The 72,089-nt window shown below is 38.0% G+C and overlaps 4 protein-coding genes and 1 long non-coding RNA gene across 5 annotated transcripts; 3 read left to right on the top strand and 2 right to left on the bottom strand.

Moving 5' to 3' along the window:
* Positions 1-37,092: 37,092 nt before the first annotated feature.
* On the bottom strand, positions 37,093-37,849 carry LOC104101990 (non-specific lipid-transfer protein 1-like). Its single transcript, XM_009609565.2, has 2 exons — positions 37,428-37,849; positions 37,093-37,319 (listed from the first exon to the last, which is right to left on the bottom strand). The coding sequence occupies exons 1-2, from the start codon at positions 37,763-37,765 to the stop codon at positions 37,310-37,312; spliced, it is 348 nt and encodes a 115-aa protein (XP_009607860.1). The 5' UTR covers positions 37,766-37,849; the 3' UTR covers positions 37,093-37,309.
* Positions 37,850-39,592: 1,743 nt separating this feature from the next.
* On the top strand, positions 39,593-40,201 carry LOC104101989 (non-specific lipid-transfer protein 1-like). Its single transcript, XM_033657605.2, has 2 exons — positions 39,593-39,959; positions 40,032-40,201. The coding sequence occupies exons 1-2, from the start codon at positions 39,622-39,624 to the stop codon at positions 40,039-40,041; spliced, it is 348 nt and encodes a 115-aa protein (XP_033513496.1). The 5' UTR covers positions 39,593-39,621; the 3' UTR covers positions 40,042-40,201.
* Positions 40,202-42,691: 2,490 nt separating this feature from the next.
* Positions 42,692-43,450, top strand: LOC104101988 (non-specific lipid-transfer protein 1-like). Its single transcript, XM_033657606.2, has 2 exons — positions 42,692-43,131; positions 43,240-43,450. Exons 1-2 carry the CDS (start codon positions 42,707-42,709, stop codon positions 43,247-43,249), a joined length of 435 nt encoding a protein of 144 aa, XP_033513497.2. The 5' UTR covers positions 42,692-42,706; the 3' UTR covers positions 43,250-43,450.
* Positions 43,451-43,762: 312 nt separating this feature from the next.
* Positions 43,763-46,268, bottom strand: LOC138893302 (uncharacterized). Its single transcript, XR_011408481.1, has 2 exons — positions 45,932-46,268; positions 43,763-44,222 (listed from the first exon to the last, which is right to left on the bottom strand). It is a non-coding gene; the product is annotated as an uncharacterized lncRNA (long non-coding RNA).
* On the top strand, positions 46,264-47,045 carry LOC104101993 (non-specific lipid-transfer protein 1-like). Its single transcript, XM_070177263.1, has 2 exons — positions 46,264-46,707; positions 46,816-47,045. Exons 1-2 carry the CDS (start codon positions 46,373-46,375, stop codon positions 46,823-46,825), a joined length of 345 nt encoding a protein of 114 aa, XP_070033364.1. The 5' UTR covers positions 46,264-46,372; the 3' UTR covers positions 46,826-47,045.
* The last annotated feature ends 25,044 nt before the right edge of the window (positions 47,046-72,089 follow it).

The raw sequence follows: 72,089 nt of genomic DNA on the forward strand, positions 1-72,089 counted from the left end.
CTTGATATGGTAGATTTTGATGTCATTTTCGATATGGATTGGATGTCACCTTATCATGCTATATTGGATTATCACGCCAAGACGGTGACCTTAGCCATGCCAGGGTTACCTCGAATAGAGTGGAAAGGGACTCTTGGCCATTCCACCAGCAGGGTTATCTCTTACGTGAAAGCTATGCTTATGGTCGAGAAGGGGTGTCTAGCTTATTTGGCTCATATTCGCGATTCTATTACAGATATTACTTCTATAGATTCAGTACCAGTTGTCCGTGAGTTTCTAGATTTATTTCTTATGGATTTGTCGGGGATGATACCCGACAAAGATATTGACTTCTGTATTGATTTGGCTCTGGGCACCCAGCCCATTTCTATCCCACCATACCGTATGGCCCCGCCGAAACTAAAGGAATTGAAGGAGCAGTTACAAGACTTTCTTGACCAGTGATTCATTAGACCTAGCATCTTGCCCGGGGGTGTACCAGTGTTATTTGCAAAGAAGAAATATGGTTCAATGTGTATGTGTAAAGATTATCGGCAGTTGAACAAGGCTACTATCAAGAACATGTATCCATTGCCAAGAATTTATGACTTATTCGATCAGCTTCATGGTGCTAAGGTGTTTTCAAAGATCAATTTGAGGTCTGGTTACCATCAGTTGAAGATTAGGGTATCCGATGTTCCTAAGACAGCTTTTCAGACTCGGTATGGGCATTACGAATTCCTAATGATGTCATTTGGGCTGACAAATGCCTCAGCAACATTTATGGATTTGATGAACCGGTTATTCAAGCCCTATTTGGATTCTTTTGTGATTATATTCATTGATGATATCTTGATTTACTCCAGCAGTCGAGAGGAGTTTGAGCAGCATCTTCGGATTGTGCTTCAGACTTTGAAGAATAATCAGTTATATGCCAAATTTTCAAAATGTGTATTTTGGTTAGACTCTGTTGCCTTTTGGGGGCATGTAGTATCACCTGAAGGCATAAAAGTGGATCCTAAGAAGATTGAGGCAGTTCAGCATTGGCCTAGACCTACTTTAGCTACAGAGATTCGGAGTTTCCTGAGTTTGGCAGGTTATTATCGTCGGTTTGTGGATGGGTTTTATCTATAGAATCTCCAATGACTAAATTGACCCAGAATGGTGCCCCATTCAGATGGCCATATGAGTGTGAGTTGAGATTTCAAAAGCTCCAGACTGCTTTGACTACGGCTCCAATGTTGGTATTACCCACAGGTTCAAGATCTTATATGGTGTAGTGTGATGCATCTCACATTGGGCTTGGTGCAGTATTAATGCAAGATGGTAGAGTGACTGTATATACATCGCGATAGTTGAAAGTTCATGAGAAAAATTACCTTGTTCATGACTTAGAATTGGCAGCCATTGTTCATGCGCTGAAAATTTGGAGACACTACCTTTACGGTGTGTCATGTGAAGTATTCACAGATCATCATAGTCTACAGTATCTATTCAAACAAAAATATCTCAATTTGAGGCAGAGAAGATGGTTGGAGTTGTTGAAATACTATGATATCACCATTTTGTATCACCCCAAAAAGGCCAATGTGGTGGCCGATGCTTTGAGTATAAAGGCTGTGAGTATGGGCAGTCTTGTGTATATTCCGGTTGGTGAAAGGCTGTTAGCTGTAGATTTTCAGACTTTGGCTAATCAGTTCATGAGGTTAGATATTTTAGAGTCCAGTCAGATTCTAGCTTGCACAGTCGCTCGGTCTTCGTTGTATGAACGTATTAGAGAGCGACAGTATGATGATCCTCATTTGCGTGTCCTTAAAGGCACGGTATGGCACGGTGGTGCCAAACAGGTTGTTGTGGGAGATTATGGAGTTTTGCGGATACAGAGTCGTATATGTGTTCCTAATGTGGATGGGCTTCATGAATTAATTCTTGAAGAGGCCCACAGCTCCCGGTATTCTATTCATCCGGGTGCCGCCAAAATATATCAAGATTTGCGGCAATACTATTGGTGGACGAGATAGAATAAGGATATAGTTGCATATGTAGCTTGGTGTTTAAATTGTCATCAAGTCAAGTACAAGTATCAGAGACCTGGTGGTCTGCTTCAGAAGTTAGAAATTCCTGAGTGAAAGTGGGAACGTATCACTATGGATTTTATTGTTGGGCTTCCATGGACTCGGCGGAAGTTCGATGCAGTATGGGTCATTATGGACAAGTTGACCAAGTCAACACATTTCATTCCAGTAATAGTTACATATTCTTCAGAGCGGTTAGCGGAGATTTACATTAGTGAGATTGTCTGCCTTCACTGTGTGCCCGTGTCTATCATTTCTGATCGAGGTACGCAGTTCACCTCACACTTTTGGAGGGCTGTATAGCATGAGTTAGGCACGCGGGTTGAGTTGAGTACAACATTTCATCCACAGACAGACGGATAGTCAGAGCACACTATTAAGATATTGAAAGATACGCTTCGCGCTTGTGTTATAGACTTTGGAGGTTCTTGGGATCAGTTCTTGCCACTTGCGGAGTTTGTCTTAAAGAATAGCTATCGGTCGAGCATTCAGATGGCTCCGTATGAAGCATTATATGAGAGGCGATGTCATTCGCCAGTTGGCTGGTTTGAATAGGGAGAGGCTCGGTTGTTGGGTACTGATTTGGTGCAAGATGCCTTTGATAAGGTCAAGATTATTTAGGATCGACTTCGCACAGCTCAGTCTAGACAAAAGAGTTATTTCGATCGTAAAGTTCATGATGTTGCATTCATGGCAGGAGAAAGAGTATTGTTTCGGGTTTCACCTATAAAAGGTGTAATGAGATTTGGAAAGAAGGGCAAATTGAGCCCTAGGTATATCGGACCATTGGAAATTCTTGAAAGGGTGGGTGAAGTAGCCTAAAGGTTTGCACTACCACCTAGTTTATCAACAGTTCATCCGGTATTCCATGTGTCTATGCTCCGAAAATATCATGGTGATTTGTCCTATGTGTTAGATTTCAGCTCAGTCGAATTGGACAAGGATTTGACTTATGAGGAGGAGCCGGTAGCTATTCTAGCCCAGCAGGTCCGGCAGTTAAGGTCTAAGAGTTATCCATCAGTTCGAGTACAATGGAGAGGTCACCTGGTAGAAGCATCTACCTGGGAGTACGAGTCGGACATTAGGAGTAGATATCCACACCTTTTCACCAGCCCAGGTACTTTTTCTAATTCTGTTCAAGGACGAACGTTTGTTTTAGAGGTGGAGAATGTGATGACCCGAAAGGTCATCTTTAAATTTAATATTCATTTCTGTGATCTGAGACCTCGAATAGCACCATTCAGCTTTTCTCGACTTGTATGGGCAATCCGTAAATTGTTCCAGAAAGTTTTTATGTGAAAAATGGATTAAAATGTGAAATAGAGCTTTAAAACTCAACTAAGTTGACTTTGGTCAACATTTTGAGCAAACGGACTCGGATCAGTGGTTTGACAGTTACAAGGTCCGTATAGTGGTTTACCACTTGGGCGTATGCCCGAAATTGGATTCAGAAGTCCCTAGCTCAAATGATCGCAATTTAACGGAAACTAGATATCTAAAGGCTAAAGATTTCCAAAGTTTGACCGTGGATTTGAATTTATTGATATCAAACTCGTATTGAGATTTCGAGAGTTAGAATATCTCTGTTATGTCATTTACGACTTGTGCGCCAAATTTGAAATCATTCCGGGTTCATTTAATACGTTTCGGCACGAGTTTTGTAATGGGAAAAAGTTTGAAACTCATAAGTCTGAATTGAGGTGTGAATTGTAATTTTGACATTATTTGATGTTATTTGAGAACCTGAGTAAGTTCGTATGATATTTTAGGACTTGTTGGTATGTTTGGTTGAGGTCCCAGTGCCTTGGGTGGATTTCAGATGGTTAACGGAATTTAATTTGGATATTCTAGAATGTTTTGACGTAAGTAATATTACATTATGAAAATTAGATCAAAATTAAGTTTTGATTGAAGCATTAGATCCGTATTGAAATTTCAGAGTCATAGCAAAAAGAATCATTGACTTCGTACATCGTATGAGAGAGTTATGCCCATTTCCGTGTAAGAAAAGATTTCCCGTCACCGCCAGCGCCCAGGGTAGCGTGGGGCGCTAGCCCTGGCACTGGGAATTGTTGGGGTTCTGAAAACTATGCCACATGCAGCAGAGACCCACGCCACCTGTGGCGCTCGAAAACAGCAGAGGCTCTGTAAACTGGGTTTTTGCCATTTTTGACAAAAACAATAGAGTTGGGGAGCTCGGGTAAGACGCTTTTGGGTAATTTTCATGGGAAAACATTGGTATAAGTCTTCTTTATCCTATATTGATTATATTTTATGATTCCATACTCATCTACATCATGAATCCGTGAATTTATGGAAGAAAAATCAAATTTTTATAAAATCTTCCAAAAATATAAAATGAAGATTTTAAGGTCAATCTGATGTTGGAATTCGATAATTTTTATATGGTTGAACACGTATCAGAATAGGTGTTTGTATTTTATGAGTTTTTCTGGGATTTGAGGTGTGGGTCCCACTATCGATTTTAAAAATAAATTTCGGATTTTAATCCGAAAAATTAGTAAAGTCATATGGAATTAATTCCTATGATTCGTGTTGAGTCTATTGAATTGTTTGTGACTAGATTTGAAGCTTTCGGACATGAATTCGCGAGGCAAAGGTTTATTGAAATCTTGAAATTGGTTGCGAAGCGAGGTAAGTGTCGTGGTTAACCTCGACTTGAGTGAATAGAACCCTTGAATTATTTGTTATGTGAAATTTATGTAAATAACGTATAGGCGAAGTGATGAGTGTCTACACATCGTCAAATTAATTGGTTGCATAATTATTTGAAAATCATAAATTATTTTAAATGATGAATTAATTATCATATTAATTGTTTCTCTCACATTTCTTGCTCAATGTTATGCCTTGAATCCATGTTATAATTGCTACATGCTTAATTGATTTATGTGACTTAATTGTTACTTGACATTTAGCATACTAATTATTAAATTGCCTATTCCTCCTTAATTTTTACAATTAATTGCTACTCCCTCCGGTCATTTTTACTTGGCACGTTTTGACTTTTTACGCCCCTTAATAAATAATAAATGAAGTGCATAATTTACCATGTTACCCATATTAGTTGATGCATATTTTATTGGATTTGAGAAAATGATTTGAAATGGTAATAAATATTGTGGGTAAAACAGGAAAACAATTGTTGTCTTCTCATGATATGCGTAAAGTGCCAAGTAAAAGTGAACATCTATATTTAGTATATGTAACTATTCGGCCGGTCGTTTCGAGTATTATAACCATGTTCCCCCATTTACTACTCAATTTATGCTTTAAAGTTGTTTTATGACTTATCGGGTTAGTTGGTTCGGGTCCGGAAGGAATTCAGAGTGAAATGAAACACTTAGTCTCATAATTGAAAATTTAAGTTGGAAAAGTTGACCGGATGTGGACTTATGTGTAAATGACCTCGGATTTAAATTATGATGATTTCAATAGCTCTGTATGGTGATTTTGGACTTAGGAGCGTGTCCGGAAAAATATTTAAAGGTATGTAGCTCAATTAGGCTTGAAATGGCGAAAGTCGAATTTTTGGAGTTTTGGACCGGTAGTGGAATTTTTGCTATCGGGGTAAGATTTCGATTTTGAAAGTTGGAGTATGTCCGTAATGTTGATGTTGACTTGTGTGCAAAATTTGGGTCAATCAGATGTGGTTTGGTTGGTTTCGGCATCGGTTATCAAATTTGGAAGTTTCAAGTTCTTTAAGTTTGAATCGGAGGATGATTCATGATTTTAGCATTGTTTGATGTGATTTGAGGGCTCGACTAAGTTCGTATGGTGTTTTAGGATTGGTTGGTATGTTTGGTTGAGGTCCCGCGGGCCTCGGGTGAGTTTCAGGGCGAGTTTTGAGCGAGTACAGGCTTTTCGACACTCTGATATTGTTCTGGCACTTTTGGGGGTGCGCACCGCACATTTTGGGGTGCTGAGGAGAAGGAGAGGTGTGGATCGCACATAAGAGTGCGGACCGCAGCAGAAAACTGTGGACCTCAGAGGGGGAGTGTGAACCGCACAATTCTGTCTGCGGTCGCACTCCAGGGAGTTGTGCAGATTCGCCGGTCTGACTTCGGAAGCTTATATCTTTTAATATACAAGGAACCTTGAGAGGATTCAAAAACGAAAGTTGTATCCCTTCGTGTCTAATTTCCAGAAAGGTAAAGAAGTCATTATTTGGATATTTGTAGAGCAATTATGGCCAAAATACTATGTCGTGGCAGTGCAGTCACCAAAAGGTGCGGCCGCACTATTTTGGTGCGACCGCAGGAGCTGGGATGTGCGGCCACACTTGGAATTGTGCAGACCGCACATGGTGAGTTCAGAGAATGTACTATATAACCGAGGCTTAGGTTATTATTTCATTTTTGGACCTTGGGAGCTCGGTTTGAGATGATGTTTCGTGTGTTTTCAAGAAATTCATCGAGGTAAGTGATTCTAACTCAGATTTGGTTAACATACATGAATATATCGTTGTTTTCATCATGTAATCAGTATTTTGAGATGAAAATTTGGGGGAAATTGTAGAAATTTCATAAAACGAATTTTTTGGATTTGAACACCGATTCGGAGTTGAATTTGAGTGAAATTAGTATGGTTGAACTCGTAATTGAATGGGTTGCCGAATTTTGTAACTTTTGTCGGGTTCCGGGATATGGGCCCCACGGGCAATTTTTGAGTTAAATTTCGGATTTTTATGGAAAAAAATCATTTTCGTATGGAATTAATTCCAATAAATATTATTTATTGAATCGAATTTTTCGTGGCTAGATTCGAGGCGTTTGGAGGCCAATTCACGAGACAAAGGCTTATCAAAATAAGAATTTTACGGTTTGAGGTAAGTAACAATTTTAAATCTGGTCCTGAGGGTATGAAACCCTGAATTATTGTATTATGCGAGTATTTTGGAGGTGACGCACATGCTAGGTGACGGGAGTGTGGACGTGAACCGTGGGAATTGGGACTTGGTCCGTTCCGTGAAAATGGAAAGTGAATAAGCTTGTTGTTAGCTTTGTGCCCTTTCCGTGCTATAGAAATTTGACAGTGAATCATGCTTAGGCTATGTGTTGGTGTTGTAAAGACCACAGAGGTCGTGTACATGTTGAATTATCTGCTAAATTGTTGTTTTGTACTAAGTCACAGTTGAATTATCATGACTATTGAGAGCCCGAGAGACTAGAGAGATTTATGACTGAGTTAGGCCGAGGGCCTGATTGTGAGATATTCTACTATAGTACGTGAGTTGTCCGTGCAGCACGTGAGTTGTCCGTGCTGATCTAGATAGTTATACTATTGCACGTGAGTTGTCCGTGCAACACGTAAGTTTTCTGTGCGGATCTAGATAGTTATACTATTGCACGTGAGTTGTCCGAGCAGATTATAGCGCTTGGGCTGTAGGAGCCCCTCTGGAGTCTGTACACCCCCAGTGAGCGCGGGTACCCATTGAGTGTGAGTGTTGAGGCTGGGAGCCCAGTGAGTGATTGTTATCCTGAGAGGCTGTACTTGATTATCATTTGTTGATGCATTTAGTTGTTATCTGTTATTGTTGTGAATTCCTAAAAGATTCTATATCCGGATTACATTAACTTGAACTGTATAAAATTGATTTGACTTAAACTGCTGGATTTTAAAGCATGTCTATTATTTACTGGAATTACTGAAAATGAACTATAACTGTGTAGCTCGTCACTATCTTCAGTTCTTTATTTATTATTGTTAGAGGCCACGGCCGGGGCCGGGGCCGAGGCCGAGGTAGAGGTCGAGGTGTAACTCGTACCACAACTGGACCAGCACCTGTAGTACCACCAACTGCTCCAGCTCAGGAGCAGATCCCAGATATAGCTGAGCCGATAGGACCAGCTCAGGCACCAGCTGTGCCTATTGAGATTCCAGGCCTTCAGGAGACTTTGGCCCAGATATTGACAATTTGCACTAGTCTTGCTCAGGTGGTTTCGGCTCGGGCCGCACCTGCCACTTCTCAGGCCGGGGGAGGTACCTATACCCCTGTTACCCGTACTCCAGACCAGGTAGTATAGGAATTTCATATACCGGGAACACTACCAACCCAGTCGGTTGCAGCTGCCCAGGCCCCGGTAGTTCCTGTTATGGCAGATGATGATTTGAGAGATTTGAGAGGCTTCGACCTCCACCATTTAGCGGTACTGAGTCAGAGGATGCTCGGGGTTTTCTGGACAAGTGTCAATGGATGTTGTGGAGAGCGGGTATTCTGGAGAGCAGTGGGGTCTCGTTCACTATATTTTAGTTTTTTAAGGCTTCCCTCAGATGGTGGGAGGCTTACGAGAGGCATAGGCCGGTCGGCGCAGCACCCCTTACCTGGCAGGAGTTCTCTATTCTCTTTTTGGAGAAGTTTGTGCCGCAGTCTTGCAGAGAGGAGCTGCGCAGACAGTTCAAGAAGCTACGTCAAGATGGTATGTCTGTGACGCAATACAAGATGAGATTTTCTAAGTTGGATCTTCACGCAGTATAGTTGGTTCCCACTGATAGGGAGAGGATTAGGAGGTTCATTAATGGCCTCACATATCAGCTGTGGTTACGTAGGACTAGGGAGAGGGTATCTGGTGCTACATTTGATGAGGTAGTTGATATTTCTAGGCAAATAAAGATGGTTTGTAGCCAGGAACGTGGAGAGAGGGAGGCTAAGAGGCCTCGTGCTCCAGGTGATTATAGCGGTATTCCTTCAGGGGCGTTAGTTTTACTGCGGTAGGGATCGTTCTTACAGACGGGTCGTCCAGCTCATCGTGGTGCATCATCTAGCCATGGTTCTTACAGTGCTCACTCAGGACAGATGATGTTGCCTCAGATGCAATGATCACAGGTATTGTTTCAGTGTGCCACAGGAAGGCTTCTATATTATTTGACCCTGGTTCCACTTATTCATATGTATCATCGTATTTTGCTCATTATCTGGATATTCCCTGTGAGTTCTTAGTTTCACCTATTTGTGTATCTATAATGGTGGGCGATATTATTGTTGTGGACCGAGTGTATCGGTCATGTGTGGTAACTATTGGGGAACTGGAGACTAGAGTTGATCTCTTATTACTCGGTATGGTTGATTTCGATGTAATCCTGGGTATGTATTGGTTGTCTTCATGTCATGCTATTTTGGACTATCATGCAAAAATCGTGAAGTTGACGATGCCGGGGTTGCCAAAGGTTGAATGGAAGGGTTCTCTAGATTTTGTTCCTAGTAGGGTAATTTCCTATTTGAAGGCCCAACGTATGGTTGGAAAGGGATGCTTCTCATATTTGGCCTTTATGAGAAATGTTGATGCAAATACTCCCATTATTGATTCAGTACCGATCGTGCGAGACATTTCGGATGTATTTCCTGCAGACCTATCGGGTATGCCACCCGACAGGGATATTGATTTCTATATTGACTTGGTGCAGGGCATTCAGTTCATTTCTATTCCTCCGTATCGTATGGCACCAGCTGAGTTAAAAGAATTGAAAGAGCAACTTCAGGAGCTCCTTAAAAAGGGGTTTATTAGGCCTAGTGTGTCACCTTGGGGTGCACCGGTTCTACTTGTGAAAAAGATAGATGGTACTATGCAGATGTGCATTAATTATAGGCAGTGGAACAAATTTACAATCAATAATAAATATCCATTTCCGCGTATTGATGACTTATTTGACCAGCTTCAGGGAGCGAGGGTGTTCTCCAAAATTGATTTGAGGTCTGGGTATCACCAGTTGAAAATTCAGGATTCGGATATTCTAAAGACGACATTCAAAACTCGTTATGGACACTATGAATTTCTTTTGATGTCTTTTGGGCTAACCAATGCCCCAGCAGCATTTATGCATTTGATGAATAGTGTATTCCAGCCATATCTTGATTTATTTGTAGTGGTATTTATTGATGTTATTTTGATGTATTCACGTAGCCAGGAGGAGCATGCACAACATTTGGGTATTGTATTATAGAGATTGAGAGACGAGAGACTTTATGCCATATTCTCTAAGTGTGAGTTCTGGCTTAGTTCGGTGGCATTCTTGGGACATATAGTGTCCAGTGAAGGAATTAAGGTGGATCAGAAGAAAATAGAGGCAGTTTAGAATTGGCCCAGTCCCTCTTCAGTTACTGAGATTCAGAGTTTTCTTGGCTTGGCCGGTTATTATCGTCGCTTCATGGAGGGATTCTCGTCTATTGCATCACCTATGACTAAATTGACCCAGAGAGGTGCTCCGTTCGGATGAATGTGAAAAGAGCTTTCAGAAGCTCAAGACAGCTTTAACTACAGCTCTAGTATTGGTGTTGCCCTACAGGTTCAGAGTCTTATACTGTGTATTGTGATGCATCGCATATTGGTCTCGGTGCAATATTTATGCAAGACGGTAGGGTGATTGCCTATGCATCCAGACAGTTAAAGGTACATGAGAAGAATTATCCAGTCCACGGTCTTGAGTTAGCAGCTATTGTTCATGCCTTGAAAATCTGGCGGCATTACTTGTACGGTGTCCATTGTCAGGTTTATACCGATCACCAGAGTCTACAGCATTTATTCAAATAGAAAGATCTTAATTTGCGGCAGTCGAGGTGGTTAGAGTTGCTTAAGGATTATGATATCACCATTCTCTATCATCCCGGAAAGGCCAATGTGGTGGCCGATGCCTTGAGTCATAAGGCGGAGAGTTTGGGCAGCTTAGCATACTTTCCAGTAGCTGAGAGGCCTTTAGCCTTTGATGTTCAGGCCTTGGCTAACCAGTTCGTTAGATTGGATGTTTCGGAGGCGAATCGAGTTTTGGTTTGTGTGGTTTCCCAGTCTTATCTGTATGATTGTATTAGAGAACGTCAGTATGATGACCCACATCTGCTTGTCCTTAAGGACACGGTTCAGCACAGTGATGCCAAGGAAGTCACTATTGTAGATGACGGTGTATTACGGATGTAGGGCAGGCTATGTGTGCCTAATATAGATGGTTTGCATTAGTTGATTCTCCAGGAGGCTCACAGTTCGCGGTACTCCATTCATCCAGGTACCGCGAAGATGTATCAGGATTTGAGGCAGCACTATTGGTGGAGGCGAATGAAGAAAGATGTAATTGGATGTGTAGCTTGGTGTTTAAATTGTCAACAGGTAAAGTACGAGTATCAGAGACCGGGCGGATTACTACAGAGACTTGAAATTCCGGAGTGGAAGTGGGAGCGTATTACCATGGACTTCGTAGTTGGGATCCCACGGACCTTGAGAAAGTTTGATGTTGTTTAGGTGATTTTAGATCGGTTGACCAAGTCCGCACATTTTATTCCATTTGGTACTAATTATTCTTCGGAGCGGTTGGCTGGAATTTATATTCGCGAGATTGTTCGCCTACACGGTGTGCCGGTGTCCATCATCTCAAATCGGGGTACGCAGTTTACCTCACAGTTTTGGAGTGCAGTGCAGCGAGAATTGGGCACACAGGTTCAGTTGAGTTCATCATTTTACCCTCAGATAGACGGAAAGTCCGAGCGCACTATTCAGATATTGGAGGATATGTTACGTGCTTGTGTCATCGATTTTGTGGGTTCTTGGGATCAATTTCTGCCACTCGCAGAGTTTGCTTACAATAACAGCTATCAGTCGAGTATTCAGATGGCTCAGTATGAGGCTTTATATGGGAGACGGTGCCGGTCTCCGGTGGGTTGGTTTGAGCCGGGTAAGGCTAGGCTATTGGGTACTGACTTGGTTCAGGATGCTTTAGAGAAGGTCAAAGTGATTCAGGAACGGCTTCGCACGGCACAGTCTAGACAGAAGAGTTATGCCGACAGGAAGGTTCGTGATGTTGTTTACATAGTTAGGGAGAAGGTTCTACTCAAGATTTCACCCATGAAGGGTGCTGAGGGTCGGGAAGAAGGGCAAGTTGAGCTCTCGGTACATTGGGCCTTTTGAGATACTTAAGAAAATTGGAGATGTGGCTTATGAACTTTCTTTGCCACCTAGTCTATCAGGTGTTCATCCAGTGTTCCATGTATCCATGCTCCGAAAATATGTCAGAGATCTGTCTCATATTCTGGATTTCAATACAGTGCAGCTGGACGGTAATTTGACTTATGATGTGGAGCCGGTGGCTATTTTAGACCGGTAGGTTTGAAAGCTGAGATCAAAGAACATAGCATCAGTGAAGGTACAATGGAGAGGCCAGCCAGTCGGAGAATCTACTTGGGAGATTGAGCAGGAGATGCGGAGCAAATATCCACACCTATTTGAGACTCCAGGTATGATTCTAAACCCGTTCGAGGACGAACGTTTATTTAAGAGGGGGAGAATGTAACGACCCGGCCGGTCATTTCGCGTATTATAACCCCGTTCCCCCATTTACTACTCAATTATGCTTTATAGTTGTTTTATGACTTACCGGGTTAGTTGGTTCGGGTCCGGAAGGAATTCGAGTGAAATGAGACACTTAGTCTCATAATTGAAAATTTAAGTTGAAAAAGTTGATTGGATGTGGACTTATGTATAAACGTCCTTGGATTTAAATTCTGATGATTTTAATAGCTCTGTATGGTGATTTTGGACTTAGGAGCGTGTCCGGAAAATTATTTGGAGGTCCGCAGCTCAATTAGGCTTGAAATGGCGAAAGTCAAATTTTTAGAGTTTTGGACCGGTAGTAGAATTTTTGCTATCGGGGTCGGATTCCGATTCCAAAAGTTGGAGTAGGTCCGTAATCTTGATTTTGACCTGTGCAAAATTTGGGATCAATCGGATGTGGTTTGGTTGGTTTCGGCATCGGTTGTCGAATTTGGAAGTTTCAAGTTCTTTAAGTTAGAATCGGAGGATGATTCGTGATTTATCGTTGTTTGATGTGATTTGAGGGCTTGACTAAGTTCGTATGGTATTTTAGGATTGGTTGCTATGTTTGGTTGAGGTCAGTGGGCCTCGGGTGAGTTTCGGGCGAGTTTTGAGCGAGTATGGGCTTTTCGGCACTCTCATATTGTTCTGGCACTTTTGGGGGTGCGGACCGCACATTTTGGGGTGCTGAGACAAAGGAGAGGTGTGGACCGCACATAAGAGTGCGGACCGCAGCAGAAAAGTGCGGACCTCAAAGGAGGAGTGCGGACCGCACAATTCTGTCTGCGGCCGCACTCCAGGGAGTTCTGCAGATTCGCTGGGTCCGGCTTCGGAAGCTTATATCATTTGATATACAAGAAATTTTGAGAGGATTCAAAAACAAAAGTTGTTGCCCTTCGGGTCTAGTTTCCAGAAAGGTAAAGAAGTCATTATTTGGATATTTGTAGAGCAATTATGGCCGATATGCAGTCACCAAAAAGTGCGGCCGCACCATTTTTGTGCGACCGCAGGAGCTGGGATGTGCGGCCACACTTGGAATTGTGCAGACCGCACATGGTGAGTTCAGAGAATGTACTATATAACCGAGGCTTAGGTTATTATTTCATTTTTGGATCTTGGGAGCTCGGTTTGAGACGATGTTTCGTGGGTTTTCAAGAAATTCATCGAGGTAAGTGATTCTAACTCAGATTTGGTTAACATACATGAATATATCGTTGTTTTCATCATGTAATCAGTATTTTGAGATGAAAATTTGGGGGAAATTGTAAAAATTTCATAAAACGAATTTTTTGGATTTGAACACCGATTCGGAGTCGAATTTGAGTGAAATTAGTATGGTTGAACTCGTAATTGAATGGGTTGCCGAATTTTGTAACTTTTGTCGGGTTCCGGGATGTGGGCCCCACGGGCAATTTTTGAGTTAAATTTCGGATTTTTATGGAAAATAATTCATTTTCGTATGGAATTAATTCCAAAAAATATTATTTATTGAATCGAATTTTTTGTGGCTAGATACGAGGCGTTTGGAGGCCAATTCACTAGACAAAGGCTTATCAGAATAAGAATTTTACGGTTTGAGGTAAGTAACAGTTTTAAATCTAGTCCTGAGGGTATGAAACCCCGAATTATGCGAGTATTTTGGAGGTGACGCACATGCTAGGTGACGGGAGTGTGGGCGTGCACCATGGGAATTAGGACTTGGTCCGTTCCGTGAAACTGGAAAGTGAATAAGCTTGTTGTTAGCTATGTGCCCTTTTCGTGCTATAGAAATTTGACAGTGAATCATGCTTAGGCTATGTGTTGGTGTTGTAAAGACCACAGAGGTCGTATACATGTTGAATTATCTGCTAAATTGTTGTTTTGTACTAAGTCACAGTTTACTTATTTATTTTATTTCAGTCTCTATTGTTCATAATTGATGCATCATATTATTGTTGTTTGGGCTGATTATCATGACTATTGAGAGCCCGAGAGACTAGAGAGATTTATGACTGAGTGAGGCCGAGGGCCTGATTGTGAGATATTATACTATAGCACGTGAGTTGTCCGTGCAGCATGTGAGTTATCCGTGCGGATTCTTAGATTATACTATAGCACGTGAGTTGTCCGTGCGGATTCAAATATTGATATTATAGCCCGTGAGTTATCCATGCGGATATAGATATTTATACTATGGCACGTGAGTTGTCCGTGCAGATTATAGCGCTTGGGCAGTAGGAACCCCCCCGGAGTCTGTACACCCCCAGTGAGCGCGGGTACCCATTGAGTGTGAGTGTTGAGGGCTGGGAGCCCAGTGAGTGATTGTTATCGTGAGAAGCTATACTTGCTTTTCATTTATTGATGCACTTAGTTGCTATTTGTTATTGTTGTGAATTCCTGAAAGATTCTATATCTGAAGTACATGAAATTGAACTGTACAAAATTGACTTGACTTAAACTGCCGAATTTGAAAGCATGTCTATTGTTTGCTAGAATTACTGAAAATGAACTATAACTGTGTAGATCGTCAATATCTTCAGTTCTTTATTTATTATTGCTACTTGCTGAGTTGGTTGTACTCATACTACACCATGCACTTCGTGTGCAGATCCAGGTACTCCCGGACATAGAGGGTGTTGATTCTCTTGCACAGTTGACTTTTTCGGAGATTCAGAGGTAGCTGTAGTGTTTCACAGACCTTGTCTCTCCTTCCCTATCTTCTTTTTTAATGTATTTGGTCTCAGACTATTATAGACCATATTTTCCAGACTTGTATTTAGATTAGATGCTCATGTACTCAGTGACACCAGGTTTGGGAGTATTTATATTTGTACTTGTGAGATTTCTTCCACTGAATTGAATCATTATGTTTTCAAATTTAAAAGAGATGTGGTTTATTGAGGTTGTTGGCTTGCCTAGTATTGAGATAGGCGCCATCACGACAAGTGAGATTTTGGGTCGTGACAGTATACATGCCAAGTAAAAGTGACCGGAGGGAGTACATGTCATCACTTATTTCTAAATAAATCATAATTATTGTATGCTTGTTGTCGTATAATTTCATATTAATTGTTACATTTATTGGAGTAATTTCTTTTATAAGAATTGGTAAATTATATTAATTCAGAAGCGGGTTGCACGCCGCAATATAATTGAATGAAAAGATATATTGGAGAAGCGGGTTGCATGCAGCAACAAAATTGATTGAAATGAATATATTGGAGGAGCGGGTTGCGCGCCGCAACAGAATTTATTGAAATGAATATATTGGAGGAGCGGGTTGCACGCCGCAACAGAATTGATTGAAAGATATATTGAGGATCGGGTTGCATACCGCAACGGGTTTAAATGAAAATGATTATATTGTAAGATCGAGCTGCACGCCGCAACGGAATTGAATGTGAATATATTATGAGTTCGGGTTGCACGCCGCAACAGAAACTGATTGAAATAATAATTGGTTATGAATGCCAAGTTGGCTTCAACTATTGAAATGAGATACGTGTTTTATTTATATTATTATTTTTATTATTATTATTGCGTACAGGTTAATTTAAGTGACATGTCTTAGCCTCGTCACTACTTCGTCGAGATTAGGCTCAGCACTTATTAGGTACATGGGGTCGGTTGTACTCATACTACACTCTGCACTTCTTGTGCAGATACCGAAGTTGGTCCTAGTGGCGTATAGTAGATTTGCTCGGATTCAGCTATTCGCAAGAGACTTGAGGTATAACTGCCTGGTGTTCGCAGTTCTGAAGTCCCCTTCTACTTTAGTGTTAGTTGTGTGCTTTCTTTCAGATAGCTTTATTTTTATTTAGACCTTTATTTGTATTTTTCTAGTAGCTCGTGCACTTGTCACACCAGTTCTGGGATGGTTTTAGACATCACTATTATTATGGAATATTCACTATATTTCAGACTTTAGTTCCGCATTTGTTCTTTGTTATTAATTAATTTAAAATTATTTTAAAATGGCTAATATTATTCTAACATTGGCTTGCCTAGCAAGTAAAATGTTAGGCGCCATCACGGTCTCGAAGGTGAGAATTTTGGGTCGTGACATATTGGTGTTACAGTGTTTTTAATGAATAATTAACTTCCCCTTTATATAATAGGGGAGTTTTACCCTAGATACAATTCTAATAAAGGTAAAAATATTTCGCCAGTCACTGATTTTCTGCCAATACGGGCCGAGATTCACGTCGTGCTATCCGGTTGGGAACGGATATCACAGCCCTTTATTAATCATGTGCGATCATTTGGTAATGCTCTCCGAGAAGTTGGGACCTGAATCGGGCCCGGGGACGTGGTCTCGATGGCTCCGAGGGCAGGTGTTTTGCTCGGGCCCTGATACGAGAGGCTCTTGGTTCTGATTCTGATTCCTTGCAGTCACGCCCTTCCTCCGTTTGCCTCGTCGAAAAATCGGGGTGCTCATTAGACTCGGTTTTACCCGTATACACACTCGCACTAAATAATACAGAAATTACTGTCATTTATTATTACAATCCTTATATTAATCATGTATTTATTTTATTACAATCATTATACTATACTTACGCATTAACTTATTGAAACGACCCCCAAGTAATTTATCCACATACCAAAACCATCGGCAAATATTGAGGTCGTAAAACAACACTTAATACACCATGTAATTCCTTGCTACGTGTATGTAAATACTCCTACTTGCATATATTGAACACTACTAAAAATCCGGGAAAAACCGTCCAAGAAAACTGACCAAAGTCGGTCGGTAATGGCCAATAACCATCCAAAATGCGATCATTTACGTGTGGATGATATTTTGAAGGTCGGAAGGGCATACCGACCAAAGTTGATCAGAAATTACCGACCAGAATTGGTCGGTATGCTTTAAACGACCTTCTGACAATGTAATTGGTTTACCGACAAATATTGGTCGGAATATTATTTTATTAATTTAATTTTACCTACCAAAGTCGGTCGGTGTATTAAATTTATTAATTTTTTATAACGAACAACTTTGGTCGGTATTGGAAAATATGATTTTTTATTAATTATTAAAATTAAAAAAAAATGACCAACTTTGGTCGGTAATGTAAAATATATTTTTTTATAAATAATTAAAATTTAAAAATATCGACCAACGATGGTCGGTAAACTGAACAGTGCAGGCAAAAAACCGACCAAAGTTGGTCGGTAATGTTGAATTCTGGGAATTCATTGTACATTAACCGGCCAAGATTGGTCGGTAATGTGCAATTTAATTGTTTTTTATATTATTTACCGACCAAAGTTGGTCGGTTTTCTCGGTAGCTACACCACCTGCTAAATAAAAATAGCATATCAATACCCCCAATTCACATCTAATAATCACTAACTCATCTCATAAAACCCCTAATTCACCATAAATCCAACCAAATATCCAACAACAACAACCAAACATCCAATTATTACTTTAAAACTAATAAATTAAAATTCAATTGAACATCACAATCTGTCACGACCCAAAATCAACTGTCGTGATGACGCCTATCGTGGAACTAGGCCAGCCTCAACTCAACAACTCAATACCAACAACAATAAGTTTAAGAATGTTAATGGAAGAATTTAACATTAAATAAAAATTGTTTAAAACATATGAAAATCCCAAAGTGATACAATCCAGCCCAAAACCGGGGTGTTACTAAGTACATGAGCATCTAGATCAGAAATATAGTCTACTACAGTGTCTAGAGATATAAACTGAAAGTACGACAAAGATAAAGAATGAGAGTCAAGGCCCGCGAACGAAGTGCAGCTACCTTGATAGTCTCCAAAACTCTAGGATCCTCAATCAGCAACCGCCACTACGATCGGTATCGCCTGGATCTGCACACAAGGTGCAGGGAGTAACGTGAGTTCACCAACTCAGTAAGTAAGAAGTCCAAACTTTGGACTGAAAGGTAGTGACGAACTCAACCTTAACAGATATAAGAGAAATAAATGTACGAAAATGTAGGCATGCTTTCAAGTCAAATATATAGCTCAAACAGTAAAGGAAATACATATCTGAACAGTGTAAGGTATACAACACGGCTATATCTATATGCCAATGCACAAACTGTATGAAATGCACCATGTGCTCCACTCTCAAGTATTCAACCACTCGGTACTGTATATGGCCATCCGGTCCTGGGAAATCCATCCCGGAACATATAAAACTCTGACTATACATCACCAGCACCGAGGAAAAAGGGCAATCCAACCCTGAGGAGAAATCTATCTCCAGGTATCAAGTACTTCGGAGAAATCCATGTCCAGGGAAATCCATCCCTCAATAATATCATTCGCGCTCACTAGGGTTTGTTATAGACTCCGGGGGGCTCCTACAGCCCATAATCATCAATATAATCACTACGACATGTAGCCAAATCCCATAACTATCACTCATAACCAGGCACTCGGCCTCACTCAGTCATCAACCCCTCTAATCTCACCACGGGCTCACAATGTCATGAAAACAACCCGAAACAATGATATGATGAATCAATAAATAACTGAGACTGAGATATGATATAAAAATATATGATCATGACTGAGTATGAAATAGTAAATTTCACTAGTGAGATGACAGCAAGCAATGACCGCTAAGGGTTCAAACAATACCGGCACAAAGCCTAAACATGATTTCTAGCATGATTTATAGCTCAACTACTTTATCACATGATGAAAACATGGATATCAATAGGATCGAGTCACTAAACGGTGCCATGGAATCACCCAGGTCACAATTCTCATGGTGCACGCCCACACGCCCGTCACTTGGCATGTGCGTCACCTCAATGCCAATCACATAGCATATAATTTGGGGTCTCGAACCCTCAGAACCAAGTTTGAAAATGTTACTTACCTCAAACCAAGCGAAAAGCACTCCGCGGTGCCCTTTCCTCTCAAATCGGACTCCAAACATCCTGAATCTTGCCACAAGAAATACAATACGATCAACATAAGCTAAAGGAACTAATTCGATAAGAAAGAAATACCAAATTATAGCCAAAAATCCGAAATCGGCTCAAACCCGGCCCCCCGGGCCCACGTCTCGGAATCCAACAAAAGTCACAAAACCCAAAAGGCCATTCACTCACGAGTCTAACCATACCAAATTTACTCGAATCCGACAACAAAATCCCCTTCAAAACCTCACATTTCCATCTCAAGAACTCTTACACTTTTCCCCCAATTTTTCAGCCCAAATCACAATTTGGTTGATAAAAATCAAGATATAATCATGGAATTTAACCAAAACCAAGTGAGAAACACTTACCCCAATCAACTCCACGAAACTCCCTTCACGAATCTCCCAAATCCGTGATCTCTAGCTCAAAATATAAAAAATGAGCTCAAACCCTCGATTTGGAATTTAACATTGTGTGCCCAGATTTTCCTCTTTGCGAACGCGATCGTCTTCTCGCGTTCGCGTAGACCAACTTGACTACCTCTCCCCTTTACTCTTCGTGAACACGACACATGCCTCACGAACGCGATGATTTACTAGCTCAGACCTTCGCGAACGCGACTACCACCTCGCGAACGCGTAGAACAAGGACATGGGGTCCCCAACTGCTTCACTCCTCTTCGCGAACGCGACCCTTCTCCTGCGTTCACGATGAACACGAAGACCACACTTTCGCGTTCGCGAACGCGAAAAACAAAAATCTCACCACTTCGAAAACACTCTTCGCGAACGCAAGGGCCCACTCGTGATCGCGGAAGAGGAAACCGGAAGAATGCAGCAGTAGATATCAGCAATCTCACCAAGGCCAAAAATGATCCGTTAACCACCCGAAACTCACTCGAGGCCCTCGGGACCTCACCCAAACATACCAACGCATCCCATAACATCATACAAACTTAGTCGAACCTTCAAATCACCTTCAACAACACCAAAAACATGAATTACACACGGATTCAAGCCTAATTAACTTAGAAATTTCCGAATTCCACCAACGATGCCGAAACCTACCAAACCACGTACGAATGACCTCAAATTTTTCTCACAAGTCATAAATGACACCACTAACCTACTCCAATTTTCGAAAATCCAATCCGACCCCGATATCAAAATTTTCACTGCCGGCCAAAATCGCTAAAATTCTAACTTTCGCCAATTCAAGCATAATTCTACCACGGACCTCCAAATCACATTCCGGAGGCACTCCTAAGTCCGATATCACCTAATAGAGCTAATGGAACCATCAAAATTCAAATCCGAGGTCGTTTACACATAAGTCAACTTCCGGTCAACTTTTCCAACTTAAGCTTTCAATTAAGAGACTATGTGTCTCAATTCACTTCAAACCCGAACCAACTAACCCGGTATATCATAATATAGCTGAATAGTACCAAAAAAAGCAATAGATGAGGGAACGGGGCTATAACTCTCGAAACGACCGACCGGCCGGATGATGATGTTGCAAAAACTAATTACAACAAGTTAAAAATTCTTCAATGTAATTGAAAACTAGTTCTATTAGTCTAGTTCAAATTATATCAAAGTATGGGTCAAGGGGTGTTTTCTACAACATCATCATCACCGTATGATAAACTTTCATCTACAAGACGGTATAGAGAACGGTCTTGTGGAGGACGGGAAGAACAATCACGGGGAGGATGGGAGGAACGATCACGAGGAGGACGGGAGGAACGATCACATGGAGGTCGAGCCTTTGGTGATGACTCATGAGACCGGGGCAACGGAAAATCTCCGGTAGATAAGAGATTTCTGATCTGAGCTTGCATGCCAAGGAATTGAGCATTTCTAAGCCTATCTCTTTCCTTGGCCGCTTCTAGCTCGAATGTAAGCTTTGTCACTATCTCCTGCATAGCCGAGAGGCTCTCCCTATTAAGTTCCTTGCTTTGCGAGGAAGTCCCCATTCCTTGCATTTCACACCTATAGCGATGGAATTTTTTCGTAGGATGTTCGTATACCTTCCCCCATTTTGGACCGGCAATCTCTAACCATATTCTTTCAGCATCCTCATCCGAAGGTTGGGTTGGCTCGTCTGATTCACCAGATGGCTGACTACAAATGAATTCCTCCACGTTACTTTGGTAGCGACCCTATATTATTTTAAATTAAATTAGTATTTAAAAATTCTTATAAAAGTAAATTATAACACTTATAGAAAATTGAAAGCTTACATGTGCAATCTCTGCCCGATCCTCGACCCACCTATCTCCATCCCCCTCTTTCTTCTTCTTTACAATATACATCTCCTTGAATAGCTCATCATGGCTCATTGGACGCCCATACTTCTTTTCAAGAAAAAAAATTAATTTAGTTAATAAATAGAATTGATATACTTAGAAAAGTAAAATAATTTAAGCAGTTAACAATCTTTTTTTTATTGTCCCCGGGCTGATAGCACCACCAGTGTGCAAGGAGCCTCCCTTCTCGGATGAGCGAGCTTTCTTTCCTTTTTCGCTCTGCTCTAAGAAATTTGCGGTATGTCATTGCCTTAACAAACCATTCCATAAATGCTCAAGACACCAGCCAGGCCTCTTGTTCTTCTTTCTAGCATCCGAGAAATGATCCGTCAATCTCTATCGAGCTTTATGATGAAAATTTGCAGCCACTTCCACGTTATAATAGTCTTCCCAAACACACTTCCTCTGCATTTCAAAAGTTAAATATTAGATGAAAATATCATAAATATAAATTATTAAACTGCGTAAAAGAACATTTATACCTTAAACTGATTGAAAATTTGCTCCTTCAACGAGAATGGGAAATCAGTCCAAGTCGCATAAGGGCCATCATAAAGCTTTTTGATGGCATTGGTGATTATCTTCGTAGTCTACTTACCCATCTTGAACATGCAATTTAACAATAAAAACACATGAATATATTAGTAAAAACATTACAAAACAACAGACGCAAAAATAACAAATAAGTTTTACCCGTCACCCTCAGGGACTATGATGATCCTGCAATAGCGATCATAATGCACTACCTCTGGATCGTCATCCCCAGCATGTATATCAGAGGCATGTATAGCCGGTGTAGGGGGCTCAGAGCTACTGTCTCGCAGGCGAAGGCCTGAAATAGATGGAGTCGATGAAGAAGATGGCTGCAATCCGTGTGACTGTGACATAGCTGGATGCGACCCATGTGGCTGTGATACTAATGGTTGTGACCCAAGTGGCTGGATATGGATGGATGTGATTCATGTGGCTGTGATATGTATGGATGTGATCCACGTGGTTGTGATGCAGATGGCTACGATCCATGTGGTTGTGATGTAGATGGTTGCGATCCACATGCCTGTGAGGCAGCTGGACAGTATGTCAGACGTATAGTCCTATGGCCCTGTTATAGAAGACCTGGTGTCTAGATGAAGGTATAGTCCTCGTGATGCTATGGCAGCTCAGTATAGCCGTGTGGTGGAGGATAAGACATAGGCATCTCTGAAGAGGGTGAAAAAGAGGGAGTATTATTATCTACCCTCCTCTTTCCCTTCCTAGCCTTTTCTCGACCCCGAGAACTAGTAGGGTCATTGTTACCTTGACCCTTGCTTGCCATCTGCATAATATAATACATATTTAGATTGAAACATATAAGAAACTAATTATAAAATGAGAGTGCTTTAAAAACCCAACTTTTTAATCCTCGTCGACGCATTGTTCCTCGTCCGAGAATTCCTCGTCCTCACTTGTTTGAATTTCATCAATTGATTTTTCGTCCTCATTTTCTATAATTGTTATGTCATTTATATCAACTTCTTCTAATATGCGTTCAGGATGTTCCAAATCATTTTCTAACTGATCGTCCACTATTTGGTGAACACTGGAGATATCGTTAATTAAGATAATTAATTTTTAGTAATTACACCAAAATTAAATTATAGTAAATATAATTAATTATAAAATATAAGTTCAATTCATATTCTAAGAGTTTAAACATGAACTAAAAGTTCAATCTAATATCCTAAAAGTTCAATTCATATCCAAAAAGTTCAATTCATATCCTAAAAGTTCAACCCATACCCTAAAAGTTCAATTCACAAGAACAAATCCTAAAAACTCAATTCAATTCATATCCTAAGAGTTTAAACATAAACTAAAAGTTCAATTTATATCCTAAAAGTTCAATTCATATCCAAAAGGTTCAATTTATATCCTAAAAGTTCAACCCATACCCTAAAAGTTCAATTCACAAGAACAAATCCTAAAAACTCAATTCAATTCATATCCTAAGAGTTTAAACATAAACTAAAAGTTCAATTTATATCCTAAAAGTTCAATTCATATCCAAAAGGTTCAATTCATATCCTAAAAGTTTAACCCATACCCTAAAAGTTCAATTCACAAAAATAAATCCTAAAAACTCAATTCAATTGAAAGTTAATAATTCAATTCTAACTAAACCATTCAAGACAATATAAACTTAAACATTCAATTTACACCATATGTAATCAATTCAATTCAATTCAATTAAAATAAGACCTAAACCCTAGATTTCAATAAATGCAAAGTTAAAACAATTAATTTAAACACTAATAAACTAGTTCATAAATAATTAACAAAACATTAAATTTATACAAAAAGATATAAGTTGTAATTCAAACCTAGAATTTTTAGGAGGTTGAGAAGGAGGGGCGGCAGTGGCGGAGTCAGTAGCAGCGGCGACGACGGGGGAGTGGCGACACGGGGCAGTGGCTACGTGGGGTGGAGAATGGGATTTGTGTGAGCGAAATAGAGAAGGAGAGGGGGAAGGATGTTGTGTGTGTGAGGAAGAAGAGAGTGAGGAGTATGAAAATTTTGAGAAGAGAGTAAGAGAAATGAGGGGAAAATCCTGTTTTCACATCTAAAATTAGAATTACCGACCAAAGTTGGTCGGTAATTTTGGTCAGTACACTAAGTGTTTGACTGTTTGACTATTAACCGACCAACTTTGGTCGGTTATTTAAAAAAAAAAAAAAACTTTTTGTGTTTTTATTTCTTAAAATATTATAAACTATAAAAACATTATTATAAACTATAAGCATTTATTTTATTCACATATATATTTATTATAAATAATTATAAACGATAAGCATAATCTTTATAAATAATTATATTAACTAATTACTTTTAATAAATTATAATAGCAATTATCTAAGTTAATTTTCTAAGTTATAATTAAGTATATGAGTAATTTCACACACACACATACACTATATTGTAATTGATATAGGTCAAAACATTTTATTTTTAATATTCATCGATGCATCTAAGTTATAAGTCGATGAATCAATTTACAAATAGTTATATTTGATGATGATCAATTATATATACTAATTAGATTATTGTTTCTTCACAAGTCTATCCCCAAAAATACCCGACCCTGTGGCCCTAGCGCTTCGTGTTCTTATATATATGTGGCTACACCTATATATATATATATATATATATATATATATATATATATATACACACACACACACACACACACACATACACACTTCGTTGTACTACTTTAACTATATATAGCTTGTTATAGTATATGTTAGTGTATTCATTATTTGTATTATAAAATAAAGTGTTAACGGATGATATTTATATTATTTAGATAGTAAATATTAAAGTGATTCAAAAGTTTGACCATGTTTGACCTAATAACCGACCAACTTTGGTCAGTAATATTTCGGAAAATAAAATATACCGACCAAAGTTGGTCGGTAAATGCTTCCCCTGCAATAACCGACCAACTTTGGTCGGTAAACTTAAATATAAATTCTATAAATTTTAAAAATTATTTTATATAATAATATAATTATTAAAATTTTAAAAAGTGGGTCCACATTACCGACCAAAGTTAGTCGGTAATCAAAACGCTGCTTGACTAAGCAAGTCTGACTACTTCGGTCAAATGTTTGACCAATGTACCGACCAACTTTGGTCGGTATGTAATTTAAGAAAATAGTAAAATATTTTTTTGTAGTTTCCTTTCGTGTTGGACGGTTTTTTGGTTGCTTTTCTTGACCAACCAATGTTGGTCGGTATGGCTTGGTCGATATTTTCCTGATTTGTTGACCGACCATCCGAATTTGGTTGTACCCGGAATAGGAGTCAAGAAAAACTAAGTATCTCATGCCTGATTTCCGCATCGATCATGCGATCGATGATAGGCAAAGGAAAAGGGTACTTGGGGCACGCCCTGTTCAAGTCTTTGTAATCTACGCACATTCTTAATTTGTTTCCCTTTTTAGGCACTACCACTACGTTAGCCAACAAATCCGGGTACTTAACTTCCCGAATGGATCCTATTTTAAGGAGTTTGGCTACCTCGTCTTTGATGAATGCATGCTTGAGTTCGGACTAAGGCCTCCTCTTCTGTTTACCGGGTGGAACTTCGGATCCAAGCTTAGCTTATGAGTGGTTATTTCTAGCGGCATCCTTGTCATATCAAGGTGGGATCAAGCGAAACAATCTATGTTAGCTATAAAAATTCAATGAGTTATTTCCTAATCTCGGGTGTTAACCTCGTGCCCAGGTATACCTTCCGATAGGGCAAGTGTTCGATCAATATGACTTGCTCTATCTCCTCGACCATTGATTTGGTGGCGTCGAAATTGTCAGGGGTGATGAACAACCTAGAAACTCCGTAATCATCATCCTCGCCTGCTTCTTGCTTCTCTAGTTCGGTCTGGGCCAGTGTCGGTGATTGCTATTTAGTTTCTTTCTTCCTAACCGACTCTGAGTTCTTTGATGTCGAGAGTGCGGACATCGGGATCACCTCATCGACCGCGAACATTTCTTTTGCGGTTGGCTGATCCCCGTAAACTGTCTTGATCCCACCCGGTGTGGGGAAATTCAGTGCCTGGTGTAGTGTCGAGGGTATTGCCCTCATTTTGTGAATCCATGGCCTTCCGAATAGAGCATTATATCTTATATCCCCTTCAATCACATAGAACTTCATTTCCTGGATGGTCCTAGCGGTGTTCACGGGCAAGGTTATCTCCCATTTAGTAGTTTCGCATGCTATGTTGAATCTGTTTAAAACCCGGACTGCAGTCACTATTTGGTCTTGTAGACCCAGCTGCTCTACGACCCTCGATCTGATGATATTAGCCGAGCTACCTGGATCAATTAACAAACGCTTAACTCGATATTTATTTATGAGTACAAATATTATCAGTGCATCATCATGCGGTTTCATGATGCCTTCAGCATCCTCATCATTGAAATAGATGGTCCCCTCCGGTATATAATCTCGGGTTCGCTTTTCCCTTGTAACGGACACCTTAGTGCGCTTAAGCATTAGTCCCTGGGGGACGTCGACTCCACCAATGATCATGTTAATGGCGTGCTGAGGTTCCTCTTGTTCGGTCTATTTGTTGGAGTTTCTATTCCTGAAGTGACTTTTGGCTCGATCACTCAGAAATTCCCGAAGGTGCCCGTTAATGAATAACTGGGCCACTTCTTGTCTTAGTTGTCGGCAGTCCTCGGTCCTGTGGTCGTAAGTGCCATGATACTTACATATCATGTTAGGGTCTCTTTGGACAGGGTCGGACTGCAATGGCCGAGACTACTTAGTATTTGATGTGCCTGATAGCAGATACGATACTGGTAGCATCGACACTGAAGTTATATTCCGATAATCTCGATGCCTCCCTGGACCCGAGTGGCATGTCGAGACCGTTTTTACTCATGTGTCCCCGGAAATTATGGCCTCGATTTCCCCTTTTTCATTCCTCGCAGGGTTATGCCCGGATCCGCTACCCCTTCAATCTCCGCTATATGGTTGATATCGATCTTTGTTCGGTCTTGGTTCATGATCGGAGACTCTTTTAGGCCTGTCATTAGTTCTGATGGGATAAATGGACCCGGGGGGCTCCGAGCTGATCATCCTCGACTCTGATTTTCAATTGGTACCTATTATGGACGTCAACCCAAGTTACCGTTGGGTACTCAATCAAATTCTATTTCAGCTACTGTGAAGCCAAGAAGCTTTGGGGTTTGAGTCCTTGAGTGAACGCCTGAACGGCCCAATCATCCGCAACCGGAGGCAGGTCCATTAGTTCCATTTGAAACCTTGATAAAAATTCCCTGAGTATTTTGTTATCTCTTTGTTTTACTTTGAAAAGGTCTGATTTTGTGGTCTCGACCTTGATGGCCCCGGCGTGAACTTTTACGAAGGCATCTACAGGCATAGCAAAAAAATCAATGGAATTAGAGGGGAAGTTATGAAACCATATCATTGTTCCTTTCGATAGGGTTTCTCCAAACCTTTTCAGCAAAACCGACTCGATTTCGTCATCTTCCAAGTCATTTCCTTTGATGGCACACGTGTAGGAGGTCACATGTTCATTTTATTCGTGGTTCCGTTATACTTTGGAATTTCGGGCATACGAAACTTCTTCGGGATTGGTTTCGGTGTCGCGCTCGGATGGAAAGTCTTTTGGAAAGATTTCTTTGAATCCATGTCTTTCAATATCGGTGGTGCTCCTGGGATTTGATCAACTCTGGAGTTATAGGTCTCTATTTTTTTGTCGTTGGCTTCAATCTTCTTTTCCCCCGATTCCACCCGCTTTGTCAGTTCCTCAAGCATCTTTATTATTTCGGGGTTGGTCCCAGGTTCAACTTCACCCGGCCTTTCCATGGTTTGTTCATTCATTCATGTATTTTTTCGGGATGGTTTAGGCTCAACTTTACTGCGGGCGCGATTTTGGTTCTACAGTTGGGCTATCGCCGCATGTTGAGCTTGTAACATTTCAAAGATCACCCGCAGATTGATCTCATCGCCTTCAGCGTCGTGCGTACCCCGAGCTATTGATCGGGCTCCTCTGCGAACGTTGTTCTCGGGGTTGGTCAGCAGGTTTGAATCGATGGCCACATGTGAGTTGGCATAGATTGGGTCCACAATCGGGACTCCGTTGGGGTCAATAGGGGGTACTTCGTTGCTGGGCACTACATTGTTTTATTCGCCATGTGGCCAGAGTCAGCATCAATGTTCAAGTGAGCAGATTGAGAGTTTGACATTCTAAAGTTGACCTGAAATTAAAATCTCAAAGAATAAGCGTAAAACAGAGTGCGTTATGGAAATTTATATCAAATTACCACTATTATCCTTAGCCCCACGGTGGGCGCCAAATTGTTTACCCTTAAAAATGGATAACAATTGAATTTATATGTGATTTTAAGGATATGTAGACTAATTCAATACAAATGATTAATGACGTTAGATAAGCGAATAAAAGATATAGTAAATAGCCAAATCAATGATGATAGTGAGTCTGAACTCGGTTACAGGCTTAACAAGAATATTGCCTTCGGTTCCGAGCCAACACTTATGAAGAACTTATGAACGAAAACAAGAACTTTGAATAACAGATAGAACATAAGTATATTGCCTTGGTATTCGTGTTACAGTGTCCCTAATGAATTATTAGCTTCCCCTTTATATAGTAGGGGAGTTTTACCCTAGATACAATTCTAAGAAAGGTAAAAATATTTTGCTAGTCACTGATTTTTCGCCGAAATGGGGCCGAGATTCATGTCGTGATATCCGATTGGGTACGGATATCACATCCCTTTGTTAATCGTGTGCGATCGTTTGGTAATGCTCTCCGAGGTCTTGGGACCCTAACCGGGCTGGGGGACGTGGTCTCGATGGCTTCGAGGGTAGATGTTCTACTCGGGGCCTGAGATGAGAGGCTCTTGGTTCCGATTCTGATTCTGATTCCTTGCAGTCACGCCCTTGCTCCGTTTGCCTCACCGGGAAATCGGGGTGCTCATTAGACTCGGGTTTACCCATATACACACTCGCACTAAATAATACATAAATTATTATCATTTATTATTACAATCCTTATATTAATCATATATTTATTTTATTACAATCGTTATACTATACTTACGCATTAACTTATCGCAACGACCCCTAAGTAATTTATCCACATACAAAAACTATTGGCAAAAATTGAGGTCGTAAAACAATACTTAATACACCATGTAATTCCTTGCTACATATATGTAAATACTCCTGCTTGCGTATGTTGAAGCTCAAATCCTCTATTTGATTATCCCCTAATTGTTCAACCCAAAATAAGTATTAGGCAAAAGTTCCCAACTCAAACCTCTCTCCAAGATACTATGAGTATTAAAATTGGCTTTGGTTAGGCTGTTTATTAACGCAACATTTCTCTTCTTTAGATTTGGAGTAGTACACTCAGTGGTTGTTTGGGACGGAAAGGACAGCTCAAGAGAGCGCAAACGCTTCTTCGGTTTCACTCTATTAAGCTCAACCACATTTGAACCAATCAAATGAGGGAAATTCAATAAGGCTCGTGCCCCTCGTAGTTTATACGTTGATCGATCATAAGCCAATGCTACATCCTCAGACGTCTCATAGGTCCCAAGCCAAAGCCTAGCGCCTTTCCTTATAGGGTCCCTTATCTCAGTTGCGAACGTTCCCCACGGGCGCCGCCTCACGCCTCTGTATCTCCTCCAGTTTGGTGGAGCGTGTACACCACGCTCCGTACTTCCTAGGTCATGACACGGTTGTAATGAAGTAGGAGTAGTATCTCCCTTTTCATTGCTTATTTCTGAAAACGAAGAATTTTCAGAGAAGTCATGTTCCATGGAATCGTAGCATAGAATATTGCTTAGGTCAAATATTTCTGATGAAATTCCAGGCTGCATTCTCTTTAATTGGTTGACAAAGGTATACTCGGGAAATCATTTCTGGGATTTCCTGTTCCTCTATAGTCTAACTTATGGAAGTTGATTAGGTATCTGGAAATTTAAGGATTTATATTGTATACGGTCAAAATCGGGCCTACTCAATTTTGTTGTTCGATCGAGATAAGGGAGTTGCATCGGGGGTAGTCTCATAATAAATCATACCCGAGCTCGAAGATGAGACATCAAGCCTAGAGATCGAAGTATATGTTGAGACCGAGGCCAGCAACAATCGAGATCAAGTATGACCGACTTCGAGGGGAGCATAATAACGGAATGGCGAGATATCAGTAACCGGTCGAAGATCACGGCGTGAATCTCAGAACAGATATCCGTGATTGGTCGAGGATCATGGCATGAATCTCGGAACGGACCAAATCAGAAGTGGACAACTAGTTGTTTATATAATTTCCTTCTATAATGAGAGACATACCATAATTAGGTTTCCTCTACTATATAAAGAGGAGTTCCAATCATTTGTAGGGCATCATTATTCGCTAATAAGAATATACATATACATTGTTTTCTTTGTTCATCACTGTTCATCATTGTTTGTTTCATCCTCTGTTGTTCTTATTAACTAACTTCGAGACCATCTCGAATCGAGGTCGAGGCATTGCTTGCAGACCGGTTTGATTTATTTTGTTGTCCAAGTTATCTAGAGTTGGCCGATGCACTTGCAAGTTTACCATGATTTTTGGCCTCCCATCGACCCTTGGCCAAATCACGCCACGAGCGCTCAGCATACGAAGAGGTTGAAACCAGTTGTCGAACACAATCTGCAAGGTCCGGGACTGCACCATGAAACCAGGGGGAAGCTGCACCATAAAGAAGAATATAGATGAGGAGGTAAAGGAAACATAACAAGTAATCAAACGTTATCGGTGAAGTTCTACTTACGCTTCATGTTCTATTCTTCGGGGAATGGCATCTACTCGGCGGGGATTAAATTGGAGGTCCTAACTCGGACAAACCGGCACATCCATCCTCGGTCCTTGTCCTCGTCTATGCTCAAGCATAGCACCTTCGTGGCCCGGCGCTGAAGACTTATCAGTCCGCCCCGATAAAGACGAGGGCTGTATAGCCTAATGAGATCATCGAGGGTGAAAGACATCCCCTCGATCTTGCTCGAGAAGAATCTGAGCAAAATGACAATGCGCCAAAAAGAGGGGTAGATCTGGCCTAGGGTTACCCGATATTGGCGGCAGAAGACGATTATGACAGGATCGACGGAACCCAGTGTGAAAGGGTAAGTATACACACTTAAGAACCCTTTCACATACGGATTTAATTCCAATAAAATTTATATTCCTACAAATGCATAAATAATTTGGACTATATTTTAAATTCAAAATATATTAGTTCAAACAAATTTATTGGGCTAATATAATTAGATTAGTTATACAAGTCCAACATATATGGATTAAATAAATAAGTCTAAATCCATTGGACTAGCCATTTAATTGGGCTAAAGTGATGAGCTCACTTAATTAGGCCCAATATGTCATATTCCTAGAGGCCCAGTTTGGTGCCACGTGTCAAATGACGTGGCATGCCAAGTCAAACGGAAGAGCCAATAGGATCATGCCATGTATCAAAATGACAAGGCATGCCAAGTCACATTAAAAGGCCAGTGAAGTCGTGCCACATGTGCAAGTGACATGTTCTGGCCAATCAAATGCGGCCTTGTCACACTTCAATCTGATTGGTCGGAAAGAGTTTGTTCTTATCATAACTCTTCCCTCCCACAATTATAAATAGGGGTCTTCATAACCCAAAAAATACATCAGAAGTTATAACAAGAAGCAAGAAAGAGCTCGTGGATTAAACACTGCAAATTCCTCCACAAGTTTCAAGTTCAAGCAATCAAGCTCAAGTTCAAGTTCAAGCAATCAAGTTCAAGCTCAAGAACGAAGAACAAAGCAAGTTCAAGCTCAAGAACGAAGAACAAATCAAGTTCAAATTAAAACAATCAAGCTCAAGCAAAATAACAAGATCATCGTTCGTGGCAACAACTACATATTCAAGATCAAGCTCGAAGGCCCTTGAATCTTTTTACTATTGGAAAGAAGAATCAGAGGATTCATAGAGATTGTAACACTCAAATATTTAAAATAAAATACTACGATTGTTGTGATATTTTTCGGTCTTGATTTTATTTTCTTGACGCAAATTTATTGTCTACACCCACATCGTTATTAGTCATCTTAAGAGCAGCATCACTGCACCTATAAATAGGTCACGCCTTTCATTCAGTTGGCATCAATTGTTGTGTTTATAGTCCACATCGAGTCTACCTTTGATGATTCGGAAGCATTAACGCGAAGGTAATTTCTTCTTCTTTTCTTGTGCTTTTCTTCTTTTGTTGTCTTTTTTTTTGTAGGTCAAGAAAGTGAGAGTATATTCCTCCATGCATGAAGAACACAATTTGAGGGTCTGAAGGAATGGGTACTCATCCCTGCCCAACTATTAGAAAGATTACTCTCAATGTGGCTTGCCTATCGGAGAGATTACTCTCAAAATGACCCGACTATCGGAGAGATTACTCTCAATGTGGCTTGACTATCGGAGATATTACTCTCAAAATGACCCGACTATTGAAGAGATTGCTCTCAATGTGGCTCGACTATCAGAGAGATTACTCTCAAAATGACCCGACTATCGGAGAGATTACTCTCAATGTGCCTCAACTATTGGAGAGATTACTCTCAATGTGCCCCGACTATCGGAGAGATTACTCCCAATGTGCCTCGACTATCGGAGTGATTACTCTCAATGTGCCCCGACTATCCGAGAGATTACTCTCAAGAGACTTACATGTCCACCTTAAGATTGAAAAATATAGTTTCCTTTTAAGGACAAACCCACACAGAGGCCAACTTAAGGTGCAAAGGGACTTATATGTCCACCTTAAGATTGGAAAAATATAGTTTCCTTTTAAGGACAAACCCACGAAGAGTCCAACTTAAGGTGCAAAGGGATTTATATGTCCACCTTAAGATTGGAAAGTTATAGTTTACTTTTAAGGACAAACCCACGAAGAGGCCAACTTAAGGTATAAAGGGACTTATATGTCCACCTTAAGATTGGAAAGTTATAGTTTCCTTTTAAGTACAAACCCACGCAGAGGCCAACTTAAGGTGCAAAGGGACTTATATGTCCACCTTAAGATTGGAAAATTATAAATCTTCAACTCGAAGACTTCGTGGACTTGACGACATTGACTTGAATATTTGGAAACTTTAAAGATTTGATGGATTTTGCAGACTTCAACTTGAAGAGTGGCGAACGTGAAGACTTCAACTTGAAGACCGGCAGACTTGAATATTTCAACTTGGAGACTTCAACTTGAAGAGTAACGGACTTAAAGACTTCAACTTGGAGACTTGGAGGATTTAAACATTTCAACTTGAAGAGCAGCAAACTTGAAGACCGGAGGACTTAAAGATTTGGTAAACATGAAGACATATAAAATCCCTGAACTTCAGTGCAAATACTTGGTAGCCTCTTAAAAGACTATAATCGCCCTATTGAAGACACTGGTTTATCATGAAGGCTTGCCCCCTGTAAGTCATATGAGATCCAAAGTTCAAAAGAAGAATGAAATTTTAGTCTGATTTTCACATGTCGTTTGAATGAATTACTTCCATCATACTTCATTTGGACAACGACTAGGGCAATATGTATCTTTTGAACTTATGCGACTGAACTCAGAATAAAACTCTAAGCTGCCTACGTACCTTGGTGAAGAGTATCAAGTCATACCGTAGTTTAGAATGGGTGATTTTTTTTTTATTTTCTTATTTTTTATTTTATTTTTTTATGTCCTAATGTTTCCCTAGGCCGCCCCTTTCGAGGTTTTCAACCTAGAGGGCCATTTCTTTTTTGGGTGGGCCGTACATAGTTTAGACTCGTGCGGGCCAGGAGTGTAGGAACATGCAGTTTAGGCTCATGTGTCAAGGAGCGTTACATCTTCAAGGATAATACTTCTTCAAAAACTTGCCATTGATAGGGCCGATTCTCATGCCATCTGCATCAACTAGCTTGTAAGCCCCACTTGAATAAGCTTCCTGTACAACATATGTCCCATCCCATTTTGAAGTGAACTTCCTTATAGTTTATGGGAAGTAATTATGGGTCTTCGTACGACAAGGACTTGATCTCTTACTTGAAAGGATCTCGGGCGAACTCTTTTATTGAAGGCGCGAGACAATCTTGATAACATACAAGACGGCTTCGACTCCATAAATGAGTGAATAAGGAGTCGCTTGTGTTGGCGTGCGGTGAGTCATCCTATATGCCCATAGAGCTTCTTCCATACGGTCATTCCAATCTCGTTTGGATTTGGAGACGACTTTCTTTAACAAGTTGCATAGAGTTTTGTTGAATGCCTCAGCTAGACCATTGGCGGCAACATTGTACATCGAAGAGTTATATTGCTTGAAGCCAAAGAGATCACAAATCTTGTTCATCAACCTATTATCGAATGGCTTTCCATTATCCGTTATTATGTAATCAGGAATGCCAAAGCGATAGATTATGTTTACTCGGATGAAACTTGCAATATTTTCCTTATTTACCTCCTTAAGAGCAACATCTTTAACCCATTTTGAGAAGTATTCAGTTGTAGTCAAGATGTATAGGTGCCCACTAGAGGACTTTGGCAGTGGTCCAACAACATCCAATCCCCAAGCGTCAAACGGCCAGGATGCCACAGTCGGGTGCAACACTTCAGGAGGTTGATGAATAAAATTTGCATGGAATTGACAAGCCTTGCATCTTCGAGTGTAGTCCAAGCAATCTTTTACCATCGTTGGCCAATAATATCCCATCCTTTTTATATGGAAGTGGAGCTTTGATCCAGATTGGTGTGACCCACATACCCCAGAATGTGCCTCTTGCAAAGCTTGGAGTGCTTCTTCTTCCCCTAAGCATCGCAAGAGTACTCTCTTGAATGACCTTCTGTATAGAGTATCTTTGTAGTAAAGGAAGCGAGGTGCACGGCGACGGATTTCAGTCCTTCTCCTTGGATTTTTTGGAAGTATCCCATAGCATAAGTAGTCGATAATGGGTTGTCGCCATTCTTCTTTCTCAACTTCAGAAATAGCGACAAGATGCTTGAGTTCATTTTCTTCACCTTCAGTCCCACTGGGCGTGCCAGAATTTGTAGACAATAAATTGCGTCGAGAAAATCAAATCAAGACCGAAAAATATCGCAACAATCGTAGTATTTGATTTTAAATATTTGAGTGTACAATCTCTATGAATCCTCTGATTCTTTTTTCCAATAGTAAAAAGATTCAAGGGCCTTCGAGCTTGATCTTGAATATGTAGTTGTTGCCACGAACGATGATCTTGTTCTTTTGCTTGAGCTTGATTGTTTTAACTTGAACTTGATTTGTTCTTCATTTTTGAGCTTGAATTTGCTTTGTTCTTCGTTCTTGAGCTTTAACTTGATTGCTTGAACTTGAACTTGATTGCTTGAACTTGAAACTTGTGGAGGAATTTGCAGTGTTTAATCCACGAGCTCTTTCTTGCTTCTTGTTATAACTTCTGATGTGTTTTCTGGGTTATAAAGACCCCTATTTATAATTGTGGGAGGGAAGAGTTATGATAAGAACAAACTCTTTCCGACCAATCAGATTGAAGTGTGACAAGGCCGCATTTGATTGGCCAGAACATGTCACTTGCACATGTGGCGCGACTTCACTGGCCTTTTAATGTGACTTGGCATGCCTTGTCATTTTGATACATGGCATGATCCTATTGGCTCTTCCGTTTGACTTGGCATGCCACGTCTTTTGACACATGGCACCAAATTGGGCCTCTAGGAATATGACATAATGGGCCTAATTAAGTGAGATGGGCTAGCCCAATGGATTAAGACTTATTTATTTAATCCATATATATTGGACTTATATAACTAATTCAATTATATTAGCCCAATAAATTTGTTTGAACTAATATATCTTGAATTTAAAATATAGTCCAAATTATTTTACGGATTTAATTCTAATAAAATTTATATGCCTACAATATTATCATTTCTTCTCTTAGTGAATCGCATTTGAATTGGTTTAATGTTAACTGGCCTACCTAGAGGGTTGAGTTAGGTGTCATCACGGCTAGTTGAATTTTGTGTCGTGACAAGGGGAGTGCCGAAGTGAGTATGTAAGCAGACTCCTTTCACTTGATTGATTAGTTAGGAGTGATCCTTTTTCACACATAATTTAGGTCATCGTTTACATAAAGCTTAATTACGTAACTTTCATTTACTATTTACTAGGCTTAAGAACCTTCTTGTAGCTTAGCATCTCTCTCAGCTCTTTTGCTCCTCCGATCATCTCTTCGGAAGTTAATGTTCCACCCAACTGCAACCCAGTGTTCTTTTTATACTTTTTCTGAGAAGTTTATATTAATTGGTTAGCTTAATTATAGCAGAATAAAGAGAGAGTAATTTTGTACCATGAAATTCACTGAAGTATGATTTTCCAATTTGGGCTAATAACATATGCCGAGGGATCTATCAGTCGCAAATTTCTCACAAAAAATGATCGCTAAAATTACTCCCTCACTATATTTTAGACTGACACGGAAGAAACTGATAACTTATTGGTTACGTACTGCCATCAATTTTGATATATTTATTGAGAATTAGAATACAGAGTTATACTTCTACCTGATGTGATTAATATTACGAAGTTGAAGTTCTCTATTTTATTTTATCTTTTCAAGAAGTTGCTTTCTCCTCAGTTTTCTCATTTTAGCTTGCCTACCTTAGTGAAGATCCAGAAAAACTTTAAACCTTCTGTTATAAGACTAATAATAATATGTTACTTGCTCAACTAGGAGGAAGAAATGGCTTCAACAATTTTATGCAGTTTGATTGCATGTACCATAGGTTTATATACATGATACTGACCCAGTGATCCTGTCCAAAAAACTCTACATTGCATAAAAGATCCCAGTTTGTGATTCCTTTAAAAATGAACGGTGAAGAGTATTATGAATAGAGTAAATAATGAATCTTAGGAAAGAATATGAAGCAAAAGCAAACATATCAAAATGTCTATATCGCGGTTCATTAAATTTGGAACTGCTGAAATAGAAGTGAAATGCTACAAGCTTAGTAAGGCTTTAATTTGATCATTACAAGCAGTAGTTCTCTCATCATTTGGACTACTATTTGAAAAAAAAAAGATAGAACAAAATATGAATTTGGTGAGTCTTCCTCTCTTTATTTCTTCCACACTGTCATCATCAATAACCTCAATCTCAGTTGATCCTGCAAATGGTTGATAATAATATAACCAGTCAGAACTCAAAAGCTCATGTAGTTGAAGAATTACATGAAAAGTGAAAATTATCCTGAAAAGCAGATAATAAATCTTACATGTCACAGTTGACGCTTTTAGAAACAGTAATGTCCAATGTTACACCACACTTGCTAGGGAGAGCCTGGGCAGCGTCTTCCTTCAAGTTTGCATATTTGTTGGCAGCAGCCTTGACACAATTACATGCCGCCCTCTTGTCAGCGGTGTTTTGAGCCATACCTTTCAATGCATTCACGCCATTACAGCAAGCTGCTCCTGGATTGCCGCCCTGAGTAAGGTAAGGGATACATGGTGCTAAAGAAGCATCCACTTGACCACAAGTAAGAGCCTGTCCTGGCTCAACCATGAACTGAATCATGGCCAACACTGCAATTGCTGAAATAATGATTCCCTTCATCTTTCTTGTTAGTGGAAGATATATAGGGTTATAAATTCAAGTTGTATGTTTTCCTAAACTCTCTGAATTGCTATGATGTTTGAAGCAGGCTGTGGTAGGTATATATAGGACTCTCCTAATGAGTGCAAACAAACAAGTAAACAGAATGTTGTTTGGGGATAGGTCGGAACTGTTACACTAGTTTGGCTTTTTCTTGATCTTGGTATGTCATTTATAGGGAAAAAATTATCCAAATCAGATTCTTTCTCCCTTTATAATTTCTGGAAATCTGTATGGTGGGGGGACATATTGTCTTCGGCTTCTGACAATATCTTGGAGAAACTAAGGTAATTAAGAACCATATCTTATTTGAATTTGAGGACACTACATATGATCCTGTTCATGAAATGGAAAGAGATGAAGTTCAGCATACGGGCTTCATAGTTCTAACAGACTGCATATATATATAACTTGGTAACATAGAAGACTGATAGCCAATGACCTTAGTAAAATAGCTTTGATTCCTTAAATAAATTAAAGCAGGAGAAGGGTAATCTGTGCAATCTTTTTGGGATCTCCTAACATGCATAATGTCCTAACTGATAAAGCAAACATTAATTTTTAGTATACTTCAGAATTACTTGTGTGTTTCAGTTCATGTAATATAAGAATTGATGGGATGAAACGAAACCATCTCTTTTTATCTCTGTACTGATTCATACATCTTGTTATCTATGCACATTTCAACAGTCTCTGTTACATTTTATTGTCATGGCCGACCCCAGACTTGCTTGGGAATGAGTTGTAATTGTTGTTGCTGTTAATCCTTCTTTAAAAAAATCTCTTAGCTGATAGGGCACCTATTATTGACCAATTTCATCAGTCCAAAATTGGTACGAGTAAAAGAAAGAGAGATTTATTCACTAAGTTCAGTTCGTGAACTCGATATATTAGTGGAACAAGCAGAGAATTGACAGGTTCAGTTTTGATAAAGGCTTTTTAGAACTCCAAACACAAGTTGAGTCTTTCAGTCCACCACCAGAGTAGAACAAATCTAAGTTGCTCGGACAGGGGTGTGGGTATCCGACATGGGTGCGGATCTAGAGGTCGGATACTTCGAAATGTAAATTCTAAGATTCGGGGGTACGGATGCAGGGATCCGGCTAAAAATAATTCAAAAAAAAATCTCTAAATTATGAAAAATTTTGTGGAATACTTACGTATAGCTAATAAAGTGTGGATTTCTTTTATTCTCAAGTTGTAGATAAGTAAAGCATTGATTTCCTAGTCAAGGTATGTTATTTTCTTCAAATGTACCCTAGTTTTGGTTCTGATTTCGGGAATCAAATTGTATCTCGCCTCGAATTTTTTCGTCCGTCGTGGTCAAAGTACCCAAAATTGTTTGACCAAATCCGATACGGATCTCATACCAATACCCACACCCATACTAGTGTCGTGTCGACATAGGTGCGGCACCTAAACTGCGGTGTCGGAGCAACTTAGGAACAAATTCTCACATTGCAGAAGTAGTTCTTTGCCCTTTGTATGTCCTGAAAGTAAAGAGTTTTGATTCACCAAAAAATCAACAGAACTGATGGAACCACCAACAAGTTGATAAATGACGGGAACAGTAACGGTTTCAACGGCTTGCACTAAACAGTGTGTGGCAGAAATGCATTGAAAAAAGCAAAACAAACAAAAGGAGCCAAAATAGAATAACAGATCTTACTTAAGCAAGAAACCACTCAAAACAGTGAAGCAATCATAACTACTACAATAAATACACCCTCTGTGCTTTCCTTCTAACATCCCAAAAACAACAAAGGAGCTAAAGAAGCAAACAAGCCTAACCTTGAAATATTCCACACACAAGAAAGATGAAGGGTATCATCATTTCAGTGATTACAGTGTTAGTCATGATTCAGCTCATGGTTGAGCCAGGACAGGCTCTTACCTGTGGTCAAGTGGATGCTTCTTTAGCACCTTGTGTCCCTTACCTTACTCAGGGTGGCGAACCTGGAACTGCGTGTTGTAACGGAGTGAAAGACTTGAAAGTTATGGCTCAATCTATAGCTGATAGAAGGACAGCCTGCAATTGTGTCAAGGCTGCTGCCAACCGATATGCAAATCTGAAGGATGATGCTGCTCAGGCTCTCCCTAGCAAATGTGGTGTTACAATGGATATTCCCGTCTCTCGTACTATCAACTGTGACATGTAAGCTTATTATCATATGATTATACATCTCAATTAGTGTTATTGCACATTCTGACTTGTTTCTTTTTGCAGAATCAACTGAAGTGATTCATTGCAGCCAGAAATGTGCCAGGCTGATCATACCAGAAATACATGGAACCAAGTTTTACCTTATCTACTTATTTTGATGTATAAGAATCTTTGAGATATTATAATAATACAATACAATACTCTCTTTTGTCCTCTCTGGACAATTATGCCAATGCGCATTTCATACTGCAGAGTCAATAAAAGCATACACGGCTGTATGAACTACATATATAACTTTGGAAAGACAAAAGTTGTTCTGCGATATCGACAGGCATCTAGTTCAATGCCTTAAGTTTAACTTCTATACACTTACAGTATAAAAATAACTACAGGTGACAGTCCATAATAAATAGGATTATTAACCTGAAAAATAAGGCAGGTAACTTGCTATGAGAAACATCCAGTTCAATGCCAATGCGTTAGCCTTCTTTCTCTTGTGGGTCATAAAGGTTGGGATTCAAGACATTAATGAGCAAAAAAACGACTAAACCAACTTAAAGAATTTACGAACTGCTCTCCAATCCTATTTGGCACATCAAGGAAACATCATTTGATCAACTTTTAAGTTGCAAGAAGCTCCTGTCTTTAAAGACCACCCAATCCAATATATTCCAAGTAAGATCAGTTGCTAAAGAATGTATATTTGCCAACTTGCCAAGTGATGCATTCTTGAATTTGATCAAAATCTATCAGCAGTTACTGCAAATCTCATCTAATGCAGTTAGTTAAATCATACAGTATATTGTTTTTCCATAACCAAGATTTGGCTTGACACTATACTCATCCTTTAAATTTGTCCATTGTACTTGTAGACAAAGCAGTCTAAGGCTCTCAGCCAGACAAACTGCAACTAAAGAAGATAAGGTGTTCCGGAATTCGTCTATATCACTCAGAAATAGACAAATGCCACTGGAAACATATATATGATTGACATGTAAAAGAAATGGAAATTCCAAACTAATATAAAAGTCTTCCTTAATCACAAAAACATCACCGAGCTAACAGCTAACCTCAGATGCAACTGCTTTAGTCCTCCACTTATTTTCTCATAAACGTCAATTAAATGTAGAGGAGGAAAAGGACAGAATGAGGTATCAGTCATGATAAATGATCTCACAACAATTTCTTTCTAAAATCGCACTATTTCACGAATTAATAATTTATTATATAAACATTACTAATTTTTTCGTTCTCATCACTAATTTGTAATGCTTACTGGCTCTAACCATAAGGAACTCCAGTTTCAACCTAATAATAAACTAAACAAAGTCAAATGCTAAGTTTCCTAAATAATTTTATTATTTCAATATCAAACTATCTAATCCACAAAGGTTAAAATGATTTCCTCCTCAAAACTATATTTATATAAAAGAATTTGACAAGAAACCTGAAAGTAAACCTTGAACCTGCCAGAGCATCTCTACAGACACCGCCCTAATGTCAAATTATATATTTCACATATTTGTATTTCTAAACATAATCTATGCAAAGAGTAGTTTTTTTTTACTTAGCGAATTCAATTGAACTCTCTTTGCACAACATGGATCCGTCGAAGTTAGATGACTAGCACATTTGTAATGGAAATGATAAAGACTAAGTTATTCTAGCATGTTTTCGCATGTCCACAAAGTTGACTTGGAAATACAAAGCTTCAAAGAGAAATCCACATTACAAGAAGGCCAAATATAGCAATTTTGTAAAGGAGCTCAAAACTATACCAAAATGTTTGAACTGGGAAAATCTCAGGAAAAAAAAGAAGAAAGAATAACAATAAGAAAGGGTGAGAGGAGCTCTAACAGCACCTCCTTGTACTACTCAGACATTAGAGAATGTTACACCTATCCTCTCGGTTGTTGTAATAGTTTCCAAAGTGGTTTAAAAGGACCTGGGCTGCTCCACCCTATTGCCTTAAGGTTTTGGGTTAGATGCTCAGCAGGGGCAGAAGGGGGCCGAATTACACTGTATATATAAGGCAAAATCTGTTTTTTACCTCTATATATATCCCCGTGACATAGCTCAAAAGTGTAGCTTAGTGGTCAAGCGGGTTCAAAACCTTTGTAAGGTCATAGGTTCAATTCCTACTAGCTACAATCTTTTTTAACTTTTTTCTTTTTGAACCCCCTTAGCGGTGATCCTGCCTCCGCCACTGATGCTCAGATTCCTTATTAGATAGTCCCCTCCCCGCAGATAAATAACATATTAGAGTTGTTCAGTAAGATCATCATAATCAGTAATCATTATTACATTACACCATATCCAGGCCATGTTACTTTCAACTGCTGTACAGAGTTAGGACAACATCCCTTATGTCTAGCTGTTGAGACTGGCAATTTGAAATAGGTATCTTAACTATTGTCAAATTTTGGAGGACAGATGCATTTTAGTAATATCAACCTAACATTTTTTAAAATAAGGAAATGCCTGGAAGTGTAATTTTCTGCAATCAATGAGGATAAGATTCTTCAGTTCATATACATGCCCAGAACACAGTACAACAACTGCAGGAAACATCACAGCTGCAAGGAAAACAGTTTTGACCCCATCACTTTCATCTTCTAATTGATTATCCATGACATAAGAAAGGGAAAAGGCCAAAATCGTGTAACAGATTTTACATAAGCCATTAACTGACCTTTCTTTTATTAGCCATCTTGAGAATACTATATATATCCCCTTCTATGCCTTCAACTATACCAGTCCACAGGGAGAACCAAGAAAAGAAAACTAGTAATCCAAGAACTTCAAGTTTTCAACAGAAAGCGAATATGAAGGGAATCATCATTTCAGCAATTGCAGTGTTGGCCATGATTCAGTTCATGGTTGAGCCAGGACAGGCTCTTACTTGTGGTCAAGTGGATGCTTCTTTAGCACCATGTATCCCTTACCTTACTCAGGGTGGTGATCCAAGTGCAGCTTGCTGTATTGGTGTGACGGCATTGAAAGGTATGGCTCAAAACACTGCTGACAAGAGGGCCGCATGTAATTGTGTCAAGGCTACTGCAAACCGGTATGCAAACTTGAAGGAAGATGCTGCCCAGGCTCTCCCTAACAAGTGTGGTGTAACACTGGACATTACTGTCTCTAAGAGCGTCAACTGTGACATGTAAGATTTATTTTCTGGTTTTCAAGATGATTTTCACTTTTCGTGTAATTCTTCAACTACATGCACTTTTGAGTTCTTACTGGTTATATTATTATCATCCATTTGCAGGATCAACTGAGATTAAGATCATTGATGATGACAGTGTGGAAGGAATAAAGAAAGGAAGACTCACCAACTTCATATTTTGTTCTATCTTTTTTCAAATAATAGTCCAAGTGATGAGAGAACTGCTTGTAATGATCAAAGCTTTACCGAGCATAAATTGTTTCTGCAATTTCCCAAGATTATTGAACTGTGACATGGACACTTTGATAGTTTATTTTGGCTTCATCCTCTTTCAAAAGATTGATCATTTACTATGTCCCTCATCCTCTGAAGTATTCATCCCTAAAAGGAAGCACAATCTAATGTTAAATTTAGTAAAATTGGAACATGAACTCTGGTACATGCAATCAAATAGCATAAAATTGTTCAAGCCAGAATGGATTTCTTCCTCCTAGTTAAGCTAGTAACAATCATACTCCATTTGCAGAAATTTGAGAACAAGATAGTCCATTAACTTTGGTTAAAAGGAGAAAAAGAAAAAGCTCCAGATCAGTTGCAATTTTGTCCAAATAACAACAGAGCGCTGTTCAATTTATGGAATATACCTTTAACTTTAGCAACTTCTTTCCTCTATAATTCTGGTGCTAAATATCATCAAGAGTACAATGCTAGGAATATCAGTCAAAGTGGATCTACAGAACCTTAAGTGCCTTTTTTAATGGAAGGGGTGGCAAAAAGACTAAGCTTACACTCCATATTCTTATCAAGATAACTCCTATTTATTCCTCCTATGCTAACTTGTATTTTGCTTCCAAAGCTGAACTGTCAGGATCCCATGGACAGGACCATCTTTCAGTTGGACCATTCATTTTCTTGGATCACCATGATTCATAGCTTCTATAATAGGCCTGGCTCCGTATTCCGTTTTCCTTTTACATCATCCATCTTTTCTGAGAAAACTAACAGTACGAAAGTAGTAGGGATGCAACATTATATCATTCATAAATTACTCTCTGTTCCCCTTCCCTTTCCCAGGGATTTGCAAGCTGCAGTGACAAGTATTAATGATGAAATGAATTCTTGTGAGAACACTACTTGTGCCTCTTTTTAGAATTCTTGGGGATAAGTATAAAAGGACATAAAATTCATCACTGGTAAAGGATGAAAAAGAAACATTATTTCAATTCGATTTCAATTAAGGTTTATCTGTAGCACGATACTTAACAATCACCTAGTTAAATAAACTGATATATCATCAGATGATTGGATTATCTTAGCCCCATGAATTTCCCCTAGAACGAATCCAAGAACTCAAACACATTAGTGCAGATTACCAGTATATGCCAGCAGTAGATTCTATTATTTAACATCTATTAGATTTTGATGATATAAAATGTATTAAGATGACATTGGCATCATATATTTAATTACTAGGTATCTTTACGAGTTTCTCTTCAGGATTAATAGTAATAATGGATACTTATTTCTGAAAATCTGAATTTTGCTAGTGATGCCAAAGCAATTGTAGTCAAGTCCTAATGCCAGTGTGCGTGATCATCAAGATCTCTTTTTTCCCCTCATCCTAGAGTGATAATCAAATTCTTGAATTTTTCTCTCTTATGGATATCCTCATGTAATTCACACCTAGCAACATAATGCAGAGATATTAGCACACAAGGCAGAGTTTACTCATTTGGCTCAGACTTTAGTCCAAGTCGACCAACTCCTGAGGGTAAAGAAATATTGACTGAACTTGCATATATAAGTTTGTTGAGTTTGAATAAACACGTTGACAAAAGAAGATAGGAAAATAAATAACACCCCCCCCCCCCCCCACTCTTAGGACCTATAGTGAGATAACCGCAAACTTGCACTGCTTGTTCTAAACTAAGGGAACAATGTAGTACTAGTCAAAGCACAAAGAGCACCAGATGAGTTTCGAAAAAATACCCATTTATTCAGCTCTCTTTCTCAATCTGTTTGTACAAGTGGGATTGGTTTTGCTTAAAGTAGGAAAAGAAACATTATCATTCACAAAGAGGGATGACAATTATCCATGTTCATTTTGTCAGTGGCACTGAAACACCATCTCTCTTGCATCAGTTCTCATCACTTCCATAATTTCCAAGTTGAATAGCTAAATGGTTGTAAGTTGTATGGGAGAATTTGTTTGAAAGGGACTAATTTTTCTCATTCTTTGTCATTTTGTTTAGGGAGTAATATTCTTTTGATTCAACCGGCGTGTAGCGAGGGGGTAATAGTTCCCATGCTGACCCCTTGAATCAGAACAATCGCTGATCAAATAATCATTTAGTCGTTTTTATCATTAGATGTCTTAATTCTGCTCGAATGTTCATTATCAAAAATTCTGCTCCAATGTTCTCTGCTAAATGTTCTACTCATGCATCGAAGTGTGATCATCTGCTAGGGAAAAAAACATTTATATTCTTGTACAAATCATTTTGGGGGCTTTCTTGTTCCTTTACAAATGATATGCTAAGAAAACCAGCAAAGTGATGCACAAATTAATGAAGCTCGAGGATATATTCCACGAATACGTTGGTTCGCTTTGAAGTCTGATCCAAGCTAACTAAATTAAGACTCAAATGCATAAAAATGAGTTTGAGTTCATCTAATCCAAAAGCTTACAAGGAAATGATGATCAAAATAGCTACTTGATGCAATCAGTAAATAATATAGGGAATAAATCGATACATCAATTTGTAAGTTATACTAAACAGCATGCATGGTTTACCTTTTTGTCATACTGGCACACAAAACAGAGATATGTATTTCGCAGATGGCCAATTAAGGCTGCAAAAGAAAGAAAGTGGTTTTCTGATGCAAAAGAGATAAGGTTTGTTGAGTTCTTTTATCCCTAAGCACCACTAGTAGAGAAAGGTGAGCATCATCAATACCTGCAAAGAACTATCATAACATGTAAGACTATTTGTTCCTTTCTTCTGAAACAAATCAGGAAATGACATAACAAGGAAACAAAAATCCGAAAAGAGATAACTGATATTACCACAGCAAAGAACAACTTACTTTTCTTAGCACTTTTCATATTCCTATATATACCCTCCTAAGACACTGGCTAGTCATCAACACGGCTAATCAAGAATCCAGAGAAAAACACCTGCCTCACTTTCCACCTTAAAACTATCTTTTTTCTTACACAAAAACTGAAGAAAAGATGAAGGGAATCATCATTGCCATTGCAGTGTTGGCCATGATTCAGCTCATGTTTGAGCCAGGACAAGCTCTTACCTGTGGTCAAGTGGACGCTTCTTTAGCACCATGTATCCCTTACCTTACTCAGGGCGGTGATCCAAGTTCAGCTTGCTGCAGTGGGGTGAAAAGCCTAAAAGAATTGGCTCAAACCACAGCTGACAAAAGGACAGCTTGCAATTGTGTCAAGGCTGCTGCTAATAGGTACGCGAACCTTAAAGACGATGCAGCTCAAGCTCTTCCCACCAAGTGTGGTGTCACTATGGATACCCCTGTCTCCAGAACTGTTAACTGTGATATGTAAGTTACTCTTTTTATGCATTTAGACAAAAGTTTAATTCACTATTAAAAAATTTCTTTTCTGACTTAAAATCTTTTTCCGCTTTTTCTTTTCCTTTCTGTGGACAGCATCAATTAAAAGACAGGAGGAAAACAAAGAGCATCTGCAAGAAAATAAAGAAGGATGACTTCTTATTGAATACTCATGTATTTCGTTTGCCTATCTTGTACTTCTTTTCTTGTATCTGCAAGAAATAATGGTTCTGGATTGCGTAACATCGGAGAACCATTTTTAATACTCCAAGCTTTATCAAGCTTTCTGATGCCAACACTAAGTATAGTGAAAGCAATTTCATTTACATGCTTGTTATGATTCCCTTCCGACCAATTCATTACTTAAAGGAGGAAAAATGGAAAACTAATGACCCTTTTATATAAAACGTTAAGAATGCACATCTTGATATATACCAAAAAGAAGAAGAAAATATAATTAAAAGAAATCCCCAACAAACAAACAGAGACCAGAGTCCAACTTGTGATGAACAACCGCTAACTATTTCCTCATGGCCAACTGATGAAATCATTAGTCGAACCTCAAGAGGTAAGAGATAATCTTAACCTTTATTCTGTAGCAGATAACATATCCCCAAAGGAGCACAATGAACAAATTGAAAAAGAACTGGTGTAGAAAAAATCACAACTTGATGATCAATAACTTCAATTATCAGAAAGCCCCTACTTTTTGTGAGTCGAATATCAGATATTTTTATATTTGGCAAATTTAATATGTTTGAAATAACCAACTGCAAGTCGATAAATAAGCGAGAAAGATTACCAAGCACAGAAGCACTTGTCGCCATTGCTGAGGTTACTTCGCGACCTTGGTAAACTATGCGTCCTCTAAACATCAAAATAAAATAAAACTGGAAGTTGTACTTAATTAATTACTGAATTCCCTCAAATTGGGTGGGCAACGGCCGGTTTTTCTAGCAAATCCGTAGAAATTTTCAAGGGGGAGATGCAGGGAATAGCACTCGAGTATTAGTCACTTTAAGAATGTGGTGAATTAAGTACTTTGGTTTCGAGACGGAGTTTAAGAAACTTGTGGTAGTTTAACGGATAAAAATTTTTTTGGCTAAAATTAATAAAAAATAATTGAATTATTTTTAAATTTAAAAGTGTGTTATTTATTTTGAAACAGAATAATATCAACTAATTTAAAACGGAAGGAGTATTACTTTTATTTATTTATTTTTTGGCTAAAAGGGAAATAGTCAAACATTGTTTTTTGGAATGAATCTACATAACTTTGCTTCTAATAAATCTTGTACTAGGGTCGTTTGGTACGCGAACTAAAGTATTCCTGGATTATAATCCTCAGATTATAATTTCTGGAATAATTTATCCCACCTTATAGGTGGGATAAAATAATACCAAATTTGATGGGATAAGGTGGGATAAAATGGGATATCCAGGATTAAATTTGGGACAAAGTTTATAGTACTATGTTTGGTTGCTGGTATAAATTTATACCACCAACCAAACATAGTATAAATTTAGTACCATACTTTATCCCACATTATCCCACCTTATCCCACATACCAAACAACTCTATAGTATTTAGTAACTGTTAAATTTGACAAGATTCATGTGAACTAGTGTGAGCTTCCTTTAAGGAAGAAATTGATAGATGCATTTTTTATGTATTTATATTGCACTAGTTTCTCAGCACGTGCGTTGCACGTGTATGACAAGTCATATTAACTTTGATGTATAAAATAATCTCAATATATTGTTAAAATAAAATTTAGAATAATTAATTATACATGAAAGAAAAAAATATAAGATTCTGTGAATGTGCATCGGTGACTTATTTATCGAAGTAAACATGATTGGATATCGTTTGAACCTACGCAACGAATAATTATAGTTTGATTAGATATATATAATCTTGCTTATTTTGATTTTATAAAGTACAAACATGTAATGAAACATATATCATATAATATTTTTTTTATAGACGATAATAATGATGTTTTCATTTCATCTGTTTAGGTTGCTTTCTTGTGACCAAAAGTCTAGTTGTTGAAATTAATATATACTTAAAAGTACAACTTAAAGAAGACATATTACGGTAGACATAATTTAATATTAAATATTAATTAATCCTGTACATTTAGTCATTACAAAACATAAATGTACAAAAAATTGTGTCATGCTAATTAGCCATAAAATATGATATAAGCACATAAATTTGTTGGCGTAATATCTTGTAAATTGGGACTCTAACATCACAAAACCAAGGATTTGTTTATTTCACCGTCATTCTAAGCAAAATTGTCCCATAAAATAATAATTGTATGATCACACCTATATTTTAAAATTACAAATTGCTATTAACTTATTCATATGGTGCATCAAATGAAAGATTTTTATGAAAATTTGTAATTTTAACTTTATCTTTTATTTGTAAATATTATTTCTCTTTTCTTATTCCGTCATATTCCAAGAAGTGACTATATTATTACTAACATGTAAATCACATTTGAAAAATATGATATATCACGTATTGATAAGTATCAAGTAATTATGTAAGAACATAATTCATAAATTTATATAAATAGTGGCGGAGCCAGAAATATTTTGAAGGGTGTTCAAAATTTAATGTATATTTATAAAAAATAACTTTTGACTTATATACATAATATGATTTTCTATATACTCAATATTATTTTTCAATCAAGGACTTGAAATGAACACCCTTCACTCTATATGGCCATGCCACTGCCTATAAAGAATTATCCAAGATATGTCGTTACTAAATTTATCGCCTCTGTCAACTATTCAAAATGATTTGAAAATCTTTTGGGTGGGAAAATAATTATCGGAAAATATTGTTTGTGTTATGAAAATAATTATAATGTGGATGTCCATTTATTACTCCGCTATAGATAATCTTCTTGAAGAAAATTATCCGTTTGGCACTCTACAAGCAGCTGATGCAAGCAGGTTGCAAGCAACTCAATGAAATGATTTGCAGCAGCTTCTTATTAAACAGGTAAGTTACAAGCAACTCATGCACACAACTTACAAGCAGCTCAAGAAAAGCCTCGCAGCTGTTTCCTGAAAAGTCTCGTAGCTGCTTCCTTTCATCTATAAATAAAGGAGTTTTCAGTTCATTATGTACATCAGTTTGAAGTTGAATAAAAATATCAATCTCCATCTATACTTGTCTTCGATTTATTTACTTTACAGTCTTTATTTTATAACACGGTATCAGCACGAGACTCTGTCGTTTTGAGCACTTACTTCAAATTTAATTTCTATTTTAGTGTTCATCTCCGATGTAAGGCGATACTCTTATGTCCGTGGTTAGATCTTGTTCTTTCCGAGCATCATAAGGCAAATTATATCCTTGAGGCGTGTTCATCTCCGATGTAAAGCGACACTCTTATGTCCGTGGTTAGATTTTGTTCATTCCGAGCATTATAAGACAAATTATATCCTTGAGGTGGTGAGTTTTTCTTCTTGGCAGTAGTGATGTAAATATCACTTACATCTGGAGTGGCCAAATTTGCGTAATTTAATTTGAGCCTTTTGCTTATATTTTAATATCTTTATCATCGTTTGCTTGGTTATATGTTACGTATACATTACCTATTTTGGTATTTATTTTCATCCTAATTATCTTAATAAAGGAATACAAAGTGGATAACATTGTTAGATCCACTTAAACTGCAGCAGAGTTTGCAAGAAATATACAACCACCAGAAGTAGTTATGTTTCGTATATCTCATTGTAACTAAATTTTGTTAACCACCAGAAGTGGTATATGCCTATGACCACCAAAAGTGATAATTTAGGCTTTCTATGGTTACAATTGAAGATAAGCTAGAGAAATATTCTCTATATTACATGCATGCCTCGATTTGCTCCTGAAGTAGTAAATATTTTAAAAGAGGTTGAAGCATCACAATTTGATGTGATTAATGCGCGTTCAGATAATTACGTTCGATTTCCTGAAGGATGAGAATTTTTGATAAATATTAATTCATTCCCTGAAGTGAATGTGATAATATTAATAAATCCGTAAATATGAACGCACTCTTGATGTAAATATATTACAATTCACCTCTAGAAGAGTTAATATGATTGAGAGAATATATACTCGATATTTCGTATTTTAAATTTGCTCCTGAAGAAGTAACACAATTGAAATTTTCTCCTGAAGTAGGAAAATATTATGAAGAGGTGTTTTCTTGTGCTTAAACAATTGTTTTATATTGTTTATTTGATTATGATTTTCTCTCATGATACCGGAAGTGTCTGAGCAATATTTGATAGTACAAAATGTATCAACAACTCCTGAAGAGCTAACTGTTTGTCTAAAAGACACATGACACTAGTAGTGTCTGATAAATATTAGATTGTGGATAATAAATGAAGGCTCTCGAAGAGCTTATATATAAATATGCCATTCATATTATATGATTATGGTCAAAACATATGATGTAGTAAACCTGAAGTTTACTAATATAAATGGCTATCATATTGAGACCACAAATGATTGGAAGATTGAAAATTTTCATGTTTCCACAATCATAGGGGTAAAATAATATGTATTTAAGAAGTTACCCGTCTTATTCTTCAATTTGTACTATATCATGTATCACATTAAACCAGAAGTTTACTAATGCAAAAGCAGTCACAGTAACCATAAGTTGTACTAAGGCAAAAGTAGTTATTGTAAGCCAGAAATTTATTGATATAAAAGTAGCCACAGTAAATCAGAAGTTTACTGATGTAAAATTTTATGCCATAGTAAACCATAAATTTACTTAGAGATAGCACATGCCATGATAAACTTGAAGTTTTTATTTGTCATTTTTAAATAAGCTATCTGAGAATTCAGATAAGCATATACTGAAGAACTAGGAGATTCTTCAAGAATACTCTTGTGTTGCTTGTTCTTCAAGAATACTCTTGTGTTGCTTGTTCTCATAATAAATTGATTATAGCAGTTAAAGTTGGGACTAAAACTCCTGAATTCTGGAATATATAAAAGGTGAATATGGGCTCATTCACCTATATGTGAACCACTTATAGATGCATATATAAGATGGTTACATGTGTATTTATTGTCAACCTGCAGTTTGGCATTTAAAATTGCCTTTCTCAATTAAGAGCATAATTTTCAGATTATGAAATCAAGATAGTTCATCTTAATGATGCTGGTTTATATCCAAGCAAGTTTAGTATTGAATACCTTCTATTAATGGCTAAATTATTGCTGATGAAAACAAAACATCATGTGTTGGTCTAAGATTTTCTAAATTGCATACAACAACACTTGTATGCATCAGACCAACAAAATATGATAAGTCCTCCCCTCACAATTGGTTTAGGATCAGAAATCAAATATTTTTACTGTCTAATAACTTTTGATGTGTGGTATAGGTTTCCAAAGAAGATTGGGGATATGAGTTAGTTTTTTTAACATTTGGGGGGTGGAATAAACAATTGAAAAATATATTATATGAATCGAATTATCATTAATATGATCCTTACTTAGAACATAATTCAAGTCAAATGCCAGAAGCATTTGCTGATCTAAAATTAAATATCATATTTCAGCTGTAAATGCTCCTATTAAAATTAAAGTCCTTGAAGGATAAAGTTTATTGCACGCATGAAGCGTAGTAAACCGATCAGTTCCGAAGGTAACAATCGTTGAAAATGATAGGAGCAAGTGATAAAAATGATCATAATGAGGAGGAAATGAGGTCTAGAAGAGCCCACTACATAATATTTCATGAAACTCCATAAGAATATCAGGTACCTAAAAATAAAGAAAGTGATGAGATCTCAACAAATTATGTCACTTGCGGACCGATACAAAATGATCGTCGACGATATATTTGATATAATATGGTGCACAATATTATAAAAGATTGTGAGGATCACACATGTAGTCCAGACACCTGAAGATGTCATGTCATTTAGATGAAAGTCATAACCTATATGACTCATTTGATCAAATTTATATAAAGATACTTGAAGGATTTAAAATGCTTAAAGCATATAATTCAAAAACTCGAGAAATGTACTCAATCAGATTACAAAACATTTTGTATGATTTAAAACAATCAGGGCGCATGTGGTATAATCGCTTCACTGAATTGATGAATGAAGGTTATATAAATGATGTCATTTGTCCATGCGTTTTTACAAAGAAAACAACATCATAGTTTGTTATACTTGTTGTTTATGTTAATGACATAAATCTCATAGGAACTCCAGAAGAGCTCCAAAGGGAAAAACTTTGTCTTAGTTTGCAAATTGAATATTTAGCAGACCAGATCTTTATCCATCAACCTGTCTATACAGAAAAAGTCTTAAAACTCTTTTACATGAACAAAGCACACCCATTAAGTATACCAAATGGGTATTCAATCACATGAAGCGAATAAGGATTCGTTCCGACCTCCAGAAAAGGATGAGGAACTCATTGGTCCTGAAATACTCTATCTCAGTACAATTGGTGCACTTATGTATCTTGCTAATGCTAACAAAGGTGGTGCATATCATATTGGTTGTGCAGATACAGGTTATTTATCCGATCCCCATAAAGTTTGATCTCAAATCGGGTATATATTTACATGTGGAGGTACTGCCATATTATGGCGCTTCACAAAGCAATCTATTATTGCTACTTCTTCAAATCATGCTGAGATAATAGTTATTCATGAAGCAAGTAGGGAATGCGTATGGTTGAGATCAATGATTCATTTTATTCGAGAAAAATGTGGGTTGGAATGTGCTAAAAAATTCACAATATTATACGAATACAATGCTACAAGCATAGCCCAATTAAAGGGATGATTTATAAAAGAAGATAGAACGAAGCACATTTCACCAAAATTATTTTACACACATAATCTTTAGAAAAATGGTGATATCGATGTGCAACACATCCGTTCAAGTGATAATCCAGCATATTTGTTCACTTTGCCAACTTCAACTTTTGAGAATATGGTATACAAGATTGGAATGCAGAGACCCAAGTATTTGAAACAAAGTGTAACGACCCGACCGGTCGTTTTGAATATTATAACCCTGTTCCCCCATTTATTACTCAATTTATGCCTTGCAATTGATTTATGACATATTGAGTTAGTTGGTTCGGGTTCGGAAGGAATTCAGAATGAAATGAGACACTTAGTCTCATAATTGAAAATTTTAAGTTAGAAAAGTAGACCGGATATGGACCTATATGTAAATGACCTCGGATTTGAATTTTGATGATTCTAATAGTTCCGTATGGTGATTTTGGACTTAGGAGCGTGTCCGAAAAAATATTTGAAAGTCCGTAGAGGAATTAGGCTTGAAATGCCGAAAGTTGAATTTTTAGAAAGTTTGACCATGTGGGTTGACTTTTTGATATCAGGGTCGAAATCCGATTCTAAAAATTTTAATAGGTCTGTTATATCATTTATGACTGGTGTACAAAATTTGAGATCAATCGGACGTGATTTGATAGGTTTCAGCGTTATTTGTATAAATGAAAAGTTTTAAAGTTCAATAGGCTTGAATTGGGGCGTAATTCATGGTTTTAGCGTTGTTTGAGGTGATTTGAGGATTCGACTAAGTTCGTATGATGTTTTAGGACTTGTTGGTATATTTGGTTGAGGTCCCGAGGGCCTCGGGTGAGTTACAGATGGTTAACGGATCAAAAATTAAACTACAACAACTGTTGCAATTTCCTTCTGTTGGAAATTTCTTCTGCCAGAATCGAGCCCAGAAAAGCGAGCCTAGAATCGAGCCCAAATAAATCGAGCCCAGAAAAATTGATCCCAGAATCGAGCCCAGAATCAAGGATGATCGAGCTCAGGGTCGAGGGCCACGATCGAAGGCAGGGTCGAGGATCAGGCTCGAAGCCACGATCGAGCCCGGGGTCTAGGGCCACGATCGAAGGTAGGGTTGAGGATCAGGCTCGAAGCCACGATCGAACCCAGGGTTGAGGGCCACGATCGAAGGCAGGGTCGAGACCAAAGTCGAGAGCTAGGATCGAGGGTTAGAATCGAGGCCCAGGATCAAGGCCCAGGATCGAGACCCAGGATCGAGGACCTCGATCGAAGGCCAAGATCGAGGCAGTCTGGGCAGAATTATAAAAAAATAGGGACTTCGTCCCATTCGCCATTTTTGACAAACTGGAGCTTGAGGAGAGGCGATTTTTGATATATTTTCAAGGAAAACTTGAGATAAGTCTTTTGTGATCATTTTTAATCCATAATATTGAATTATCATCGAATAATCCGACTAGATTACATGATTTTGAGATGTAAATCGGAGATTGGAACTTAGAAATTTGGAAATAAGATTTGTAGATTTGAGGGTCGAGTTGAGGTCGGATTTTGGTAAAATTGGTATGGGTAGACTCGTGGTTGAATGTGCTTTCGGATTTTGTAATTTTTGTCGGGTTCCGAGACGTGGGCCCCACGGGCGATTTTTGAGCTAAATTTTGGATTTTTATGAAAAATTAGTAGTTTCTTATGAAATTAATTCCAATAAATTTTATTGACTTAAACAAATTATTTGTGACAAGATTCGAGGCATTCAGAGGCCGATTTGCGAGGCAAAGGCATAGCAGAGTAAAAAGTTTCACGTTTTGAGGTAAGTAACAGTTTTAAATCTGGTCCTGAGGGTATTAAACCCCGGATTTTGGTATCATGTGATTATTTTGGAGGTGACGCACATGCTAGGTGACGTGCGTGTGGGCGTGCACCGAGAGGATTGTGACTTGGTCCGTCCCAGGAAACTATAAAGTTGAATAATTTGTTGTTAGCTATATGATCTCTATGTGTTGATAAAAATTTGATTGTAAATCATGTTAGAAATCATGCTTAGGCTATGTGATAGTATTGTTTGGACCCACAGAGGTCGCGTACTTGTTGAATTACTTGCTAAATGCTATATGTACTCAGTCTCAGATTTTACTTGCACATTTTATCTCAGTCTCTGTTTTTATTATTGATACATCATATCATTGTTGTTTGGGCTGATTTCATGATTATTAAGAGCCCGAGAGACTGGAGGGATTTATGACTGAGTGAGACCGAGGTCCTGATTGTGAAATATTGATACTATAGCACGTGAGTTATCCGTTCAACACGTGAGTTGGCCGTGCAGATTCTTATATTATACTATTGCATGTGAGTTGACCGTGCAGCACGTGAATTGGCCGTGCAGATCCTTATATTATACTATAGCACGTGAGTTATCCGTGCAGCACGTGAGTTGGTCGTGCAGATTCTTATATTATACTATAGCACGTGAGTTGGCTGTACAGCACGTGAATTGGCCGTGCGGATCCTTATATTATACTATAGCAGGTGAGTTGGTCGTGCAACACGTGAGTTGGCCGTGCAGCACGTGAGTTGGTCGTGCAACACGTGAGTTGGCCGTGCGGATCCAGATAGTTATATTATGGCACGTGAGTTGTCCGTACAGCACGTGAGTTGTCCGTACATATTATAGCGCTTGGGCTGTAGGAGCTCCTCCGGAGTCTGTACACCCCCAGTGAGCGCGGGTACCCATTGAGAGTGAGTGATGAGGGTTGGGAGCCCAGGGAGTGATTAGGGCTGGGAGCCTAGTGAGTGATTGTTTTTGTAACGACCCGACCAGTCGTTTTGAGTATTACAATCCCGTTTTCCCATTTACTGCTCACATTGGGATTTACAGTTATTGTGTGACTTGTTGGGGCAATTGGTTCGGGTCCAGTGAGGTTTTGGAATGAATTGGAACACTTAGTTCCAAGGTTTAAAGCTTAAGTTAAAATAGTGACCGGATATCGACTTATGTGTAAACGACCTCGAAATTTAATTTTGATGATTCCAATAGCTCCGTATGGTGATTTTGGACTTAGGAGTGTGACCGAAAAATTATTTGGAGGTCCGTAGTGGAATTAGGCTTGAAATGCCGAAAGTTGAATTTTTGGGAAGTTTGACCGGGGTTGACTTTTTGATATCGAGGTCGGAATCTGATTCTGTAAATTGGAATAGCTTCGTTATGTAATTTATGACTTGTGTGCAAAATTTGAAGGTATTCCGGATTGATTTGATATATTTCGGCACAAGATATAGAATTTGAAAGTTCAAAGTTCATTAGGCTTGAATTGGGGCATGATTCGTGGTTTTAGCATTGTTTGATGTGATTCGAGGCTTCGACTAAGTTCGTATGATGTTTTAGAACTTGTTGGTATATTTGGTTGAGGTCCCAAGGGGCTCGGGTGAGTTTCGGGGTAGTTTCGGACCATTTCTAGGCCATTCTTAGTTGCTGGTTTTTGGCCACAGAGGTATGCATCGCGATCGTGGACAAATGGTCGCGATCGCCAAGAGCAATTTTGCTGTTTGGGCACTGTGAATCGCGATCGCGGAAGCCTTTTCGCGATCACGTAGAGGAAAATCCTGCTACACTGACCCGACTTTGGAAGCTTATATCTTGTAATCTATAAAGAATTTGAAGATGATCCAAAACTGAAAGTTGTAGTCCTTTGTGTCTAGTTTGAAGCTCATCCTCTTCATCATAAATGATATAAACCGTTTGTCATTTGGAATTGTGTACAAAAGGTTATGGTGGATATACTATAGGATATCCGGGAAGAGTTTGGAAATCTCTGTTGCACAGGGCTAACTTTGGAAGCTTATATCTCGCAATATATAAAGAATTGGAATATGAGAAACAAATGAAAGTTATAGCCATTGGTGTCTAGTTTTCAGAAAGGTAAACCATTTACAATTTGGAATTTTGTATAAAACGTTATGACCATTAGACTAGAGGCTGTCTGGAAGTGCTGAGAATTTGTTCTTCGCGATGGCGAAGCATTTTCCGCGATCGCGAAAGGCAAATTTTGGGATAAAAATTTTTGTGCTTCGTGATCTCGAAGAGTAAATGCATGGACAGAAGATATATTTTGAGGTTTCGGCCATTTTAACACATTTGGAGCTATGGAGCTCGGATTGAAGCGATTTTGAGGCGATTTTCACCATATGGATTGGGGTAAGTGATTCTAACTCGGTTTTGGTTAAATTACACGAATCTATTATTGTTTTTATCAACAAATTAGTGTTTTGGGTTGAAAATAGTAGAAAAATTCATAGACTTTAATTGAGGATTTGAAGGTCGAGTTGTGGTCGGATTTGAGTAATTTTGGTATGGTTGGACTCGTGGTTGAATGGGGGTTCGGATTTTGTGAGTTTTATCGGATTCTGAGATGTAGGTCCCACGGGTGATTTTGGGGCGTAATTTTAGATTTTTGGAAAATATTAGTATTTTGATATGGAATTAATTCCTATAATTTTTGTGAGCTGAAACAAATTAATTGTAACTAGATTCGAGCCGTTTGGAGGTTATACGCGCAGAATGGAATTTCTGTAGCATTGCTTAGCTTGCTCGACATTGGATTTGGCTTGTTCGAGGTAAGTAACTCTTCTAATCTTGGAGTTGAGGGTATGAACCCTGAATATATGTATTTCGTGAATTGTTGGGAGGTGACGCACATGCTAGGTGATGGGCATATGGGTGTGCACTATAGAAATTGTGACATAATTGTTTCTGTGGAAGTTTGTACTTAAATGATCTTGACATTTTCCATGTAATTTTATGAGTTAAAGAAATTGAGCTGAAAAGCATATTAAAAATCGTGTTGAGGCTATGTGCAAGTATTATTGGGACCCACAGAGGTCATATTATTGTGAAATATTTATTTTAAAATGAAAATTTATACTCATTCATATTTATTTCATTGCATATCATATCTCAGTCTCTGTTGTTATTTATTGATACATCATATCATCATTTTTGGGCTATTCTCATGACATTGTGAGCCCATGAAAGAGAGACTGGAGAGATTGATGATTGAGGGAGGCCGAGGGCCTGATTGTGAGGATATTTTTGGGATCGGGCTACACGCCGCAGCAGGCTATGTTGGCTTTATATATATTATACTATTGCACGTGAGTTGGCCGTGCAGATCTATATATTATACTATTGCACGTGAGTTGGCCGTGCAGATCTATATATTATACTATTGCACGTGAGTTGGCCGTGCAGCACGTGAGTTGGCCGTGCAGCACGTGAGTTGACCGTGCAGATCTAGATATTATTATAGCACGTGAGTTGCCGTACGGATCCAGATATTATTATAGCACGTGAGTTGGCCGTGCAGATCCAGATATTATTATAGCATGTGAGTTGTCCGTGCAGCACGTGAGTTATCCGTGTGGATCCAGATATGATATTATAGTACGTGAGTTGTCCGTGCTTATAGCGCTTGGGCTGTAGGAGCCCCTCATGAATCTGTACACCCCCAGTGAGCGCAGTCGACTATAAACAGGGATCGGGCTGCACGCCGCAGCAGGTATTATATAGCGCTGAGTGATTGAGTGTGCTGAGCACAATGAGAGAGAATGCGAGACAATGAGATTGAGTACTCTGAGAGAGTGTGAGTACATGAGTGCAATATCTGAGATACATTGCATTGACATGCACACATGACATATATGCATAGAGATGTATTTTCTCATGTTGTACGGTATCACATTATTCATGATTTCTCACACATGCTGACAGATGGGCATAGTGATGCATTTGTTTTACACTAGTTATCTGGGAAAGAAAATGAGATATTTTATTTATTATTGAAAGGATTTTGGAAAAATTAATTGCTTTCAAACTTATTCATATTTTTGGCAATTTCGGCAATCGATTTGGGTTTTCACTGATGTATTTGAAAGGAAGAACTATTATTTTTGAAATCATGATTTGGCTAAGCATTTTATCTCTGTGTTTCTTCTGGTATTATTTATTTTATGTTGTTATGGACCGTTGTGGACTAGTGGTTTTGGACCCCGACCTTGGTAGAAGCTCGTCACTACTTTCAACCTACGACTAGGTTTGTTACTTACTCAGTACATGGGGTCGGTTGTACTGATATTACACTTCTGCACATTACGTGTAGATGTTGGCTGTTGTTGTTGTTGTGCTCGATGGTTGCGGGATCTGAAGATGTACCTGCGTTCATGTTGTAGCTGCCTCTTGTTCAGGGTAGCCTTAGATTTATAAAAGCTCTGTTTATGTATTATTCAAACAGACTATGTATTTATTTCATTTTCGCTTTGTATACTCTATTCTTAGAAGCTCATGATTTGTACTACTAGTTCTTGGGGATTGTGTAAGATTAAGATCTTTATTTACTTAAATTGCTTTAATAATTATTATTGGAATGAGATAGTTGGTAATTGGCTTACCTAACGGGTTGGGTTAGGTGCCATCATGACTAGTTAAATTTTGGGTCGTGACAGTTTTCCTAAGAAGTTGTACTTAATTTTCATTTGTTGTTGCACTTAGTTGCTATCTGTCATTGTTGTGAAATATCTGAAAGATTGTTGATATACGGATTACATGAACATGAACTGTATAAAAATTGATTTGACATTAAACTGCCAGATTTGATAGCAAGTCTATTCTTTGCTGGAATTACTCGAAATGAACCATAACTGTGTAGCTCATTACTATCTCCAGTTCCTTATTTATTATTGTTACTTGCTGAGTTGGTTGTACTCATACTACACCCTGCACTTCGTGTGCAGATCCAGGTGTTCCCGGACATAGCAGGTGTTGATCCTTTCGCGCGGTTGATTTTCAGAAGATTTTGAGGTAGCTGCCGTGTTCCGCAGACTTTGTCTCTCCTTCTCTATCTCTTTGTTTACCGTATTTGGTCTCAGACTATTATAGACTATATTTTTCAGACTTGTATTCATATTAGATGCTTATGTACTCAGTGACACCAGGTTTTGGGGAGTGTTTGTATTGTATTTAAATATTATATTTTCAACCTTAAAGAGAAGTTTTGGTTTATAGAGATTTTCGGCTTGCCTAATATCGAGATAGGCGCCATCACAACAAGTTGGGATTTTGAGTCGTGACACAAAGTTTTCATCAGGGGGAGTAAAATACGCGTTGTACTCTTTTTTCCTTACTAAGATTTTTCCCACAGGGTTGGTTTTTAATGAGGCAGCTAGAAATGCGTATTACTAAATATGTGTACTCTTTTTCCTTCACTAGGATTTTTTCCACTGGTATTTTTTCTAGTAATGTTTTAACGAGGCACAATATCTTTTAATGAACATCCAAGAGGGAGTGTTATGAAAATAATTATAATGTGGATGTCCATTTATTATTCCGCTATAGATAATCTTCCTGAAGAAGATTATCCGGTTGATACTCTATTGAAATTTATCTACAAGCAGCTGATGCAGGCAGATTGCAAGCAATTCAATGAAATGATTTGCAGCAACTTCTTATTAAATATGCAGGTTGCAAGCAACTCATGCAGACAACTTACAAGCAGCTCAAGAAAAGCTTCGCAGCTGCTTCCTGAAAAGCCTCGCAGCTGCTTCCTTTCACCTATAAATAAAGGAGTTTTCGGTTCATTATATACAACATTTTGAAGTTTAATAAAAATATCAATCTGCATCTATACTTGTTCGATTAATTTACTTTACAGTCTTTATTTTATAACAGTTTTAATCTTTATCCCCTATTAAAGATTTAAATATTGAACTTCACCAAAAGATCTCCCTGAATAAGAGACTCATATAAACCCACCAAAAAGAGCCTCGCTCAGTAAGAGCCAACTTTTGCAACTAAATGAAACTCTTGGATTGTTGTCTCTTTTTTTTCTTTTTCTTTTTTGGTGAGTTTGACTAATTCATTCTCTAATTATTCGGCGAAGGTTTCAACAATACTATCAATATCTGTGCTTTTAATTATTTAAGTCAAAGAACGGTACAACAGTTATTTAAGTCAAAGACATTGGCGCCTAGAATAGATAGGTTCGTAAATATAATAGTTACGACTGTTTATGAAGCGTTGCTTAGGGATGTTTGTCATTAGGTTTTTTTGTTTTACTTTTTTTGTTGAATTTATTTTTAAGTTGAATATTCATGTTATTTAGAAGAGTATTTTGGTAATTCAACTTTTAACTTTTGAGATTCCCACTTTTATAATAACTAGTATCTCTGCACGTGCGTTGCATGTGTATTATATATATATATTTGTAAAATATTTGTACTAAAATATATTTCATATCATTTAAGAAAGAAAGACTAAAGATACATAAACTAAGAGTGAAATAGAATAGAAAAATGATTCTATCAAAATATTTGGAAAAGCTATAATGATTATTTAACTCACAAAGTAGTAAATCAGAAATCCATCCGACACAATTTATTTGCCATATGATCCTTGGACTCAAAATTTTAGTAAGACATGCCAAAAGCACATAAACTAAAATATGAATAAAGTAGAAAAGCGACTCTATCATAATAACAGTAAAATAGTTAGAATCTAAAACAAAAATAATGCATAAACATAAAGATATATTAATTTCTCGGCATGTGCAGTGCACACGTATATGCCGAGTCATATAATACATCATTTTATAATAAAAAATCAATATTGTTCCTCTACAACTCATCCTTGTATCGTTGCATAAGCCATTTGAGGGTCCAAATTTGTAAGTAGCATGATAGGTGTATTTCTTTCAAACTAACATGTTCAAGGAAGCATTGATATATCTAATTTCTTATTCGTGTTTATAGTCACATAAGTGTGTATATACATAGCTGGAGTAGAAGGATGAAGAGAGCAGAACTTTTATGTGTCAAAGAATATATAATCAACCTACCTAAAGTTTGGTTTGAAGTTTTGCCTCTAACTGCGAATTACCATAGTTAGTTATGTGATATTTCTAATACGTAAACATCTCGGTCCAGGAAAAGCCACAAAAAGAGAGAGAGAAGGCCTTACTATCAGAATTAAATAAATGCGTTTGAGAACTGCTTAAGTTTAATGCTTAATGTAACAAAGATGCCTGTGTCGAATACTTGAATTACTATCAGAATTCAATTCTCACTTGAGAATTGCAAACTTGCTAAAGCGTAATGCTGACAAAGACGTTTGTGTATGTTCATTAGTTAGGCTTTTTCTTTTCTCCAAGGGTTATGACTTTTAATGAATGACGATTTGCTAATTAAGAGTTGTTAGTAGGAAAATAGAGTATTTAAATTATTTAAAATGACCTTTAAGTAACCATTTAAATAATTTGACAGTTATCCTTTAGTTATACGCTAGTCATCTCAAATTCTAACTATATTCTGAGAATATATCTCAGTTGAATAATTATAAACAACGATTCAGAAACTAATTAAGGTAAAATTATAATAAAATCAACGAAAGAACAAAACCAAGGAACTTACAACTTGACTTTGCTAGGATTTAGGTATGGGAAGATGGAATAGTAATAGTGCAAAAAATCTGATAAAGAAGGAGATTAGGAAAAATTGAGTAGGAAAAGACGGAAAAAGATAAGAATTTGGTGGAGTAGAGTTTTGATTCCACACATGTTTTAATGGTAAAGACCGAAGATTGAGAGAAACTGGGGTTCTGATTTTTTCTGAGAGCAAATTTAGATGAAGGCATTTTGGAAAAGGCGTCTGTCGCCAAAAGGGTGCGAGCGATTGTTGAGAGAGGCACGTATGTGTAGGGTTTTCTGTTTGTTTTTTCTTAAAAAAACTTAAGTGAAGGGTTTTTTCGTCTAAAGCTACTAAAATAAGGATAATTTTGTAATTTGACTTTTAGCTAAAGGGGTTCCTATTTTTAATATATTGTAGAGATAGATTATTTTTAAGTTGAATATTCATGTTATTTAGAAGGGTATTTTAGTAATTTAACTTTTAACTTTTGAGATTCATACTTTTATAATAATATAGATAGATAGATGATCACACTTTATGTGATATCATGCATGACATTATTAAGGTTATTTCCCTTCTATAAATAGCAAGAGTTTTGTTCATTTGTAAACACTTCTCGCTTGACTTCTAATCTCCTAAGGCATTTGAGTCTTATTTCTCTCTTGTAGTATTTCACTTGTATTTTTGGAGTGAAATAAAGTTTGAGTTGATTGTGTCTAGGGACTAGGCAGAAAATCAAATTTTGCCGAACCTCGTAAACTTTTGGTGTTCTTTTTTATTATCTCATTTACTATTTATTAGCTACCTTTAGATACAGTAGTTGTGCTTTAATCACTCTATATATATTCGGCTTTCGCAACAATTGGTATCAGAGCCAAGATTCTATCTGAGTATGCTCTATGGTTGCAGCATAGTCTGAACTTACACATAAAAAAAGAATTACTTTAGTGTTCTGTAGTGTCAGCAAATAAATAGTATCTGTAGCAAAAATGGGAGAATAAAATGAAGAGTCCATATCGGGTATCAATAATACATCATTGGCATCTTCGCTTATGACAAGAATTATGTAAAATGTGAAATTTACAGTTAAAATTTTTGACGGGTCAGGACATTTCGGGATGTGGCAAGCTGAGATTCTTGATGTCCTTTTTCAACAAAGGCTAGATATTGCCATATAAGAAAAGAAATCAGACAATATAGGAGAAGAAGATTGGAAGATTATCAACCGCGTTGCTTGTGGTACCATTCGATCTTACCTTGCAAGAGAACAGAAGTATCCATACACAAAAGATACTTTTGCAAGTAAATTGTGGAATGCATTGGAGGATAAATTCTTGAAGAAAAATAGTCAAAATAAACTTTACATAAAAAAAAAAAGATTGTTACGTTTCACATATGTTCCTGGTACTACAATGAATGATCATATCACGAGTTTTAATAAATTGACGACAAAATTGCAGAATATGGATGTGATTTTAGTGATGGAGATATGGACTTAATTTTATTAAGTTCATTTCCCGATGAGTACGAGCACCTCGAAACTACTCTACTTCATTGGAATGATGAAGAATCTTTTAAAGAAGTTTGTTCTGCCTTATACAGCTATGAACAAAGAAAGAGAGAAAAGCAAAAGAGTGGAGAACGAGAAGCACTGGTCGTGAGAGGTCATTCTCAAGACCAGGTGGGAACAAAGAAAGGAAGATCGAAGTCAAGATCCAGACCCAGCAAATATGAATGCGCCTTTTGCCGAGAAAAGGGGAACTGGAAGAAAAACTATCCAAAATTGAAAAATGTGATGACCTAAAGTGTTATCTTTAAATTTAATAATTAATTATATATTCTAAAACCTCGAAAAGTACTATTTATCATTCCTCGACTTGCGTGCACAATCCGTATAATTTTTCGGAAAGTTTTTATGTGAAAAATTGATTAAAATGTGAAATAGAGCCTTAAAACTCAACTGAGTTGACTTTGGTAAATATTTTGAGCAAACGGATCTGGATCAGTATTTTGACATTTTCGGTAGGTCCGTATCGTAATTTGAGACTTGGGCGTATGCCCGTAATTTAATTTGGAGGTCCCTAACTCAAGTTATGACCATTTAACGGAAACTAGGAATTTAAAGGCTAAACATTTCCAAGTTTGACCACGAAGTTAACTTTTTGATATCGGGGCCAGAATCTGATTCTCGAAATGTGAATAGCTCCGCTGTGTCATTTATGACTTGTGTGCCAAATTTGAAGTCATTCCGGATTTATTTAACATCCTTTGGCACGAGATTTGTAAATTAAAAAGTTTAAAACTCAAAAGTTCGAATGGAGGTGTGAATTATAATTTCAGCATTGTTTGACGTGATATGAGACCCCTAGTAAGTCCGTATTATGCTATGGGACTTGTTGGTATATTCAGACGGGGTCCCGAGTACCCCGAGTGTGATTCGGATCGAAATCGGATCGAATTGTGAACTTAACCCAATTCTGGAAATTTCTGCATCTGATGTAATCGCACTTATGAGGGTCTTGGCCGCAGGTGCGGCGAAATTGCGCAGATGCGGGATTGGGCTGGCCTAGGGGCTTCGCAGGTGCAGCCATTTTGCGTAGCAGCGGATGTCGTAGGTGCGACAGGAATGTCCGCAGATGCGGAACTACACCTGGAAGCCTGGCATCGCAAATGCGAGCCTTGTCTCATAAATGCGAGTCCGCAAATGCGAAACTTTTATCCGCAGATGCAAAAATAACCGAGCAGAGCCCATAAATTCGGATGTCGCCATTTTTACTCATTTTGAGTTTTAAGTCTCGGATTTGGGCGATTTCAAAGGTGATTTTCACGACTTTGAAGTGGATAAGTGTTCTATAACCAAAAGTAATTATATTTGTCATGACCCAAAATTGCACCATGAGAGTCGTGATGGCACCTAGTCTCTAAGACTAGGTAAGCCGATTTCCATTACATTTTTTAAGCGATTGTTTTTTAAACTAACAACGGAAATAGTTACAATATACAACCTCCCAAGACTGGTAGTACTGAGTCACGAACTCTAACTGAATATATAGAATGATCACGAGGACCGAATATACAATATTGTTTGATTACAAGTTAACAGTACAATGAAATGAAAGGACTCCAAGGGACTGCGACGACCAAGCAGCTATACCTTGAATCCTTACGATCCCGCTTTAACTCTGCTCAAGTCTGTTATCTTCAATACCTGGCTCTACACAAAAATGTGCAGAAGTGTAGTATGAGTACACCACGGTCGGTACCCAGTAAGTATCAAGACTAACCTCAATGGAGTAGAGACGAGGTACAGTCAAGACACTCACTAGTCTAATAACCTGTGCAATATAATATACAAAATAATATGAAACAAATAATAATGGGGCAACATGAAACAACCAGTGATATGCACAGCAGACAACAAGAATACCATTAATATCGCTCAACAATTAATAAGTACAATTACACCCAATTAAATCAAGTCCTTCAAATTAATGTATTTCACATATAATTCTTCCAAATAATTCTCTTTCAAATATAATTTTCTCAAATAATTATTTTTCAAATAAAATTCTTTCAATAAATCTTTTCAATTATAATTTCCTCAAATAAATATCTTTCCAATACAATTCTTTCCTATAACACTTTCTAAGTAAAAATCCTTCCAAATAAATATTTTGAATATAATTCTTTCAAATAAAAAGTCACCATGTGACACCTCATTTCATAATCATAAAAATACGGGTCTCAGCCCATTTTCATATTTTTCGTAAACACGAGTCTCAGCCCATTTTCATATTTTTCGTAAACACGGGTCTCAACCCATTTTTATATTTTTATGGCACCTCGTGCCCATAATTAAACCATCATATTTTCCCGGCACCTCGTGCCCTCATTTCATATCACAATCACGGACAATTCATGTGCCAATTATCATTATCATTTTATCACAGCACCTCGTGCCCATATTTCATATCACAACTGCACGAACAATTCACGTGCTAAATATTCTCATTATTTACTCACGGCACCTCGTGCCCATATTTCATATTTATAATCCTCCTGGCAATAGCCATATGCTCTCAATTTCAACATAAATCATATTGTTATCAATTTACCAACAACAAGACAAGTTGCATAAGGTATAAAAATAAACATAAGAAAATCACAACATCACATGAAAATTATCATCACATATCGTCCCTGACAATAGCCACCCTTATCACTCCTATAGCCACCGTTATCGCTCCGCCGAGACAATATCAATAGCCACCCTTATCGCTCCTATTGCCACCCTTATTGCTCTTATAGCCACCCTTATCGCTCCGCCTAGACAATATTCCAATAAACACAACAACAGTGAAATGCCACCCTTTAACCCACATAATATCAACGGTGAAATGTCACCCTTATCTCCCCAAAATAATAACTCACACAACACAATAATTTACACGGAAAATTAACACGGCAACATAATAAAATCAATTCATATCACAATTTGCCCAATGGCCACAACCAAACTCCAAAGATATAACAAAAATCAATTAATTTCATAACAAATAGCCCAAGGCTCCATACAATGTATATAACACCCAAAAACAATCAATAGAGATAGAAATTACTCAGTATAAAGCAAAACCTTCATTAATGTAAATTTAGATAATTATATTAATACTTATTCTTAAGCTCGCTTAAATTAATTATTTGCATAAGAAAATTCTATTTGGAATTAATTTTCAAGAAATATTAAACCAACAATACTCACAAAATTTCATAAATATTTCAAGTAACAATCATATTAAATTATCATATAAAAACAAATTTAACAATAAGAATTTAGGCATGGCAAACAGATGATTTAATAATTTTCCACAGTTTCCCAATTTACTACACAATAATGCCTAAGACTTTAATTCAATGAATTTTGCACGTATAAGCCCGAGTACGTACTCGTCACCTCGCGCACACGATTTTTCACATTTCACAAATGACACATAAGACTCAATGCTTAAGGGGTAATTCCCCCACTCGAGGTTAAGCAAGACACTTACCTTTTTGAAGTTAGGCCGATATTCCAAAATAGCCTTCTTGCTTGAATTGACCTCCGGATAGCTCAAATCTATCCAAATTAATTGTATAACTTCATTAAAATTCATCGAAAATAATTCCGGATAATAATACGTCGACTTAAAAATTTATTCCAAAAAGTCAACAAAAGTCAACGCGCCCGCCTCTCGGAACCCGACATAATTTTTATGAAATCCGAACACCCATTCCGATAGAGTTCAACCATACCAATTTTATCTAATTCCAATAACAACTCGACCTCCAAATCTTAAATTTTTATTTTTGGAAGATTTTACAAAAATCTTGATTTTCCTTCATTTAAATCCGAATTAAATGATGGATTCAACGACATAACCATGAAAATTAATCAAAACTGAATAAGAATCACTTACCCCAAACACCCATGCAAGAATCTCTCCAAAAATCGCCTTCTACCGAGCTCCCAATTTGATTTTTTTGTTATGAACTCAAACCCCTATTTTTGAGACTTTTAATTCTGTCAAGGCGTCAAAGCATCACGATTGCGGAAGAGGAACTGCGATTGCGAAGAGTAACTGGCTACTGCATGGAATTGATGTTGTGCGATCGCGAACAAGCATGTCCGATCGCGAAGAAGGAAATTAATGGCCCAAGAACTGGGCTGCGCGAACGCGTGAAACGGCACGCGATCGCGAAGAAGGAGAAAGCAGACTTTCATGGTCGCGAATGGAATCACGCGAACGCGAAGAATAATAATTCATTCTCCACAAATTACACTACGCAAATGCAAGGGAACAAATGCGAAGACGAAGAAGGAGAAGGCAGACCTTCGCGATCGCGAACGTGATCATGCGAACGTGAAGAACACTGAATTCCTCCTCCAAAATTACTCTTCGCGAACGCGAAGGAAGGGACGCGAACGCGATTAAGGAAACCAGATGATAGAAAATAGCAGTTCAAAAATAGAAGGAAATGGCCCGTAATCCATCCGAAACACACCCGAGGCCCCAGGGACCCCGTCTAAACATAACAACAGGTTCCATAACCTATCACAGACTCGCTCGAGGTTTCAAATCACATCAAATAACGCCGAAAATACAAATCGCACCACGAATCGAATTTATGAACTTTCAAAACTTCCAACTTCTAAAACTCGTGACGAAACCTATCAAACCAACCCGGAATGACGTCAAATTTTGCAAGCAAGTCCCAGATAACATAACGGAGTTGTTCCAACTCTCGAAATCACATTCTGACCCCGATATCAAAAAGTTCACTTCCCGTCCAAAACTCCAAAAATTCGACTTTCGCCATTTCAAGCCTAAATTAGCTACAGACCTCAAATTCACAGTCCGGATACGCTCCTAAGCCCAAAATCACCCAACGGAGCTAACGGAACCGATGGAACTCCATTCCGGAGTCGTCTTCACACAATTTCGACTACTGTCAAAATTCTAAGACTTAAGCTTCCGTTTTAGGGACTAAGTGTCCCAAATCACTCTGAATCATCAGTAAATCAAACTCGACCACACCCGCGGGTAATAATACATATTGCGAAGCTGCTCGAGACCTTAAGCCACTAAACGGGGTGCTAATTCTTAAAATTACAAGTCGGGTCGTTACAATATTTCATGAATCCATGTCTATATTCATCACTTATTTTGGATTTAGATGCAAGAAATTGGATTTTTTGTAAAACTTTTCAAAAACGAAGAATTAAGATTTGAAGGTCCATTTGACATCAGAATTGGATAATTTTTGTACGATTGAACTCGTATCGGAACGGCTGTTCGGATTTCGTGAGTTCTTCTGAGATTTGAGACGTGGGCCCCACTGTCGAATATTAAAATGAATTTCGGATTTTTATCCAAAAAATTAGTAAATTCATATAAAATTAATTCCTATGATTCGTATTTAGTATATCGAATTATTTGTGAATAGATTTGACGCTTTTGGAGACAAATTCAAATGGAAAAGCTGTGGTCGAATAATTTATTGGAATTTGTAAAGCGAGGTAAGTATCGTGGTTAACCTTTACTTGAGGGAATAGAACCCTTAAATTATTTGTTATGTGAAATGCATGTGAACGACGTACATACGAGGTAACGAGTGTCTATACGTCATCAAATTAATTATTTGCATAATTATTTGAAAATCCTAAATTTATTTTAATACACGAATTAATTGTTATGCTAATTGTTTCTCTCCTATTCTTTGTCAAATATTAATTCTTGAATTCCTGCAATAATTGCTACATACTGATTTGATTTATGTGTCTTAATTGTTACTTGAAATTTAGCATATTAAATATTAAACTGCCTATTTTCTCCACGATTTTCACAATTAATTGTTAATTGCCATTGTTTGTTCATAAATAAATTATACTTATTGTTTACCTTGATGCTTAATAGTTTCTCAATGGACGTGGTATTTATTGGAGCAATGTTTATTACATTTATGAGTTGTTGAAATATATTGGGGGAATGGATTGCACGCCGCAACAGAAATGAAAGTAAATATATCTATATTGGGGGATCGGATTGCACGCCACAACAGACTTATTTAAAAGTCCATAATGGGGGATCGGATTGCACACTGCAACAGACTTATTTAAAAGTCTATATATATACTTGATTAAAATAAATATATTGGAGTCCATAATGGGGGATCGGATTGCACGCCGCAACAGACTTATTTAAAAGTCTATATATATATATACCTGATTAAAATAAATATATTGGAGGATTGAAAATGAATATATTGTGGGAGTGGTTTGCACGCTGCAACGGAAATTGATTGAAGTAATAATTGGTTATGACTGCTGAGTTGGCTTCAACTATTAGAAATGAGTTACCTGATTTAATTCTATTATTGTGGCTATTACTATTATTGCGTACAAGTTAATGTAAGTGACCTTCCTTAGCCTCATCACTATTTCATCGAGTTTAGGCTCAACACTTACTAGTACATGGGGTCGGTTGTACTGATACTACACTCTGCACTTCTTGTGCAGATTTCGGAGTTGGTCCCAGCTGCGTACCATAGACTTGCTCGGATTTCAGCTACCAGAGGAGACTTGAGGTATAACTGCACGGCGTCCGCAGTTCTGAAGTCGCCGTCTACTTTACTTTAGTTGTGTGTTTGTTTTCAGACAGCTTCATTTTATTCAGACCTTTATTTGTATTATTCTAGAAGCTCATGCACTAGTGACACCAATTCTGGGATGGTATTTAGACACCGTTATTTTTATAGATTATTCACTACATCTCAGACTTTACTTCTGCATTTGTTTCTTTGTTATTAATAAATTTAAAAATTGTTTTAAAATGGATAATATTATTCTAACGTTGGCTTGTCTAGCAAGTGAAATGTTAGGCGCCATCACAGTTCCGAAGGTGGGAATTTTGGATCGTGACAGTTGTTATTAGAGCACTAGGTTACATAGGTCTCACGAGTCACGAGCAAGCTTAGTAGAGTCTGAAGGATCGGTATAGAGACGTCTGTACTTATCTCTCGGAGGCTATGAAATTTAGGAACAATATCACTTCTTTTTTATTCTGTCGTGTGATTTTATTCTATCATCAATAATTGAACCATTCTACTCTTATTCTCTCGCAGATGGTGAGAACACATAATACATCTATCGATGGATAGGGACCAGATCCCCCGGTGGAAACTATGTCCAGGGGTAGAGGTCGAGGCCGAGGTCGTACTAGAGGCCAAGGTAGAGGCAAAGGTAAAGCTCAGTCTAGAGCTCGAGCAACAGCTCTTATTGTAGAACCTCTGGTGGACCTTTAGGAGGAGGTTCCATTTCAGAATGTACCAATTGGACTAGTTCAGGTCCCGGAAGGATTCATAGTTACTTCAGTGCTTTAGGACGCTCTAGTCCATTTGGTGAGTCTTATGGAGGGCGTGGCTCAAAATGGTACATTTCCAATGCACCATCCGTCTTGCAGGCTGGGGGAGGAGCACAAACTCCCACTACTCCCGCTCCGGAGCAGATGGCTCCCCATAATCTGGCTCCAGCAGCCCCGCCAGTTGGTG

The sequence above is a fragment of the Nicotiana tomentosiformis genome, chromosome 1, assembly GCF_000390325.3.
Source record: "Nicotiana tomentosiformis chromosome 1, ASM39032v3, whole genome shotgun sequence".
Taxonomy (NCBI): Eukaryota; Viridiplantae; Streptophyta; class Magnoliopsida; order Solanales; family Solanaceae; genus Nicotiana; species Nicotiana tomentosiformis.

What these genes read in the sequence shown, in the direction of transcription:
- LOC104101989 (XM_033657605.2), top strand. Translation starts at nt 39,622, where the DNA reads ATGAAGGGTATCATCATTTCAGTGATTACAGTGTTAGTCATGATTCAG.
- LOC104101990 (XM_009609565.2), bottom strand. Translation starts at nt 37,765, where the DNA reads ATGAAGGGAATCATTATTTCAGCAATTGCAGTGTTGGCCATGATTCAG.
- LOC104101988 (XM_033657606.2), top strand. Translation starts at nt 42,707, where the DNA reads ATGCCTTCAACTATACCAGTCCACAGGGAGAACCAAGAAAAGAAAACT.
- LOC104101993 (XM_070177263.1), top strand. Translation starts at nt 46,373, where the DNA reads ATGAAGGGAATCATCATTGCCATTGCAGTGTTGGCCATGATTCAGCTC.